Source organism: Pinus tabuliformis, chromosome 1_1, assembly GCF_031772625.1.
Source record: "Pinus tabuliformis cultivar Carrire ecotype Pingquan chromosome 1_1, CPIR1, whole genome shotgun sequence".
NCBI classification, from domain to species: domain Eukaryota; kingdom Viridiplantae; phylum Streptophyta; class Pinopsida; order Pinales; family Pinaceae; genus Pinus; species Pinus tabuliformis.
In genome coordinates, this window is record NC_142297.1 from 649,554,511 (window position 1) to 649,619,631 (window position 65,121).

Here is a 65,121-nt window from a genome sequence, read left to right on the forward strand (position 1 = left end):
AAAGCTGCTAATCCCACTAAGATTGGTAGCTATCTTAGAAACAAACAAACTAAAACTACTTTCGTTTTCCTTTGTTATAAGTAAATAAGAGGGGAACAAAGGACACCAACCTCAATCTTGCGCTTGGTTCCTCATTTGATTCCTCTCCCTTTTGATAGATGTTTACCACTCGCTTCCTCATCTACCCGGCTTCAAAGAGCACCTGTGGAATCAAAGCAGCATAACACTATCCAAGAACTGAAGATATACAATCATAAACAATATAGGACCAGATGTATATTGACCACAAAAAAGCATATGTCATCAAACATACAAGAATGTGGAGGAAAACTTGACTAGCTTTATTAATATCAAGAAAGAGAAAAGAGGATTACAACCAATTGTTCTGACCCAACATCATCCTCTCAGCAAGAAGCCCTTCTTCACCTCATGAAAATCTTAGATCACCCAACACTATGATGTTATAACAAGAAACCAACAACACTTCCTTACAAGATACAAAATTCCAGCCTCTGGATCTCTGGGATGAGGGATCCATATATAGATGTTTGTAGGGGGTGAGTCAGCTTCTGGGATCTAATTAGTATCCTCTCTCTGATAGTTCTTGATTCCACTTGGAGAATGATGATCTCTTACTCATCCCTGGGCGAATTCATAGAGGCAAGTGTCACACGAGAAGTTTCTGTAAGATTCCATGATCTTCCACCTCGCATACTGCCTCTGCCATTTGTCCACTCTCGCCCGTCGCACCCCATAGAAGGGCTTTTCAGTATGCATCTCACCTCCCGTGTGCATTTAGGTGGGATGCATCACACTTTAACCATGGAGCAGGTGAGATGGTCTAGTTTTGACTAGTTCTGAGTAGTTTTTGATGGAAAACTTATGGGAGATGATGTAATTAGCTGACCTTGTTCTTTTAGGGGATATAACAACACTTTTAGGGACTTAGGAGCCCTTGGTTTATGGACATATATGATTGGGGTTGCAGTGCCCAAAAATGTCTATAACAATTGCCCCCTAAAGCATGAGGTCGTTAATCTTTTGATGTTGGGTGAAATGCTTTATCATGAGGATCCGAAGTTTTTCGAGCTGGAAGACGACATGTAATAAGATACAATACAATACATTATTTTCATAATATTTTTCATGGCCTGGATGAGTCAGGCATTCTCATGCTCAACTTTATAAATTCATTTTCATGTACATAGTACAGAAAACCATCTGCCTGCAGACTGATGATTCTGGTAGAGCCCTAATCCTTTAGCTCAGATGATTATCTGTGCAGTAATGATGTACATTTGATGTCTTTATTTTCCTAAATATATATCGTATCCCGGATGGATGAAACTACATCTGGGGTCTTCAATCTTTTTTGATCTTCACTCATAGTACAAGTCGATCCACGTGAAAGATGTTCTGGAGTCGAACATGGAAAGACATTGCCTGATTACCAGCCAATGATGTAAGCTGTTAACAGGCATGAGAGGAATCACTGATAATGATGATGACCCTCAAGGTACTGCAGTACAATTCGCATGGTGTGAAAAGGGACTTGGCATCGAACACCATGCAAAATCTTTCAGTCGAAGGCCAATGATGTAAACCTATCACCGGAAGTGAGAAACTTGCCATTGAGGCATGCAAGCTTCAAAGTACTGAAAGCGTTGTTCCTAGATCGACTTATTGGATAATGGGCTAATGTCGACAAGAAGCGATTTGTGTAGGAGGGCCTTAATGAATCCCACATCTACGACACGGAAAGGAGCAAATAATTTTAATGGAGGTGAAAATGATCTGATGATATAAGGTTCAGGGTGGTGGTCATGAAAGAATGGAGCGTGAATGTATTGCAATAGATGAGACACAGGTGAATTCTTTGAGCTACTTCTCTTAAACATACCGGCGACACTGACATGATGGATTGGTAGCGTTAACCCCAAATGTGGATGGTGTGATGGACCAATGGTGATGTGACCGGTGAACGGAACAACCCAACCGGACTCGGATGCGGAGTGAAAGTGTCATGTTCAAGAGCGACTTGCTACCAATAAATTTTCTTCAAGTTTTCTTCCCAATTTTCCCTAGTCATCGCTGACTAGTACCTCTTTATTTTTGTCAAGCTTGAGGAGGATAACATATGCTTGTTCTATAATTTTCCCTTCGGGCAAACCCATCGCAATGTTTTAACAAGCCTAGCGATAGTGAAACTGGTTCTTGTCTGTATGGACAAGTTTGTCGCTATTAGGCTTTAACGAGTTTAACGACAAAGATAAATCAGTCATTTTCAATTCTAGAGAGTCTGAAAGGGACGTAAAGAAAAATCCAACAATCCTTTTTCATCTTATAATCCCTTAGGTCTGAAAAAGTATAAAATGATACGAAAGGGATGAATTTTCGGTAATTTTAACAAGTCGAACAAAACAAGCGCCTGATCTTTTTGTGTAATAATCCCTTAGGTCCAAAAAGATTAAAATCTAGAGGAGGGATAACACTTTCGGTCATTTTAACGAGCTAGAGAAGCCAATTTCTCGGCAATCTTTTCATATTTTACGAGTCAGATGAAAATATCTTAAAGGAGACTCGTTTTTTAGGAACAAGGGATAAATTCGGGTAGCAGCCGATTCTAGGTAAGTTTTGGAATTTTCCAATCATGGCAGTGTCACAAGGATGGCTAATAGGATCACTCTTCACAGCTGTTCCTCAAAAAGGGTAAACAATCAAATGGAGGTGAAAGATCGGCCAAAACAGAGTGGAGGTGATGATGTGAACACGACCAAGGCTTCAGAGGTCGATGATAATGCATTCACGATGGTTATTTACTAGAAATTGGTTCATTTTTTAATGAGCTTAAACTCTGGGGGAAACATTTGCTCACTGCTTATGTTTAATTTCTAACGATCTTGAACTCCACGTAAAATCTGCTCGATGATAATGGTCATTGTTTCAATTTCAACGTTAACCACTTTTGTTCCTTCAAAGGTTGTACTGACTGTTCGGTTGCTTCATCAAACCAATTAGAAATGAACAATATATGTTTCAAAAATGAGTTAACACACTAATATTTTACTTGAACAACATGAAAAGTAATTTAAAAGTGGTTTTTTACCTCTCATTTTACCATTTCATTTGAATTTTGGTTTGTTGGAGCTCTTGCAGGTGCTTTCCCCCTTGATTTTCACTAGCTGATTCTAGGAGATTCTGTGGACGATCCTTGGCACCATCTAGACCCCCTCGCCCCATCGCACCATTTCTATATCGAAAGGTGCGATGCATCCCAGCTTGGCCATTGGCCAGTAGGGATGCATCCCACCGAGTACATTACTGGGGGTGCGATGGGCGCTAGGAGGGAAACTTGAGCACAGTTTTTCATGGAATTTTTTGCTTGTTTTTCACCAAATCAGGATCCTAACCTTTCTCTTGGTTGTTTTCAGAGATTCGTCGGAGCAAAAGTCTTGTTACATGGCGAGAACGTGAGCATGAAGAAGAGGACATGCTTGCTTTACATGTTCCGGTTACAGTAAATGCACTGCGGAACTGTGGTTTGTTCAACTTTTTCCGCATCTCTAGCATGAGGCAACAAATCAACTTGTTGCAGTATTTTATCGATGCATGGGATCCTACCAACCAAGTGTTCCAAATTAGGGGCAAATACATCCCCTTGACTGTCGTGGACATCTATTTTTTGACTGGCTTATCGAGGCGTGGTGTCCCTATCTCATTATGAGGTTCCGCCCGTGGGGGCGAATCCATGAGAGATTATATTCACTGGTACTACAGAGAGGGATCTCAGCCGAGTAAGGATGACAAGATCAATATCTGAGATGTCACTGGCAGGTCCTTGAGGACCATTTTTTTACTTTTGCTATACTGGTTGGTAGTGCGGCTCTTCATGTGGCCAACATGTCTTATATGCAGTATGCCTTGGAATGCCTTGAACCAAAGGTGTTCAACTAGTGTGATGCAGTCCTCTCTGTGATGAAAGAACAACTGACCAAGGTAAATAATGGAAGATTGAAGAACTTCGGCTATGGTTCTATTTTGACTGCCTTTTCCTTGGAAAAGATCCCACTAATGTAGCCACAGTATGTTTCACTTGGTTTACCTCCACTGACTGAGCCACAGATGTAGAGATGGGTCGACCTTATGGCCCGACATGCTGGTCAATCCCAAGTTTCCTTCTCTGGTACCTTCTTCGAGTGGTTCAACTGTCAGGAGATGGCTTTTTCCGAGTATCCATATGCTGGTATGGATTTCCGAGGTGACCCAGATTTGTGCTGCTGGCTGGTGAGCAGTGGGGTGCTATTGGTAAATTCTCTGACCATATCTCTGTTCATCGTCTCTTTTTATAATGTTCTTGTGCTTTCTTCTATTAGGACTAATCAAAACTCATGTGCTCATGTAGATGTTGGACCAGTTTAGCCAGTAGTACGTCTGAGAGTGCCATCTGCCGCTCGAGCAGGAGAGGTTGTGGGAAGGGCTATCCTTCGTGACCTTGATGTGGTTGAGACTCTTTGGGTGTTGCAGGATCAGGTTGAGGGCCTCACTCTTGGTATCCCAAACGTGAGGACTGATGAGCTACCTCTAAGGTTGCAGCGACATACTATCGGCGTGCCGAGTCGATGGACTAGGCTTTTACGCATGATTGCATAGGCGGTGACTTGTTATCACCAGCATCATTAGACTAGGGTGCCCCCTAGCATTTTGAGTTTTGGGTCATTTGACCAATTTTTTCTTGGTTATAGAACACTATGTGTAAACCATAATATATATATATATATATATATATATATATATATATATATATATTACTTTTGGAGTTTTATTTTGGTTAAGTTACATGATCCTGATGCAAATTTTGATGAAATGCTTCTTTTTATAAATGTTGTGAATGCCTATTTGACACATAATTTGCCAATGAGTCTGTTAATGTGTTTAAATTTATGGAAATATACTAATATTGAATATAATCAAACTATCTTTCCAAAATATTGACCCTTAGGAACATGTGATAGATAGCTGGATTTAAGACAGAGTAGATACCAGTGAGTTGTAGGATGACGAGTTGTGAGTCTAGCCTGACGACAAGTCGGCATATTCCATGTTTGATGGCATCAGAGAGGAGTTCTATCAATGCGCTATATTCAGCGATGTTATTTGTTGATCGACCAATACATACCCTCTGGAACTTACTAACTCGCCGCTTGGATCAAAAATGGCCCAGGCCGCAGAAGATAGGTTCTGCGAACTACGACTCGCTCCATCAGCATATCCAACAAATGCTTGCAATAGGTTCAACATCTGTAGCAAATGTAAGAAGTGGATTACTTGACCAAAACAATTACCCTTAGCGAAAACAAAAATGTAACAAAAGCATAGGGGTTACTACAATGAATCATGCGTAGTAACGCTTAAGGTACAACCCGTTACGGGGTTGCGCCAGCGTAATCCCATCATAATCCATTAACTCGTATGCCCTTTTGCTAATACACGTTTAACAATATAGGGGCCCGTCCATAAAGACTTGAATTTACCTGCCCCCAATTTATTGGATTCCTGGTCATAAAGTAAGACCAAGTCACCTTCTGAGAAGACACGGGGTTTGACATTCTTGTCAAACTGTGCCTTGACTCGTTTCTTATGGGTTTCATTAGCCAAAGAGACATCATGACGGGTTTCATCCAATTATATTAGTTCCAAGAAACGAGCATCCTCTTCTGAAGTTCCGGGGAGAAGGTCGACTACGAGTTTGAGGGACGAGATTTCACACTGAACTGGTAAGATTGCTTCTAGGCCATACACTAGTTGAAAGGGTGTAAACCCGATCGCATTCCTTACCGATGTTCGGTATGCCCACAAGGCTGAGTACAGGATCAGGTGCCAACTCCTTTTATGGACTCCAATCATCCTTTGCAGCATCCGCTTCAGGACCTTGTTGATTACCTCAACTTGTTCGTTGGCCTGCGGGTAATATGGAGTAGAGCTGTCATGGGACAACTCCAATTTGGCAGCTAATTCTACCATCATGTGATTGGGAAAATGTGATCCATGATCTGTGACTATGGCCTGTGGAACGCCGAATCTGGCGACTACATGATTGAAAAAGAAAATGGCAGCCATTTCACCGGTGTTGTTTAATGTAGGCATCACCTCGGCCCATTTGGAAAAATAGTCTACTGCGACTATGATATACCCATGCCCCTCGGTTGAGGTGGGGTTACATGTCATGAAATCTATGCCCTATTTGGCAAATGGCCCAATAGCGACTACTGGTTGCAGGAGTGTGGGTGGTGTTCTGGTTTTGCTATAGGGTGGGAGATCAGTATGTGAGATGCGTTTTCCACTTGGTTGGAGGAGATCATCCTAGAGGAACATTGCAAGTATGTTATCGGGAAATCTAGTGTCTATGGAGAGCTGCTAGTCCCACTAAGACTGGTAGCTATCTTAGAAACAAACAAACTAAAACTACTTTCGTTTTCCTTTATGATAAGTAAATAAGAGGGGAACAAAGGACACTAACCTCAATCTTGCGCTTGGTTCCTCATTTGATTCCTCTCCCTTCCGATAGATCTTTGCCACCCCCTTCCTCGTCTACCCGGCTTCAAAGAGCACCTATGGAATCAAAGTAGCATAACACTATCCAAGAAGAGAGATCTACAATCATAAAAAATATAGGACCAGATGTATGTTGACCACAAAAAAGAATATATCATCAAACATACAAGAATGTGGAGGAAAACTTCAATAGCTTTATTAATATCAATAAAAATCAAAGAGGATTACAACCAATTGTTGTGACCCGACATCATCCTCTCAACAAGAAGCCCTTTTTCACCTCATGAAAAGCTTAGATCACCCAACACTAGGGAAAATTTTAAGAACCCCCCCTAAATTTATATATATAATAAATGGGCGAATCTCCATGGTATATAGGAAAAATGGAAGGCGATTTTATCAATAATATAATATGTATATATAATTTTTTGGTGAATCTCTCACCAAGCATGGCGAATATTTTACTCAATTATAAAATCTTGTAAGATCTTGGTATTACCATGGGTCAATACCATGGGTTATTATAAACCTAGAGCTTAAAAGTTACTATTAGTAATTTATAAAAATTAATAAAATTAATAGTTGATTTTTATTTTATTTTTTATTTTAACCAAGCTAAAATGTTTAACATACATTAAATTACAACATCCATTTTTACTCTTGATCCACCCCCGAGAGGGATCAAATATTATATTTTTTCACTCTATGCTAGTTTGCATATCACGATATTTGATACCTCTCAGGGGTTAGTAGATCCAGAGTAAAGATGGATCTATGCTGGTTTAATTCCCCCATTTAAATAGGCTACATTCCAGGTGAATACCATGGGTCAATACCATGTGCCATTTTGGTGAATACCATGGTTCAATACCAGGTGCCATTTTGGTGAATACCATGTGCCATTTTTATTTTTATTAATACTAATATTAGGGTTAATAATGTTTTTTTGCATGGTATTAATAACAATCTAGTCCATGGTATTTGTCCCATAGTATTTTGCCCATAGGTTTCACCTAAATATAACGCATTTTTTGAGTGTTCGTAAATATAAGGTGACTTATGGAGTAAATATAAAAAAATGTTTTATTTGTTTACCATACCTCTCGTTTATTTATATTTTTATTAATTTACCATACCTCTTTTACAAATATGGTATTTGGCCCGTAGGATTCACTTAAATAAAACCTCTTTCTTGAGCCTTCATAAATAGAATGAGGGTTATGGACTAAATATAAAAAGAGGTTTTATTTATTTACCATACGTCTAGTTTATTTATATTTTTATTTATTTACCATACCTTTTGAGTAAGTATAAAAAGACGTTTTATTTATTTACCATACCTCCACTTTACTTATATTTTTATTTGTTTACACCCTTGCATGTATATAAGGTGACTTATGGAGTAAATATAAAAAATGTTTTATTTATTTACCATACCTCTTTTATAAATATGGTATTTGGCCCATAGGATTCACTTAAATAAAACCTATTCTTGAAAATGGGCGAATGGATTCACTTAAATAAAATCTATTCTTGAAAATGGGCGAATGGAAGGTTGAAACTCCTAATTTCAAGGGCTAAATTTACCTTTTTTACCCTCTCCCTTAAAATAAGGTGGGCTATTTGAGGTGATTTGTAAAAATGTACTATGATACAAAATATTCGCCCACTAAAATTTTAAAACCCCTAAATTTCGCCAAAGGGCGAACATTCGCCCCTAAAATTTTCTATGCCCAACACTATGATGTTACAACAAGAAACCAACAACACTTCCTTACAAGATACAAAATTCCAGCCTCTGGATCTATGGGATGAGGGATCCATATATAAATGTTTGCAAGGGGGGTGAGTCAGATTCTGGGATCTGATTAGTGTCCTTTCTCTGATAGTTCTTGATTCCACTTGGAGAATGATGATCTCTTACTCATCCCTGGGCGAATTCATAGAGGCAAGTGTCACACGAGAAGTTTCTGGAAGATTCCATGATCTTCCACCTCGCATACTGCCTCTACCATTTGTCCAGTCTCACCCATCGCACCCCATAGAAGGGAATTTTAGTATGCATCACACCTCCTATGTGCATTTAGGTGGGGTGCATCGCACTTTGACCATGGAGTAGGTGAGATGGTCTAGTTTTGACTAGTTCTAAGCAGTTTTTCATGGAGAACTTCTGGTAGATGATGTAATCAATTGACCTTGCTCTTTTAGGGGATAGAACAACACTTTTAGGGACTTAGGAGCCCTTGGTTTATGGACATATATGATTGGGGTTGCAGTGCCCAAAAATGTCTATAACAAAGTAGGAGCATGGAGGGAAGAGAGGAAGGCTTGTGAGAAGCAAGGATTGCTTGTGAGAATATATGAGGATTGTATTAAGAGCTGGCTAGCTATGAGCGCTAAGGCTTTATGTAATTCCTATTATTTTCACCTTGTATGATAATACAGATAGTGGGATTTTTAGCTCAGGCTTTCCCCTAAGTATTTTCATGTGTATTGTGTGATTGATTCTTCTTCTTCTGGTTATATTATTCAACTTGATCTTTAAGCTTCTGCAAATTGATATAGAATTAGGTTATAGTATTTTTCTTTGGTTTATATTGCATTATCGAGTTAACCTACAAAGAAGATTTTCTACATGGTATCAAAGCTTGATTTTTAGAGAATTTTATACATGGTATTAGAGCTGTATTTGTAGAGAATTTCTCTAAAGCATGGGTGAAGATGGGGGTGAAGACGGTGAAACTGGTGGTCGTGTGGGTGGGGGTGGTATGCGCAAAATCCTCTACCTTATCAAATTGATCACACTTCTTGGTGAGACCTTCATGAGCTCTTCCCCGTCCCCTTACAGAGGTGAAATCAAGGGGATAGTTTCTAGTTCTACACTACCTTCGTTTTTGTGGATTCTCCCACTTCACATAGCCCCAAACATCAATTTATTCGCATAACCCACTTTTCACACAGTAGCATTTTAATATAGGTGTTCAAAGACTTAACGTACTTATCTCGTTGTCCTTTGAGGAAGTGTCGCTCTACCTCACTAAAGCTGATTGAAGTATCTACCGCAAACTCAATGATGAATCCTTCTATAATTTGATTGATCTAGTGATCAACAATGCATACGATCTTATCCTTCGATGCTTCCAATCTATGCACCAATTCTGGGGTCCACACAATAGGTCTGTCAAGCTTGCACCTTCCTTGGCTATCTTCTAGCTTCACGATCCACTCGTATAGCTCAGTAGGGAAGGATGCGAAGAAATTTCATGGATCTCTCTTTATAAGTAGCAGCCTAACCAATCTTCTTTTTATAGTCACAGATTCCTATTCTCCTGTGTCGAGAACTCGTGAATCTTCTTATCCAACCAATCCTTCTATTCCTTTCTTAGTTTGATTCCAGTGATACAACATCATACATCTCTATTAAAATCCCGGACCTGGCAACAGAACCATTTGTTGGCTTGTGTGGGCCTGACCCATGTTCAAAGTTATCTAGCCAAACAAATCCCTGTACTACTGGCCCTTTCGGCAATAGTTCATAGAGCGTGGACTGGGGTCTCACCCGAAGTAGTATGGGGGGTGCCGGAATCAGGTTTCTGCACCCTTAAGATGTCTGAGGGTTTGATTGGGTCCAACTGTTAGTCCCTTCATGCAGTCTACTTCGCACACTTCCCTGTTCCTCGTGCCCTGATATAATCGCCTACGCGCAGCCATAACCAGGGGTTGTGGGGCTTCTACACCACTGGAGCAGCACCCTGCAATATTTCCCTAAGTCACACTCAAGATCTTACTTATCTTCTTATACCGATTAATTACCTTCACATAAATGGGTGCCTTATGTTATATTTACTTATACGTCACATTCATATGAGTTCACATAGAAAATAAACAATAAACTTGCAGTTCATACCAAATAAGACCTAAAACAGGAAAAGATACACAGAAATATGATAAAACTTCTCTTTATTGATGCTTCCAATGGTTACATACTTGACCTACCCTGCGCACTTAGATGTAGGGGTCTGCACACTCAGCTGCGGACTACTAGGCCTCTGTGCACTCAGCTGCAAAGCCTTCTCCTACTCTACGACCCAAAGGCACAATTTACAGTTCGACTCAGTGCTTCTATCCTTCTATTTTCTTTCTTCGATTACCCTCTTTCTACACTTAGAGCCTTGCTCTATCTATACAATCCCATGGTCTGCAGACCATGGGTAGATCTTTCAGGCCGACATTACATTTCAATAAAAAGGGCGGACAACCTTGTGATTCTATTATGACTTCGCACTCTGTGCCCCGAAATCGTGGAGTCTTTACAATGGACTTGGTCAAACCTTGGGCTTTAAGCCCCAAAACATGCCTTGGGGGGATTCCATGCCCAACAATCTTTCATCCATTATTTCTGTCTTTAACTTTGATAAGTGTAGAATTCTTGAATTTTCAAGCTCTATATGATGAGTTATTCTATCTTCTTTTCTTCTTTCATTGATCTGCACAAGCTGATTAAATTGTAGGTTGTCGAACTAGTCGGCCTCCACTAGTTCATACATATATTTATGTGAATTGTATATGTGAAAGAGTACCAGAAATAGATTGCTTATATCCTTGGATGAATGAACCAACCCATGCTATTGTTGTATATGATGTCCCTTTTTTCTTGAAAATAATTTGAGACACATAAAATATAGATGTTACCAAGCACTGGTCTTGTAAGAAATCCAAGGCTGTGTCTAGAAGTGACAACAATACAAACTTTCAACTGCCCAAATTCTCTATCCAGATGAATGGTGAGGTTATCGATTCTTGGCTCCACACTCTCTCCAATTATTTCAAAACATTTCCAATGGTGGAAGAGGAAATGAAACTTCAAATCGTCTGTCTACAGTAGGAATTATTGGCACAAACATGGTGAGATACTCATCTTGAGAGTATGTCCTTAGTTGTAGAACTTGGAGAGCCAGTAGAGTCCAGATCGACACTTATCACATCTTGGGATAAATTTTTCCAGGCCTTAAGAGAATGCTTCTATCCTCCAGGATATATCCAAAATCTCCTTCCCAAATGGTTACAACTTTGACAACTACCAAATCAATTAGTGCAAGCTTACATTGGTGTCTTCTGTAAGTTGCGAAGTCATCTTCATATCTCTGATCTAGAAGAGGTACTAATTGTCAAATTCAATTCTGGTTTGCTAATGCTTTTTCTATGCAAAGTTGAGTTTTTTGATAGTACTTCATTAGGAAAGGAATTTATTGTGGCCTTGGCTTTGGAACACAAAGTGGGTCCTCAAATCCAATCTCCTCAAGCCATAAATTTTACGTCTCCCTCTATTTCTTATAATTCCTCCTCTACCTCATTCCATCCACCTCACAATACCCCCCGATGTTCATTTCATAAGAACAACTCACATGCTTCTGCAGATTTTCGAGTACTGAAAAATATATGCCCTAACAACACTATTTTTGTAGAGTTCGAGCAACCAAATACCACTGCCCCACTTGTATTTGTTTCTCTTGACAACCCTACTAAAGTTGACCCCTCCCTCATCCCCATGAATGCTAATGCAACAAACATCACTATTGAGCTTCTATTTACCCATAATTGTCAAATCAAACATGAGTTGGCCACTCTTATTCTTGATAATGGGAGTTAAAATAATATTGTGACATAGGACTTGGTTCAACACCTTTTCCTTCCCACCAATCCACACCCACACCCATCTAAAGCTCGGTCAGGTAAAAAATAATGGTCCTTGTCTTACCATCTCCCAATGATGGTAATATTGTGGTATGTGATGTTTATCCTCTCGATTTTTCCAATTTATTACTTGGAATTACATACCAATAGGCTCGACATGTTTTTTATCATTCTAGATATCACCAATACTACTTGCAACACGATGAGCACACCTATGTTCTCACTTCCTTAGTTAGCAAATCAACCCAACTTTCTACAAACATAAATCCCATTACGAGAGTCAATTTAAACCAATGTGTTTCTTTTTGCTTGGTTTTCTCTATCAAGATAGACAACCTCACCAATTTAGTCCCTCTAGCAATGGCTCCTCTACTCCACTAATTTGCAGATGTCTTCACCAAACACATAGGTATTCCTCCAGCATGTTCTGTTGAACACAAAATCGATCTTATTACTAGTGCTTCCTTACCTAATACTCCATCTTATATCCTTGCTCCTTGAGAGGAAGATGAGATAGAATGCTAAATTGAACAATTGTATAGATTGAATCATATTCATCATTCATACTAACCATGTGCATGTACAAATTTTATTATTCCCAAAAAGAATACTTCTTAATGGTGCCTCGTGATAGACTATAGGCGATTAATAAAGCCATTGTTAAAAAACTCTACCCCTTCCCTACATTGAGGATTTGTTGGACCACTTACACAAGGATTGTTTCTTCACCAATATGGATTTGACTATAAGCTACCATCAAGTTAGCATGCATGTTACCGAAACATAGAAAACTTCTTTCAAAACCAAGTTTTGGCTCTTTGAATGGTTGGTCATGCCATTTGGCCTCACCAATGCACCGACTACCTTTATGAGATTCATTAATGATGTTTTTAGGGAACACATGGGAAAGTTTGTGGTTATTCACCTTGGTGATATTTTGGTATTCAACAAACCTTGGGAAGACCATATTTATCATGTCCGCAACATACTTGAGTTATTGCGAGCACATCAACTTTAGGTCAAAGAGCTTCATGGTAAATTATCACAAAGTGATTAATAAATTAATTTTATTTGTTTAATTACTTCAGCCACATTATAAATAAATATATTTGACCATTTTGAATATCTTTTCCCTCTATAATAATATAATAAAGTGTTCGTAATGGCTAGATTTTGGTTCAGCCAATAATATTTTAATATTTTCTAATTCCTAATTTGGCTCAATAATTTGTTATAAATAGTGTTTCCTATTCATTCTTTACCATGACCATTTTCATCATCACCACTATTGTATCTTTAGATTTGAGCTCCCACTTGAGTTCAAGCCATCTTTTTGTTTTCCGCCCATAGCAAGTTGAAAGAGAAGCAAGTTGCTAAAGCACAAGGACAAGAAAAGGACCCATCCCATGGAGGGGAAATGCAGACCCATGTTGTATTTCCTCTTCACTAGATGTTTTAATAAAATTATTATTTTATTAAGTCCTTCATTGGGTTACTACACTTTAATTCCTTGTTGTTATATGTTTATCTTTGCAAGACCTATTGTGTTGTAGGTGTTTTCTTCGTTTTTTATTGCAGTTCTGAAGCATAGAAAACAATATTCTGTTGTTACGGTCACTAGTCACCAGTGACTTAAGTGAAGCATTTGGTACACATACTAAGGATTTTAATACTAACAAGTGACGAATTCACTGGTGTATTAATTCAAAATCTTGGTGAAAATTGGATCAACGATTTTCAGTGTTTCTTCAGAATTTTTATTCCTCCCAATTTCTATTTTTAGATCTATTCTATTGTCTAGAAAATTTTTCTTTTTTTGGGGGGTTTCACGTATTTCCATAGTTCACAGGTACCAGTTGAGCAACAGACAACACAATTTGGGTCAGATCTGCTGAGTGAGAGAAGAGAGAACATAACAATATTTTTGTCCTAGAAACTGTAGCCAATGCACTTTTCATCCCATAAATTGCACCCAACACACTTTTCAGGTCGTTTTTGCACTGCAATTTTTAGATTTTTTTCAAATTTTACCGCTTTTTCTAAAATTGTTGAATGTGTGTTGGGAAGGGTTTTTGTTACTTCTTGAGTCACCTCTAGGCCTAGATCCACTTATGAGTTTCTCATTGAGGAAGGAAAAATCCCCAGAGGGTTTAGAGTACACCTCCATCATTTAGGAGGAGAATTATTAAGTTGAGGAGTCGAGTGTACAACATTTTTAGCCACTATTTTTCAGTGTTTTTTCCACTATTTTGTAGTCCTTTTAGATAGGTTTTTAAGACACTTTACTCCCTTTAGAGTCTTGTTTTTCCTTCCCCCCTTAGGACCCCCTTATGTATATTTTCTTTTAGAATTTTTTTCCTGTCTTTTTCCAACATTTTCACCTCTGTTTCTAGCTAGTTTTCTGCTCCATTTTAAATATACGTTTTCCTTTAGATCCGAGTCCCTTAGACGTTAAATCTTTTGGCCATTTGGTGCATCCTTGAGTTTCTTGTTTTCCCTCTTTTCTTTTGCTGCTTGATTGCCTTCTTTTGGTGGGGGTTGTGTGTTTCACTATGCTATTTATTTACTGTCCATTATTTTCTTATTAAAGTTCAAAACCATAATGAGAATAATTGAATAAACCATTATTTATTTAATTTTCTCTATTGTAATTATCTTTGACTTAATCACCTTAGAATAATTAAATAAATTACTATTTATTTACTATTCCTGATTTATTCCATGTTTTCCTTATGTGACAATTATTAAACAACTATTTAATAGTTATGCCCTTCTTAATTCTCACAAAGTGATTAATAACTCAATTTTATTCGTTAATTACTTCAACCACTTTATAAATAAATATATTTGACCATTTTGAATATATTTTTCCTCTCAAAAAATATAATAAAATATTCTAAACAACTAGATTTTGATTTAGTCAATAATATTTTATTATTTTCTAATACTTAATTTGGCTCAATAATTTGTTATAAATAAAGTATTTCCTATTCATTCTTCACCGTGACCATTTTTATCATCACCACTATTGTATCTTTACATTTGAGCTCCCACTTGAGTTCAATCCACCTTTTTGTTTTCTGCCCATTGCAAGTTGAGAGAGAAACACGTTGTTGAAGCACAAGGACAAGAAAAGGACCCATCCCATGAAAAGGGAAATATAGACCCATGTTGTAATTCATCTTCACCAAGTGTTTTAATAAATTTATTATTTGATTAATTCCTTAAATGATGATTTCACTTTATTTCCTTGTTTTTATATGTTTATGTTTGCAATATATGTTGTGTTGCAGGGTTTTTATTCGTTTTTTCTTATAGATCTGAAGGATAGACAACCATATTCTATTGTTAGGGTCACTAGTCACAAGTGGCTTAAGTGAAGCATTTTTGGTACACATACTAATAATTTTCATAATAACAAATGATGACTCCAAAGTGTAGTAATTCAGAACATTGATGATTGTTGGTTCAACTATTTTCATTGTTTCTTCTAAAAATTTAGTACTCTCAATTTCTATTTTTAGATCTCTTCTATTTTCTGGAAAAAATTTCATTTTGTTGGGGTTTCACATATGTCCATAAGTCATAGGTACCAACCAAGCAAGAGACAATAAAATCTAGGTCAAATATGTCGAGTAAGAGAAGTGGTAACATAGCACAATTTTTGGCCTAGAAACTACACCCAATGCACTTTTCAGGTCGTTTCTGCACTCGAAATTTTTTCACAAAACAATTCATTTTTTTTTATTTTTTCCAAGATTGTTGATGCATGCCAAGAAGGGTTTCTATTATTTCTTGAGTTAGCTGTAGGCTTGGATCCACTTAGTAGTTTCTCATTGAGTAAGGAAAACCCCCCTAAGTTTTAGAGTACACCTCCATCATTTAGGAAGATAATTACTAAGTTGAGGAATCTAGTGTATAGCATTTTTAGCCACTATTTTTGAGTTTTTTGTCCTTTGTTTATCAATCTTTTTAGATAGATTTTAAAACAATTTACTCCATTTAGATTCTTATGTTTCCTTTCCCCTTAGGATCCCCTTGTGTATCCTTACTTTTAAAGCTTCTTGCCTGTGTTTTTCTAACATTTTCACCTCATTTTTTTGCTGGTTTTCTACTCCATTTTCAACAAACTTTGTCCTTTAGATGAGTCCCTAAGTCATTAGATCTTTTTACCATTTTGTGCATCCTTGAGTTTATTTTTCCCTCTTTTATTTTGTTGCTTGATTTTATTCTTGTGTGGGGGGCTGTGTGCTTCACTATGATGTCTATTTACTCTCCATTTTTAGTATTATTTATAGGTCATGCACTTTATTTTTAACATCATTAACATAATCAAAACATGCTTAATTAAATAATCCACTGGACACATTTTTCACGCATGCACACCCTAAGCGGATGTGAGTTTGGTTAACACTGCCAAGCCAATACTTGAAGCAATCGACCTTAATAACTTAACTCACATAGATTAAGCCCACATAGGCACCAGGGCCAAAATAATCTTTGTAGTTAGGTGTAAAATAAGTTGGATAGGCTTCCAATAACATCCATTGATTTCTTACATTAAGATATGCAAATTTGACATATTAGGGAGCTTAAAATCCTTCACCATACCACGGTCCAAAGTCGGAGCACGTGAGAAACGCGATTTAAAGGGGGTTAGGCTAGATCATAGCGTGAGTAGTTCTCCTCAAGGATGTCGAACTCGTGGTAGGGAATTTTGTGTCATGGTTTATCACCAAGAAGCTAAAGACTCAATTTACCCTATGGGACAAAGGTAACCTTAGTGTCCAATCTTAGGAAAACACCTTCTAGGACTAGTTGTGGGCACGTAGTTGGGAATTACTCATATCATGGAAAAAGCCTACTATTTGACATGGATGTTGTGGGGAATTAATCCAGGTGGATATTGGTGGGCACCCTCCTATTCCATGTAGACCCTAGCCTGTTTCATCAATTTCCTTCATTATAGCAGCATTTACAATTTTTCGTAGTTTTTCAGGTCGTGAACATCCAAAGCTATTTTAACCCTCTAAATGGGATTTTTTTTGAGGTCCACCGCAAGCCTACAAAAGAAAATCTTGTAGTACTCAGAGATATATTTCTAACAAGGTATCATACACACAAAACAAAGATCATATGGCTAAGTTAAGACCCCAACAAGTTGGTTGCCCAACCAACTCCAATGGCACCCATAAACTCTTGGCTTTCCATCTCCTAGGGTTAGGTTTTTGTTTGTTTGTTTAGGGTTTCCCTTTTTTGTTCAAAATAAAAAGGCCCTTGAGACTCATTGTAACATAGTTTAGAGGCATGTAGCGACCACATATCTTCTTAGAGATAAGCTACCATCGCTTGAGCTAGTTTATTTCCATTTTGTATGCAAGCATACTTTAGCTCTCTCATGTTAATGAAATGAAGTTTTATTTCTAACACATCCCTGTGTTTATGTTTATATCTATGTTCTGTTGTGTTCTTGGATAAGTCTGAGTCAAGAATGCTTGTTAATTTTTGTCATTAATATAATGCTTTCATTTCATAAATTCCAATAAGTTTTTTTTTTTTTTTTTGTTCTAGAAACAAATAGAGAAATTCCATAATTATAATTCCCATAAAATATAGAACCACTTGAAATATCCTTAACTGGATACGAATACATGCTATCATGAAAAATATAATATAATATTTTTACAGGATGTGGGAACATTTATAAAAAAGCTTTAGAGGGGAACATGAACTACTTGCTATTGCCTCCTTTGACCAAGTGTTCCTAACTAATCTCTTTACCACAATCATCATGTGTAACTTTATTTGGGAGCTTCACTTCACTATGAAACATGGGATTTGCATGACTATTATTATTACATTTCTAATTCATATTGGGACAATGTCATTGTTGTGCCATCTCTATTCCATAGGATGAACCATGTTATTAGATTTCTAGTTTATGCTCTATACTATAATTTTGTCACCACTATTGAAATTTTGGTCATAACAGGATTCCTTTTACTCAAATTTGTCATTGTGGCTTGTCCCAGATTTAAGTCATAATTTCTGGTGTTTTTTTCGGCATGTTGATTTGTTATTTGGAACAACCTAACAATAGATCTTTCCATGGATTACTTGATATTTTTTAATTCCATGAACTTTTAAAATTTTTCCCATGCCATATCTTACTCTTATTTGGAAATTATTTCATCTTGATTCCCCTGGAGAATAGTCTCATGTTCATGATAAGTGGAAATCCAACTTGAGTAATGATCTTTAAGTGACGCATTCATAACAGGAGATAGTTTGGTGACGAACTGAGCATATCAACTGATGTATTTTCATTATAATTAATCGGTGCTTCTAATGTATTCTCTAGATGTGTCTTTCTCTCCGTCAAAATTATTCGCAACATTGTCATTACCGTTAAGATTGAATAGAAGTAAAACTGCTACTTTAGTCATGGAATTGTGAACCTGTTGCTTATCGATAACACCTGTTGCAAGACCATGATCATAACCAAGAAATATCCAAGAAATAAGCATAACCATGAATCTTCTATCCAAATATTCACACAAGAAAAAGAGCATGAAGATCATGTGTTGGATTCCAGGAACCATCAGTAATTATGACCTGATTAGTTGTTGAAAGATTTATACCCAATGATCCATCTCTAGTTGATATTAAAACACAACTAACCTTTTTTATTTGAAGGATTACTAATTTTCTCTACTATATTTTTCCTTTTGGTGACACTAGTGTGTCCACCAATATTGCACCATGTTAAAAAATGAAAAATGTGGAGGAAAGTGATCTTCTCAATATTATAAGAAATTAAATAGATTACATTGGAGACAACAATAATTAATTATTGAATTGGACCTCAAGTGTAACTCAACCGAACTCGACTAAATTAAAATTGACTATGACATCCAGATTGAGCTTTATGATGCCTAGTAGGTGGTTGGAATTAGTTTCTCCAACACTCCCCCTAATTACAACCACAAAAAAATATAAATTAAGATACCTGATGGTTTAAGTCTCAACCAGGCTTACAATTGACATCAGATGGATTTCCCTTTTTCTTTTTCCAAATACTATATCCTCTAAATTGTTTTAACCTTTTTTTGTTGTAGGCTTCAAAATTCAAATTCTTCATTTTCTCGTGCAAATATTCCATTGTTCTAGGCTATTTAAGCATGTCCTCAATTTCATCCAAAATTGACTTGTATGGGGACTGCTACCACATGTCATTTTCTGTACTGTGCTTTCGATATTAAATATTCTTCTCATCAATTTTCTGCAACATAAGAAGAGAATAGAATTGTGTCTCTTCAAAACTCCAAAATATGGAAATTTCATTATTGTTTTCATTATCCATGCTATCTTCAACATTCATTTCTACAACATTTATGCATACTTTACCAAAACATGGTATTACAAGCCATGCTTCAAGGAATGTTAATTCTTATTCCAATTTTGTTGCTCCATCCTGATTGGTGACTTATGGACATTCAAAATCAAGGTTAAGTTTACAAATATTTGTAGAACCAGATTGATTTTGTTCTTTCTGCTTTGTAATGATAGCTTTCTATTGTTGTACTTCCTTCTTTTCCTTTTCTAATTCCGCTTCTTTACTAAACTATGTTGCTGCAAACAACTTGTCTTCCACTTGGTTTTCAGACTCAAGTGGGCTTCTCTCACCAAATAACATCATGTCAATATGATTTTTTTGTTGCATCATCTTCAACCACACCTCCAGCTAATTGTTCTTCATCAAAACTAGCATTAGTGATTTTAATTATTGAATTTATCATACCAATGGATACTCCAATGACATTTTCATTGTCATGAGAAAGATCTGTCACTGGAATCACTTTATTTTCATCCACCTGTGTCTATGCATAGTGAGATTTAGGAACATCTATGTGCTCTTTTTCAACTTCTTTAGCAAATTCTTCACAATAATCACCAACTTGTGTCTGATCATAGTGCCATTCACAAGAATTTATGTGATATTTCTCTGCTTCTAGTAACAAACCATCATCAATGTCATCCACTTTCAAGTGGAATTTACCAAACTCTTCATACTCAACTTATACACCAAAACTCATCTCAAGGATATCCTAGGCTTTCTTGGTTGTCTTTACATCTGCAATGAGGGGAGGAATGTTGTTATCTACACATTCTTTTATGCATTTCAATATGAAGGAATTCTTTTACCTTTTGTCTTCCAACCTTTCAAATAGACTTAAAACAAATCTTGTTGTTGCTTCAACTTTCTCATCCTCTTCGTTTTTTCCATAGCTACCTAGCCTATGCTTCACATATAGGTTGAACACACTTGATAATGATTTCCACTTTAAAAAAAAAAAAATATTGTTTCTCTTATGAATCATTGCAACTTACCCCTCTAGATTTGAATTAAAAGTCATAACTAACTCTCAAATTTATTTTCAAATTTCAATTGAACCCAAATTTTTGTTCAGGGTTCAAATTATGACAAAGGAGGGTGAATAAGATGATTGGAAATTTTTTCTTAAATAAAGAATATGCTCATGGATATCCACATGCTTATGGATATGAACATAATCGAGCCATTCAAGTATGACACTTCAAATTACTTTCCCCCCTTTTCAAAAACACATGCCATTAAAATGGAATTTCACACCAGTGACATGAAGTTGACTTTTATCATAAGCTCATTTCATAAGAACCAATGCACATTACATAACTACATTTCATAAAATTTTTACCTCACAATATCTCATAAGGAAAGAGGGCTACAATTTACCTTCGCGGCCTTCCAAACATTTGAACGATCTCTGGCTCGCTCTCTTCGCTTGAGATTTGGAGGGGAAAAATGTTCACACACGGTTCAAATTTCATGCTGGATTTTAACTTTGAAAAATTCTCACTTTTTGTTCTTTAACTAGGAGAAATTATGGCTAACCCACTTGTGGACATTGTTATGTTTCTCCATGGGAATTAAAGAAGAAACAAAAACTTACATAAACTTTATTTGGACGTTATAACGTTGTTGCTTAGTAGAAGTCAATGAAAACTTCTAACTACTTCTTTCCATTTAATGAATTTTTAGCAGTGGTCTTTCTTGCAACAGGAATGATGACTTTTTAAAATAGAAGAGGCTTCTCATGCTCTTTTCTCTTCTAGCATGAATGGGATGCGATCTGGTTACAAATCTCAAGGTTACTTTTCTTTAAATTTTGTTAGGAATTGCCAGTTTTCTCATGCATTCTCCACTATTTTTTCAAAGAATCTTATAAAGGCTCACCCCCTTCTCTCGACTATTCTTAAAGTGTCTTATGGAGACCCAAGTCTGATACCATGTTATCAATAGTTAAATAGATTACTTAGAAAACAATAATAATTAATGACTAAACTAGAACTCAAGTGTAACTCAGTCCAACTAGTCTAAATTAGTCTAAATTCAAATTGACTATAACAACTTGACACCTTGATTGACTTTTATGACCCCTAGAAAGTGGTTGGAATTAATTTCTCCAACATACCATTCTTTACCTTGCCTGTAGTATTGATCTTTCTTTCCAACCCAAGGTAATTTTGTGAGGAATGACTCAATAAGATCTAATGTACTTAGCCTTTGGCTGAAAACCAATGCCTTATCATCTTGCTTAAAGTTTAGGGCCCAAAGATCTAGCAACAATACCAGCTTACCACTATAATCATTTTTTTCAAAAGATTTATCTCGAACAATGTTCTCCCATCACTTATGAGATTGCAGGGGCACCTCTTCCAAATCATTATCTTTGTATTTTATTTTTCAATCCACTCTACCTTTGATCTTATCTCCATTTAAGAAGTCATGATTAACAGAGAACATAGTTGAAACTCAAAACTTGTTCCTTTCATCACTAAACATTGCAATTTATAGACATATTTAGCTAGAGGTGAGAAATAACTGCACCAAATGATATTTATTATCTACTGATTACGCTGATTGCTGAACAATGATCGGTGTTTTCTGAACATTGAGCGGTGTCATTCGTGATTAATACCTAACACCTCCCCTTAATCAAGACCTACATGTTAACTTGTGTGTTGGTCTAAGTCTCAACTAAGCTTACAACATAATTTGGATTTTCTACAACGCATAACTTACTTCTACACATTTCAAATTTAGCCTTTCCAAGAGGCTTGGTGAATATGTCAGCCACATTTTCCTTTGTATTACAACATGATAAGTCAATTTCTTTTGATTTCACTTTTTCTCCTACAAAATTATGTTGTGTGTCAATGTGTTTTGTCCTTGCATGATATATAGGATTGTTTGCCAATTTGAGTGCTTCGATTGTCACATACGATTATTGTAGGTGCTTGTTGTGTTTCTTCAACATCTTCAAGTATCGTTCTAAGCCATATTGCTTCATAGGTAGCATTGCATAATACTTTATACTCAGCTTCAGTGAATGACAAGGAAACAATTGGATATTTCTTATTGCTCCATGATATTGGTCCTGAACTGATATTGAAGTAGTAAGATTCCTATAATCAAGATTTCTAGCCTAGTCAGAATCAGAATAACCTAACAACTCAACATCAAATTGATCAGTATACATAATACCAAAATTAAGTGTTCCTTTTAGATATCGAAGGACTTTCTTTGCTGCTTTCTAGTGGCTTTCACAAGGCTTAGCCATGAACCGACAAAGTATGCTGACATAATATGATATCTTTGGCCTAGTAGTGATGAGATTGTTCATACTTCCCATTAGTTGAAGAGACAAGGTTCCATTCACCTCTTTGGTTCCATCATTACTACACAATTTGACATTTTTTTCTAAAGGAGTAGATATTTCCTTACATTCAATCAAATTGAACCTTTCAAGGATTTCCCTTGTATATTTTCTTTGTGTGATTAATGTCTTACCACATTCCCTCCAAACTTCAAGACCTAAACAATAATGCAATTCACCAAGATCCTTCATCTCAAATACATGTGACAACTAAATTTTAATGTCTTCAATAAACTTGCATGCATTTACTATTATGATAAGATCATCAACATATATAGGTATCAAAGCAACATTCCCACCTTCATCTTCCTTGATGTACAAGTTAGGATCATTTTTGCTTCTCATAAAACCTTTCTTATAAAAGAAAGAATCAATTTTCACATACCAAGATCTTGGTGCTTGTCTCAAAACATATAAAGCTTTCTTTAACTTGCAAGCCAGATGCTCTTGTCCATGTTTTACAAACCCTTCAGGCTAAACCAAATAAACTTCTTCTTTTAACTCACCATTCAAAAATGCAAATTTGACATCTAACTAATGCATTTTCCAATTATATTTTGTCGCTAACGCAATCATGATTCTAATTGTGTTCAATTTAGCTACAAGTGCAAAAGTATCTTCATAATCAATTCCCTCCTTTTTTGAATATCCTTTTGCAACCAATCTAGCTTTATGCTTATCAATACTTCCATCAACATCAAACTTGGATTTATACAGCCATTTGCATCTTATGGGAGCTTTTTTTTTATGAAATTATGTTAATTCTCATGTGTGATTCTTCATTATAGAGTCATATTCTTCATTCATTGCATCTCTCCATCCTTCATATTCTTTAGCTTCCTCATAGCTTGCAGGTTATACAAAATTCATAACAAGAGACATTAATGCATAATATTTATGCCTTATAGGTACCTAACTTTGACATGATGACCTTCTTGGATTTTTACTTCTTTCATGTTTCTTTCTACTTTGTGGAGTCTCCTCTCCTCTTCTTGGAGTGTCATGACTGCTTGATACACCTTTCTCTTGAACTTGTACCCATTCTTGTGCTTGTTCTTGTTCTTGTTCAACACTTGTATCTAATTTGGCATAATCATGAGTATCATGCCATACACGAGTATCATTCTTTTTATCACCTTCATTTTCATTCTTATGAAACACCACATCCCTACTTGCAATCAATCTATGAGTACTGGGGTCAAACAACTTGTATGCTTTATGATAATCACAATAACCAATAAATATGCACTTAATTGACTTTGCATCAAGTTTTCTTCTTTCATCTTTTGGAATATGAGAAAATGCCTTGCAACCAAAAACTCTTAAATGACTCACTTGTAGTTTGTACCCATAAAATGCTTCAAAAGGTGTTTTAAGCTCTAAACTTTTGGTTGGACTCGTATTTTAAATAAACAACAGTATTAATAGATTCAACCCAGAAACCATTAGAAATTTTTTTACCTTGAAGCATACTACGTGCAGATTCAATTAGTGTTATGTTTTTTGTGTCAACAACTCCATTTTGCTGAGGTGTATGTGGTATTGTAAATTATTGTAGAATCCCATTGCTTTTACAATATTGATTAAATTCTCTTCATTTATATTCTCCCCCATGATCAGATCAGAAAATTTCATTGCAATTGCCAGTTTGTTTTTCCACCATACTCTTAAATTCTTTAAAGTACTAAAAAACATTACTCTTCATTCTTATGAAATAAACCCATGTAGATCTAGATCGATCATCCAAAAAAATAAGAAAATACCATGCTCCAACAATAGATCTAGTTTTCATAGATATACATACATCATTATGAATTAATTCAAGTATTTCCCTTTGCCTTTTTTCTTTATGTATGGGAAATTCCTCCCTATGTTGCTTGCCAATTACACATGCTTCACGTTCAACATGATCATTCTTCAAGCGAGGAAGACCTTCAACCATTATGTTCCTTTGAAGTAGCATTAAATCATTGTGATTTACATGTTCATACCTTTGATGCCATAACTCTACTGTTGATATTGTTGTATATGCCAACATTGAATGACTTTTCCTGGTCACATCCAACTTATACAAGCCTCCAACTCTCGTACTTGTGGCAATAACCTTGTAGTGATCTTGAATGTCTTTCACTACACACTATGACTTAACAAATTCCACCTTCAAATCTTGGTCAGCAGTAATAGAAGCAGAAATTAAACTCTTTTTTATACCAAGAACATACATCACATTATGGATCTCTCTCTTGTCCATTAGGCAAATTCACACCTATTACTCCATAACCTTGAACTTTAAGTGATCTATTATCTCCTAGATAAACATATGTTCCATCAATGTTTTCATAATATTCATCAAACCACTCCTTATTACAAGACATATGGAGTGATGCACCAGAATCAATGAACCAATCATTCATATCATCATTTTCCACAGAGAATGCAACACCAGAAATAAACAATTGAAGGTATTTAAATCCATCACTGAATGAGGTGTCTTTGTCCACAAAATTTCCATTATGCCTTCTGTTACTTTGCATAGAATCATTATATTTCCTTTTATAGCAATCTTTAGAATGATGCTGGGGTTTGCCACAATAATAAAAATCGTCATTTCTCTTATCATTCATTGGAAACTTAGACCGTGTCATACCTTTCTGTTTTTCTTGAAACTTTCCTCCTTTGTTCCTGTCCCATGGCTTTCCTCTGTATGGATGTTTGCCCTTGGCTACCAACACCAAATCTGAGCTACTAGAGCTCAAGTTAAAGCTCTTCATCCTCTAGTCCTCTTGTAGAAAAATTCCTGTCAATTCATCAAATGTAGGGGGGCTTCTATCTAGCTCAAAGACTTGAAACAAAAATTTGATAATCTTGCACTAAGCCATTTAATGTAATGGTGACTAAGTTAGTACTAGACACCTTTTCACCAATATCAACTAACTTATCACTTAAGTCTTTGACATGAGATATGAAATTGCTTATATTTTTATTTGCTTCCATTTTTAGAGATAAAAGCTTAGCCTTCAAAAACAAGATCCTGTTTGTATTTGTTGTTTCATACAAACCCTTCAACATATCCCATGTTTCCTTTGATATCTTGCAATCTATGATATGAGGGATAATGTTGTCCTTTAAGGACATAAGCAATAACATCTTTGCTTTCCTATCTCATTTTTCCCAATCTAGAATAGAAGTTACAATAGTGAGTTTTGGCCCATCTCCACTCACAATGGACCACAAATTATAACCTTCTAAAATAGTGAACAACTTGAATTTCTAATTAACATAATTTTCTCCATTAAGTTTGGTGGATTCATTCAAATAAGTATGAAACAAAAATTTTTGTATGATTGAAAAAAACTTTCCCAAATCAACAAAATGCCACAAAATCTAAATCCAAATGCACCCAAATTCACCACATGGAAAGTGATCTCAAAAAATCTTCATAAAATTTCATAAATTTTTCACATAAAAAAAATAAAATCTCCTTATATTAAACTTCACTTAAAAAAAACTCCTTTTTATTTTTAATAATCATTGTTGATATTATAATGAGCTATAAAGAATATGTGACTCTTAGCTATAAATAACATTTTTCAATATTAATGTCAAATAACTTAATTTCATGAACTTTATATTAAATAATTAAATGGAAAAAGATTATTATTTTTTCATTTTTGAATGTATGGAATATGTAAAAAATAAATAAGCAAAGTTAGCTATAATAAAATATTTCAATGTTAAAAAAAAAAAGAATAATAGAAAGTTAATAAAAATGTGTGAGAGGTTTTTTGGCGTAATCACATGATATTTCATCTAGCTGTAAGTCAATACAGTCGTTACCTCGTCTAGAATTTAGTGATTGGATGCTCTGCTCTGGCTATTTAACATGCATATCTAGATCTGATTCTTCAACTTGTCTTGATGATGAACCACATTACTTGGTTCGAAACACATCGACAAATGAAATATCATGTGATTTAGGTCGAAAAATCTCTCATAAACTTTATATGGATCACAAAAGCCTCAATTCAACAAAAATATGTCTATTTTACTTAACTTTTAATATAAACTTAATATGTTTTATTTAAAATATATTAATAATAATAATAAAATTTTATGTACTTAATAAATAAAATATTTCAATGCAATGCAAAATTAAATAATAGTGATGTGTTTAAAAATATATATTAATATATTTTAATATGAACACTATAATTCATAAATAAAATATTTCAATAACAATTATGTATTATTTAAATATATATATATATATATATATATATATATATATATATATATATATATATATATATATATAAGTAAGAGATATTTAAAATACTTTTACTATTTTACTATGTATGTAATAATATATATATATATATATATATATATATCGAAAAATCTTTAGTAAACTTGATATGGATCACAAAAGCCTCAATTCAACCAAATTCAAGTCTGTTTCACATGAAATACCAACTTTATTATGAAATTTATCATCAGTCGCCCTATTAGTTAGTGTGGCCTTCACTGAACACTAGTTTTGTGGTCCAACAATTTTGAGTGTTTCAGTAGTAGCAGATTTGTCTCCTTATTTGTTAGATTTATGTCTTTCGGATCTATGATTTTCCTTTGCCAAATTCACATCTGTTTCACATGAAATCCCAACTTTAGCGTGTCAGACCTGATGAGTAACGAATTTTCCATCTCCTCTTTGCTTAACCCGTCACTTCGATGATATGTCAATTTTCATCGTTCCTTGCCTTTGTAGGAATGTCTTCGTTGTGGTAACAATGAATCCATTTTTCGTTTGATGGGTAAATTCGTGCACATCGTTAACATTGCATGGTATTTCCTGTTTGCGAAGGTAAGGGTTATCTGTTTTTCGTTTGATGGGTAAACTAGTGTGCATCGTTATCATTGTGCATTAATTCCTGTCTGCCAAGGGAATGGTTAACCCTAGGGGAGTTTTTCCATGTGTCTCTTATTTTGTGATCTTTCTTTCACTTTTGTTAGGCATTGCCAGTTTTCTCATGCACTCTCCGCTATTTTTTCAAAGAATCTTATGCAGTCTCACCCCCTTCTCTCGACTATTCTTAAAGTGTCTTATGGAGACCGAAGTCTAATACCATGTTATCAATAGTTAAATAGATTACTTAGAAAACAATAATAATTAATGACTAAACTAGAACTCAAGTGTAACTCAATCCAACTAGTCTAAATTAGTCTAAATTCAAAAAAAATTGACTATAACACCTTGACACCTTGATTTACTTTTATGACCCATAGAAAGTGGTTGGAATTAATTTCTCCAACATACCATTCTTTACCTTGCCTGTAGTATTGATCTTTCTTTCCAACCCAAGGTAATTTTGTGAGGAATGACTCAATAAGATCTAATGTACTTAGCCTTTGGCTGAAAACCAATGCCCTATCATCTTGCTTAAAGTTTAGGGCCGAGAGATCTAGCAACAATACCATATTACCACTATAATCATTTTTTTCAAAAGATTTATCTCGAATAATGTTCTCCCATCACTTATGAGCTTGCAGGGGCACCTCTTCCAAATCATTATCTTTGTATTTTATTTTTCAATCCACTCTACCTTTCATCTTATCTCCATTAAAGAAGTCACGCTTAACAGAGAACATAGTTGAAACTCAAAACTTGTTCCTTTCATCACTAAACATTGCAATTTATAGACATATTTAGCTAGAGATGAGCAATAACTTCACCGAATGATATTTATTATCTACTGATTACACTAATTACTGAACAATGATCGGTGTCGTCTTAACAGTGAGCGGTGTCATTCGTGATTAATACCTGACACCTCCCCTTAATCAAGACCTACATGTTAACTTGTGTGTTGGTCTAAGTCTCAGCTATGCTTACAACATAATTTGGATTTTCTACAACACATAACTTACTTCTACACATTTCAAATTTAGCCTTTCCAAGAGGCTTGGTGAATATGTCAGCCACATTTTCATTTGTATTACAACATGATAAGTCAATTTCTTTTGATTGCACTTTTTCTCCTACCAAATGATGTTGTGTGTCAATGTGTTTTGTCCTTGCATGATATATAGGATTGTTTGCCAATTTGATAGTGCTTTGATTTTCACATACGATCACTGTAGGTGCTTGTTGTGTTTCTCCAACATCTTCAAGTATCCTTCTAAGCCATATTGCTTCATAGGTAGCATTGCATAATACTTTATACTCAGCTTCAGTGAATGACAAGCAAACAGTTGGATATTTCTTATTGCTCGATGATATTGGTCCTGAACTGATATTGAACAAGTACCGAGTAGTAGGATTCCTATCATCAAGATTTCTAGCCTAGTCAGAATCAGAATAACCTAACAACTCAACATCAAGTTCATCAATATACATAATACCAAAATTAAGTGTTCCTTTTAGATATCGAAGGACTTTCTTTGCTGCTTTCTAGTGGCTTTCACAAGGCTTAGCCATGAACTGACTAAGTATGCTGACATAATATGATATATTTGGCCTAGTAGTGGTGAGATAGTTCAGACTTCCCACCAATTGATGATACAAGGTTCCATTCACCTCTTTGGTTCCATCATTACTGCACAATTTGAGATTCTATTCTAAAGGAGTAGATATTTCCTTACATTCAATCAAATTGAACCTTTCAAGGATTTCCCTTGTATATTTTCTTTGTGTGATTAATGTCTTACTAGATTCCCTCCAAACTTCAAGACCTAAACAATAATGCAATTGACCAAGATCATTCATCTCAAATACATGTGACAACTAAATTTTAATGTCTTCAATAAACTTGCATGCATTTCCTGTTATGATAAGATCATCAACATATACAGATATTAAAGCAACATTCCCACCTTCATCTTCCTTGATGTACAAGTTAGGATCATTTTTGCTTCTCATAAAACCTTTCTTATAAAAGAAAGAATCAATTTTCACATACCAAGATCTTGGTGCTTGTTTCAAAACATATAAAGCTTTCTTTAACTTGCAAGCCAGATGCTCCTGCCCATGTTTTACAAACCCTTCAGGCTGAACCAAATAAACTTCTTCTTTTAACTCACCATTCAAAAATGCAGATTTGACATCTAAATAATGCATTTTCCAATTATATTTTGTCTCTAATGCAATCATGATTCTAATTGTGTTCAAATTAGCTGCAAGTGCAAAAGTATCTTCATAATCAATTCCCTCCTTTTGTGAAGAGCCTTTTGCAACCAATCTAGCTGTATGTTTATCAATACTTCCATCAACATTAAACTTGGATTTATACAGCCATTTGCATCGTATGGGAGCTTTGTTTTTACGGAATTATGTTAATTGCCATGTGTGATTCTTCATTATAGAGTCATATTCTTCATTCATTGCATCTCTCCATTCTTCATATTCTTTAGCTTCCTCATAGCTTGCAGGTTATACAAAATTCATAACAAGAGACATTAATGCATAATATTTATACCTTATAGGTACCCGACTTTGACATGATGACCTTCTTGGATTTTTACTTCTTTCATGCTTCTTTCTACTTTACGGAGTCTCCTCTCCTCTTCTTGGAGTGTCATGATTGCTTGATACACCTTTCTCTTGAACTTGTACCTATTCTTGTGCTTGTTCTTGTTCTTGTTCAACACTTATATCTAATTTGACATAATCATGAGTATCATGCCATACACGAGTATCATTCTTTTTATCACCTTCATTTTCATTCTTATGAAACACCACATCCCTACTTGCAAGCAATCTATGAGTACTCGGGTCAAACAACTTGTATGCTTTCTGATAATCACAATAACCAATAAATATGCACTTAATTGACTTTGCATCAAGTTTTCTTCTTTTATCTTTTGGAATATGAGCAAATTCCTTGCAACCAAAAACTCTTAAATGACTCACTTGTGGTTTGTACCCATAAAATGCTTCAAAAGGTGTTTTAAGCTCTAAACTTTTGGTTGGACTCCTATTTTAAATAAACAACAGTATCAATAGATTCAGCCCAAAAACCATTAGAAATATTTTTACCTTGAAGCATACTACGTGCAAATTCAACTAGTGTTCTATTTTTTGTCTCAACAACTCCATTTTGCTGAAGTGTATGTGGTATTGTAAATTATTGTAGAATCCCATTGCTTTTACAATATTGATTAAATTCTCTTGATTTATGTTCTCCCCCCTGATCAGATCACACAATTTCATTGCAATTGCCATTTTGTTTTTCCACCATACTCTTAAACTCTTTAAAGTACTAAAAAACATTACTCTTCATTCCTATGAAATAAACCCATGTAGATCTAGATCTATCATCCAAAAAAATAAGAAAATACCATGCTCCAACAATAGATCTAGTTTTCATAGATCTACATACATCAGTATAAATTAATTCAAGTATCTTCCTTTGCCTTTTTTCTTTATGTATAGGAAATTCCTCCCTATGTTGCTTGCCAATTACACATGATTCACGTTCAACATGATCATTCTTCAAGCGAGGAAGACCTTCAACCATTATGTTCCTTTGAAGTAGCATTAAATCATTGTGATTTAGATGTCCATACCTTTGATGCCATAACTCTACTGTTGATATTGTTGTAGATGCCAATATTGAATGAAATTTCCTGGTCACATCCAACTTATACAAGCCTCCAACTCCGGTACTTGTGGCAATAACCTTGTAGTGATCTTGAATGTCTTTCACTACACACTATGACTTAACAAATTCCACCTTAAATCTTGGTGAGCAGTAATAGAAACAGAAATTAAATTCTTTTTGATACCAAGAACATACATCACATTATGGATCTCTCCCTCTTGTCCATTAGGCAAATTCACACCTATTACTCCATAACCTTGAATTTTAAGTGATCTATTATCTCCTATATAAACATATGTTCCATCAATTTTTTCATAAAATTCATCAAACCACTCCTTATTACAAGACATATGGAGTGATGCACCAGAATCAATGAACCAATCATTCATATCATCATTTTCCACAGACAATGCAACACCAGAAATAAACAATTTAAGGTTTTTAAATCCATCACTCATTGAGGTGTCTCTGTCCACAAAATTTCCATTATGCCTTGGGGTTTGCCACAATAATAACAATCATCATTTCTCATATCATTCATTGGAAACTTAGACTATGTCATACCTTTATGTTTTTCTTGAAACTTGCCTCCTTTGTTCCTGTCCCATGGCTTTCCTCTGTATGGATGTTTGCCTTCGGTTACCAACACCAAATCTGAACTACTAGAGCCCAAGTTAAAGTTCTTCATCCTCTCGTCCTCTTGTAGAAAAATTCCTGTCAATTTATCAAATGTAGGGGGCTTCTATCTAGCTCAAAGACTTGAAACAAAAATTTGATAATCTTGCACTAAGCCATTTAATGTAATGGTGACTAAGTGAGTACTAGACACCTTTTCACCAATATCTCCTAACTTATCACTTCAATCTTTGACATGAGATATGAAATTGCTTATATTTTCATTTCCTTCCATTTTTAGAGATAAAAGCTTAGCCTTCAAAAACAAGATCCTGTTTGTATTTGTTGTTTCATACAAACCCTTCAACATATCAGAGGTTTCCTTTGATGTCTTGCAATCTATGATATGAGGGATAATGTTGTCCTTTAAGGACATAAGCAATAACACCTTTGCTTTCCTATCTCGTTTTTCACAATCTAGAATAGAAGTTACAATAGTGGGTTTTGGCCCATCTCCACTCACAATCGACCACAAATTATAACCTTCTAAAATAGTGAACAACTTGAATTTCCAATTAATATAATTTTTTCCATTAAGTTTGGTGGATTCATTCAAATAAATATCAACCAACAAATTTGATATGATGGGAAAAATAACTTTTTCCAATCAACAAAATGCCACAAAATCTAAATCCAAATGCACCCAAATTCACCACATGGAAAGTGATGTCAAAAAATCCTCATAAAATTTCATAAATTTTTCACATAAAAAGAATAAAATCTCTTTATATTAAACTTCACTTCAAGAAAAACACCTTTTTATTTTTAATAATCCTCAAACCACTTATCTTTTTTTTCCTTATGAAAACCTTCTCTCATTAAATCACACAATAGTTTCTCTCCTCTTCGCAATGTCATTTCAAAGCAAGTTATAAAAGCACGTATAACCCTTCTCTCATTACACTTCATAACATCAATCTCAAAAAATGATGTGCTCCATTTTAATCATAAAAGGCATATAAAACAAAGGGCTTTAATTTAAAAGGATGTTACCACAGCAAAGGGCTTTGAAATGCAGGGGCTGAGCCCCAACCAAATAAGATGAAAACCACTGCTCAATTTTACAGCGACTACAACGGACAGCAGCACTATTTCACACTCACCAACTTTTACAGCGACTACAACCGACAGCAACACTATTTCACACTCACCAACTTACAACGGCAGCCTTACTCATCAGCATCTTTCACACAGCAACTCAACTGGCAGCTTATTTCACACAGCAACACGATTTCAAGTTTGAGGAAATTGATTTTCTCTGCACTGATTCACTAATCTTCCCAGGCATCTTTCACAAATTTGCCACAGCCAAGAATCTTCAATCAAAGGAGAACACATGCTTCAACGCTCACAAAACTTGTTCCTTTCACTACTAAACATTACAATTTATAGACACCTTTAGCTACAGATGAGCAATCACTGCACCTAATGATATTTATTATCTACTGACTACAATAACTGCAACGAATGATATTTATTATCTACTGACTAAGCTGAATGCTGAACAGTGATTAATAACTGACAATCTTCATACAAAATGAAATTTTCGTGTTGAGAGTCTCTGCCCTTTTTGGCTATTTGCAGTAACCCTAAATGATTCCAAATCTGGGCTAAATAATGAAGAAGCATTTCCTATGTGCCCCTTTTACACAATCTTTTCGTTCTTCATAAACCCATGTATCTCTAGGAATCCGATGTATAACTGCCACTGTAATGGAGAAAGATGTGTACATATCACATATACACATTTTGGAGGAAGTTCATTTTTCATCAGATTCAAGCACATAGGTTGTACAAAGCCTTTTAGCTTTTCATATATGACATGTGATCTTTGATTCATTATTTTCACATCATCTGCAACTGAATTAGCATTCTGCCCATTTTCTATGGGATTTTGGGAACGGTTTCTGAACTCTGGTTGTTTTCGAAAGAATCCTTATCTTACAAAGTCTACCATACAATAATATTCCATCAAATTATTTTGTAAAGGAGAACCTGTCAATGCAATTCGGCTTTGAGTTTTCACTTGTTTTAATGCTTGTGTTATATCAGCCTTTCTGTTTTTTTATCATGTGTGCCTCAGCACAAATGAATAAATCAGGGCGACTTTGCAAAGCCTTACAAATATCATCTGCCATATCCTTTTCTTTCACATATTTCCTAAAGATAAGTTTCAAAATGCTGCATAGCCTATCAGTAGAATTCCACCTTTTTCCCTCCATTTTGTTAATAACCCTTCTCTCTTTGTGTTCTCCCTGGAAGCATCCTCAAACATAAAAACTGGTAAAGGGTCTAAATCAAAAGGTAGCCATTTGGAAAACTGTCTCGAGTAATGTAGTACATTCACCGGTGTTACGATAACGGCAGTGTTCAAACCTAGATCCAAGGACTGCGTAGTAGTGTATAGAAAAGTAATAACCTGCAACGAATCTGGTGAGGTTTCAAGATACATAAGATAGATGGAGATATTCTGACTTCTGCTTCATCTTTTACCAACATCCAAAGCAGGAATTTTGTCATCTGGAGATGGAGAATAGCTATCAGAAGCCGACTGAGAGTGGCTTGCTATCTCTACAACCTTATTATAGTAGTCATATTCCAGTGAAGCTTAGCAGATTATGGTCACAGCAAAAGCAGCTCCATTGTGAGTTAGTTATAATTTTCTTTTTTCTTCCTCTCACAAAACACTTTTTCACATAAGAGTCACAGTGGATTAGTGAACCTCCTTTCCCACACCAATAGAAAAAATAGTCTGAAACATCAAGATCTTTGTCAAACGACGCGCTCCTAGAACAATATTTGCACTCTTCACATATTATAAATCCAAACGAACCTCCTTTCCCACACCAATAGAGAAAATATTCTGAAACATCAAGATCTTTGTCAAACGAGGCGTTCCTAGAACAATATTTGCACTCTTCACATATTATAAATCCAAGCAATGGAAGGTGAATCACTTAACGTTATTCAACCCTGTGCCACTTGCCCAGACATGACACTGAATCCTCAGCCACTGAATCCCCAGGGGCGTAAAACACTCAGGATGACTAACAGACACTAAGAACACTGAATCCTCAGACACTGAATCCCCAGGGGCGTAAAACACTCAGTATGACTACCAAACCCCTCAGGGTGATTGTCACAGGTTGCAGCAAACACCAAACCCAGCACCATGCCCAGCAAGGGAATGAAACCAGAAAACTTATATCACTATTCAAGAAAATCATCAAAAGAATGACGATAAGAATGTACTTGCTAGGTAGAGAAATTAGATCCCACAAAAGCCAAACTGTGGTCGTTCCGCACTGCAGAAACCTCTTCACACTCGCACTGCATTGAATTACCGTTTACCACAACCACATAGAGCATCCAAGGTCCCAAATAACTACGCTATGAACCACCACCTGAACTTGAGGAAGCACCATATTTTTTTTTCTAAATTAAGACTACTGCTATATTAAGGAAAAGAAAATATGTACAGAGGTTTAATTTCTGCGAGGAGGCCCAAGCCAATCCTCAAGCATAAGCAACTTTAACCGTATCATGAGACAGAGTCCATTATAGTTCTTGGACTTCATACAATCTAGACCCAAAATGACAAAGACTTCATATCCACTGGCCAAACCGAGCCAGTTTACATCATGAACCATTAAACAGAAATAGCAAATCGCTGAAGCCTGCGACTTGCAGCAAAGACCTGACCCAAAAACATAAAAAGGACCCCAAAAACACAACATGGAATGCATTATCATGATGGTAAGAAAAACTAAAACAGAGCACCCGTGACTTAGACTGGCAGGTTGGATGTGGCCTCCTGCCTTCCAGTATCTGGGCTTGGCGGGCCGAGCCAAATCACCGACTCGTCCTCGTTCTGGAGCGGGTGTCCCTGGGCTGGCGAAGCACGACCATTGAAGACCTCCACCTCCATATTTGAATTGGGCGGTGGCAGGACCTCGTATACAGAGGCGACGTGAATGGTAATGCCCTGTCTCGGAGCACAGGAGCTGTAAACATTCATCTCCACATTGGAATTGGGCAGCCGCTCGACCTCTTGCACAGAGGCTTCATGGCCCGAAGTTTCCTGAATTGCTTTCTGGGCTGTGTGACGATGAGTGCGATACACCAAACCTTCCATATCGGCCAGGAGGATATCGCTGTCTTGGACAATTTCCACTGTAGGGGAGCTGGAATTAGACCGGCCAGACTCTTCTTCAGAGATGAAGACTGTAAAGGTGACCACCACTTCAGGGCGAACAAGGCGGCTAGGAAAGCGAAATCTGAAGGTTTGGTAGGTGCCCTCTGGAAGGAAACACTCCTGCTCCGAACTAGAGGACGAAGGTGGCTCTACAGCAATTGGCGCAATTCGGTGTAGATCGCCCATAATCACGCGGGTGCCAGACCTTCCTCCACGCCTAGGAACCCCTCTACTGCGCGGCATGGCATGTAGGAGAAGCACTCCCAAACACGCAGCGAGCCCTTGAGAATTTGCAGACAGGATGCCTTCACTCAGAGCACTGGAAGTAACAATAGGATTGTTCTGCACTGTAGTTAGAATTTCAACAGCCATATAATACTTAACCTGTAGTTTCAACACGGGGGAAAGGCTTTGGGCCTTTCTCCCCTTTCGCATCAGAGCCTGAATCGCCATACTCGGCGTTAATGCTGCGTCCTCCCTCTTTTGCCGCAAACCAAGAACAATTAACCATTGCATTAACTCCCTGAGTCTTGTACAGGCGTCGGCGTTCTCTTCCGCCTACAGGTGTCATGGCGCGTGCCATGGTGAGGGGCTAGTAAAGACACCCGCATCCAGGTGAGGAAGCACCATATTGCTAGCACATACAGTAACATTTAACAGCCTTCCAGCATGTTGCACTCAATGCTTTTGGTCCATGCTTTCGATGTGCAGATACCTTTGCGGATGCCTTTGTTCCATGCCTACTACGATTTCATCAAACACCACTTGGATGATCCATTATCGCGGACTAGTGAGCTCTCCCTGTGTGCAGATGTTACGGGTTTTCTTCTTTCGCGAAATTACTACGATCCCACAAGTACTTCATACCCTTTGTCTCATGTGTTTCGTACAATTGTATCTCGGATTTATGAGGCATGTCGATATGAGGGATTTGAGAATGAAGAATTTGTCCAAGAGTGCGCGGTCCTGGAGAAAGTTATGAAACTTCTGTGTCGGTTCTGCGTGAGATATGGATTCCCGGCAGTTTTGGAACTTTGTAGCAACGAATGTGGGGTGATGGCGCAAATCACAAAGATTTTAAAGCATGCCCTCTTGCATGGGCGACCGGGTGCCCGATCGTTCAATGCCAAGCACCTGCTGTATGCGTTGGTGATGGCTAAATACATTTACGAGTGTCCAGGCAGGGACACTGTTGCAGGTCCCGAAGACGTGAAAGTTGTGTTGGATTTCTGCATGAGCGATTTGCCCAATCGTTACCTCTTCAATGGTCGTAGGAGGTTGAAGGATTTAGTCGATCAAATGGTGCCCAGTGTCCTAAACAGTTTCCATGCTGAGTATGTACTCAATAATTGGAATACGATGGCGGGTGTCCATTCAAACCAATAAGATAAAGCGATTAATTGACATATTTTAATATTTATTTTTATGTTTTAGAAAAATTACAGAAGCATTTCGGGATTATCATAGTTATGTGGGCTTAATCAGTCAAGGTATAAGTATTGCTGGATTCTCATAATAGAGATTAGTACCGTTACAAATATTTTCAAATTTATAATGATTAAATATATTAAAATTTATAATGGTGGTGATTTAATAATTGAATAATTTAAGAGTAAATGTTTTTTTATGGGATATATATATATATTTTATAGAATTTTGAGAATTATCAATTTTATTTTAAAACTTATGAAAATTAAAGATTATTTTAGAAATATTTATTTTTTTATTCACATTAGTTATTAGTCAAAACACATAAATAATTCTAATTTCCAATATTTAAAAATGAGTGATATATCACTTTCTAAACAGTTTCAAACCCTAATATAATTTCTTTGACTTCCCAACATGGTATCAAAGGTAAGGTCAAGAAGAGTCAAATATCACCTTGTTGGCATGGATTCTCCCTCTATGATGAATTACATAAGAATGGGTTTCAACACTGCTCGAAGTTGGATCAAGAAGGTCATCTACTACTTGTTCAAGATGGTCAAGACTCAAGGATTATTGGCTTCTCTTAAGAGGCATGGGATCAACATCATTGAAACTGGATAATGGATCAAAGTTGCATTCTATATGTTAGAGATTTAAAAAATAATTTGCTTTTTATTATTTAGAAGATAAAAGGGATATATATATATATATATATTATGGATAAGTATTGGTTTGGGAAAAATACTTTAGTTTAGATAATGCTAGGGTTATTGGAGTTCATGAAACTGGGTAAAGAGACATTAGACCTCATCCATTCTGATGTGTGTGGGCCTATGTCTAACAAATCACTTGGAGTTCATCTCTACTACATGACATTCAATGATGACCGTTCTAGTATGACATGGCTTTACCTCCTCAATACAAAAGATGAAGTATTTGATAAGTTCAAGGAGTTTAGGGTTGAATTCAAAACGAAAACTCTAGCAAAAAACCAAAAAAAAACATGAACAATCAACTCAAAAATGAAAAGTGTCGATGTTGGAATAACCCATTTTTTTTCTAACGTAAATTTTCAACATGTTTTAAAAATAGCAGTGAAAAGCAATTTTCTTTTGTGTAAAAAACACCATGAAAATGAAAAGTGTTGATGTTGAAAAAACATTTTTTGTTTTTTTTCTTGGAGTATAAATTTCCAACATTTCGAAATAATGACGTAAAACATTTTAATATGACTCCGAAAAACATTAAAATTTCAAAAGAATAATGAAAACATAAATTTAAAAATAAAAACAAAATAATAAAAAGTAATAAAAATATATATTAAAAAAACATAAATTTAAAAAAATGACAAAAAGAAATCAAACATATTAAAAAGACAAAAAAACTAAATTAAAAATAAGTGATTTTATTTATATATATATATATATATATATATAATGTTCACTTTGGGTAGCTCAAGTGGTGATGGTTTAGGTTGGAAACTTGTGCTACCCTCCCATATATATATATATATAATGTCCGCTTAGGGTAGCTGGTGATGGCCGTGGAATGAAGTCTCACCAAACCGGAGAACTTGGATTCGAATCTTGTGTTACCCTCCCCCCGTAGTGAGGTGAACAATAGGCATGTAAAAACTCAAAAATCGGAGGGTCCTACCAAGCTTACAAGATATATATATATATATATATATATATATATATATATATATATATATATATATATATATCTATATATATATATATATATATATAACAAAAACATATTTTTGAAAAACATGATGAAAGAAACAAAATAAAAAATACATCATTGGACAATTAGAGAAAAAAACAAACTTAATAAAAAAATTAAAATAAAAATTCAAAAAACAAATAAACAACTTAAAAAAAAAATCATTAAAAGAAAATATGAAAAAACATTACAAAAATAAAATAAAATTTTAATATACAAACAAAATTAAAATAACAAAAAAACTCAATTAAAATGTTAAATAAAACCAATAAAACAAAAAAAATGATAACTATTATAGAAACAAATTAAAAAAATAAATAAAAGAAATTGTGCTCTCCGAGGCCTTTAGCGGGCTCAATTTGATTCTTAGAATCAGATTGATCCCGCCGAGGGGGCGAGGGGTTGTGACTCTAGGTGGGAGGAGCTATGTGAAGCTCCGCCCATCTAGGTTCACGCATCGCTGCCCACCTAGGGCCACGACCCCTTGGGCCCTTGGTCCTAGGCGGGTGAAGCTACACGTAACTCCACCAACCTATAGCCGAGGGCCCTTAGGCCCCTAGGTAGGCTCACCGATTGCGTGTCTGCCCATAGGAACTACCTATGGGCGAGTGCTCCCAACTGTGGGCCTGCCTGCCTTAGGAAAAATGCAAAAACGTCCCCTGGAGTATCTGGGGACTGATTTCCCAAGTCAACCTCTCGCAGACCATGGGCCCGATTCCCAGAATCATCCCCAACAAGACAAGGGGACAATTCTTAGAATTGCCCCCTGGGCCAATTCTTAGAATCACCCCCGGTCTACTAGGGGGCCGATTCAGAGGATCACCACAGGGAGGCCATGGGGGCCATTCTGGGAATCTCCCCTCGGATGATTCTCACAATTGATACCTTGGCCTCATAGGGGATGATTCTCAGAATCATCCTTGATAGGCCATGGGGGTGATTCCAGGAATAAGCTGAGGGGGGCAACTATGAGAATCACCTCTGGCAGGCATTCCTAGCCATGGGTCTGCCCATCCATAGGCACATTCTTATAGGCGGGCATGCTTAAACGTGGGCCTACCTGTCCTGGGAAAAACGTATCCCTAGCCTGCCTCAGGGTTGATGCATAGAATTGATCCCTAGTAGGCTAGGGGGTCGATTCTCAAAATCAACATCTTAGCATGTGAGGGGGCCGATTCCTAGAATCGCCCTTGTCACAAGCCACCTGACCGATTATGAGAATCGTCCCCCTCGCAAGCCAGGGGGCCAATTTTGCGAATCGGCACCCAGGTAGGCTAGGGGTACGTTTTTCGTTTTGTCTAGGGTGGGCAGGCCCATCATTGGGCGCACCTGCCCATAGGCATATGCCTGTGGTCGGACAGACTTGGCCGTTGGTGTGCCTCCTCGTGGCTATGCGCCTGCCTACCCTAGGAAAAACGCAAAATGACCCGCTAGCTTACCTTGGGGACATTTTCCCATAATCATTCCCAACAGGCCATGGGGGTGATTCTGGGAATTTCTCCCCTAACCAACTCTCAGAATATACCCCCTAACCTACTAGGGGGCTGATTCCTGGAATCGCACCAGGTAGGATAGGCGGCTAACTCTGAGAATCCCCCGAGAGCGATTTTTAGAATCGCCCCCTTGGCTTGCCGGGGGTGGTTCTCAGAATCAGACTCCCTACCTGCCAAGGAGATGATTCCTTGAATCACCCACGATAGGCAAAGGGGTGATTCTGGGAATCGCCCCCTTGGCATACCGAGGGCGATTTTGGGAATCGCCCCTCGTGGCTTGTCAGGGACGATTCTTGGAATCGATCCCATGCCAGGAGAGGGGGCCAATTTTGAGAATCGACCGATGGGGGCAATTTTAGGAATTGGCCCCCTCGTAAGCCAAGGGACTGATTGTGAGAATTTTCCTAGGGGGTGATTCCCAGAATTAGCCCATGGGGGCGATTCCCTGGCATGCCGGGGGCGATTTTGAGAATCAGCCTAGGGGGTTGATTATGAGATTCAACATAGGGGGTGACTTTGAGAATCGCCCTTGGCAGGCAAGGGAGGTGATTCTGAATCGAACCCCTCGTAGGCCAGTGGATTGATTCTAAGAATCAACCCCCTGGTCAGTCGAGGGACGATTTTAGGAATCAACCCCTATGCAAGTGAGTAGGTCGTTTTGCATTTTACTCATAGCGACAAAGCTCTCAGTCAGGCATGCTCGGCCAAACACCTGTGCTTATGGGAGAGCGCGTTCAGCTATGGGTGTGCATTCCTGCATCATGACGCCATGATGCACGCTGCCATGCTGCGAGCGGGTATGCCCACAAAATGGTGACATGCTACAGTCCACCATGCTTCAGGCGGGCATGCCCACCAAGGGGCATGCCTTCCCATAGGACTACAAGTGGGTGGGTGTTCCCACCCATGACACGACGGTGTGTAGCACTATGTCATACCATGGGCGGGCACCTCCATGGCTCGGCATGACTATGGGCATGCCTCCCTACGACACAACAACGTGAGTCACATTGCCATGACATGTGTGGGCAAGCCCCTAGTAGGGTGAGCCCGCCTACAGAAACTACACGTAGGTAGGCATGCGTGACTGTGAGCCTACCTGTCTAGGGCAAAACATACTAGGGGGTGATTCTCAAAATAGACACCCTCGCTTGCCAAGGGGCTGATTCTGGGAATTGACTACCTTGCCTGCCAAGGGGGCGATTCCTAGAATTGAGCACTACAGGCTAGGAGGGAGATTCTGAGAATAACCCCCCTTGCCTACTAGGGGCGATTCTCAGACTAACCCCATTGGGATGATTCCTAGAATCGCCCCCTTGGCTTGCCGGTGGTGTTTCTCAGAATCGGCCCCTTGGGCTGATTCCCTGAATCAAACCCTTGGCCTTCTAGTGGGACGATTCCTAGAATTACCCCCAGCAGGTCAGGGGGCAATTCCCTGAATTGCCTCCCTAGCCTGCGGGGGGTGATTTTTGGAATTGCTCCCCTTGTGTGTTGGGGGCGATTATGGGAATCAACCTAGGGGGTGAATTCTTGGAATGGGCCCAGGGGGCGATTCTAGGAATCGACCCTGGGAGCGATTCAGGAATCGATTATGGGGGTGATTTTGGGAATTGGCCCTCGGGGATGATTCAAGAAATTAGCCCTCGGGGTTGATTCTGGATATTGGCCCTCGGGGACGATTCAGGAAATTGGCCCTGGGGTTGATTCTGGGAATCGACCCTATGGGGTGATTCTAGGAATCATCCCTAGGGGGCGATTGTGAGAATTGGTCCTCGGGGGTGATTATGAGAATTGTCCCCTTAGCCTGCCAGGGGAGATTCTTGGAATCAACCCCCTAACCTACCAAGGGTGGATTCTAGGAGTTGGCCCTCAAGTAGGCCACGGGGCCATTTTATGTTTTTTCTAGGGCGGGCAAGCCCATGACCAGGTGCGACACGACACTAAGGCACAACGAGCCCCTACTAGGGGACTTACAAAGTGATCGAGGATAAATGAAAAATATTTTTTTTTTGTAAGGAATGGATTTTTTTTGTTTCGTGTATGAATCTATCAACCAGGTTGTGATGGGGATCGGTGTGCATATTTTTGGTATTTTTTGTTTTCGAATCGACCCACTAGGCCAAATCCTAGAATCGCCCTTGGAAGGCCATGGGGCTGAATCCCAGAATCACCCTTGGCAGGTCAGTGGGGCGGTTTGTAGAATTGCCCCTGCAGGCTAAGGGGGTGATTTTAGGAATCGGCCCAAGGGGCGACTTTGAGAATGACCCTTAGCAAGCCAGGGGGCAATTCCTAGAATTGCCCCTTGGTCTGTGGGGGGTGATTTTGGGAATCATCCTAGGGGGGAATTCTAAGAATCGCCCCCCTGACTTACCATGGGCGATTCTTTGAATCGCTCCTCCAGCCTACCCCGCGGCCGATTCTGGGAATGAGCCCTCGAGCAAGCCATGGGGCCATTTACATTTTTCCCAAGGTGTATAGGCCCAGGGCCAGGCACGGCACAACACAATGGCACAACGACCCCCTAGTAGGGGGCCTACTAAAGGACTAGGTACAAATGAAAAAATAAATAATACTTTTCTTAGGAACAAATGTTTTTTTATGTTCCATGTATGAATCTAACATCCAACTTATCATGGGGGTCGATGTGCATTTTTCTGGTCCTTTTTCATCTTTAGAGCTTGTTTTGTTTTGTTTGTTTACTTAAGTTATTGGTTTTCTTGTAATTTACTGATTTATATATATATGTGTATATTTTTTCAGGAAAATGGCATCAAGGAAGATTTATGTGAATCGTTTTGGACCAAATACTACTAAAACTAGAGGTGGACAATCAAAAGATACTGCTAAATGAACCAAACCTCAGTCAATAACTACAAATATATCAAGTCCGTCAAAGGATAAGAAGTCTATTTCTTATTGGAATAAATCACAAGAAGTGAAGCATACATAACATATATGGTTTGTGAAAAACAGAGAAGGTGAAAAACATCTACAGATATATTTATATGTAGATATCCCTAATGAGAGTGGAAGTTATGAGGTGCTGAGAAAAATTCTAGACATGTGTTTGATACTGGATACTAAAGTTGTTTATGTACTTACAAAACCACCCAAGTCACATGAAAATATTAGATATCAGTTTGCATTGTCAATGTATGACACAAGAGATGAATCTACAAATATGTGTAAACAAATCATAAATGAGATTGCACAAGATATCATAAGTATTGTTATTTATATTTATATGTTTTGCATTATTGTACTATATCGTTATATCTTTTACAAAGTTTTTATTGACATATGATATTTTGTTTGAAATTTTTTTATTGAAAATATTTCAATTATGTTGGGAGGAATTTATTTTATAGAGCAATATATTATGAATGTTGTAAAAAGTTTCTACTTATGGTCAGAAAAAGATATGGAAAATAAGAAAAAAAAGGTGTTTCATGATGCCACAAAACTACATCCAAGGGATCAACAAAGAATGCCTATAGTGGATAAATCTAGCAAATCTAGAAATGTTTCTTTTGAAGAGGAGGAAGTTGAAATTGAAGCTGAAGAATATGTTTCCATTATTGAAGATGAGATTAGAACTGATGTTAGAAAGGAGAAGAGCCATAAAATAACAAAAGTAAAAATGCCCAAGAATGTATATTTTCTAGTTGATGATGAGGATGTTACTTATCTACAAAAAAAAGAGAAGGAAGAAAATAAAATTTGATAATTCTCAAAAAGTCAAGGCTAGCATTGAAGATCCTAGTGAAAATTCAAAAGAAAGCAGGGAATTCATTACACAAGGAGATGGTTTAGAAGATGGCATTATTAAAACAAAAAATGTTATTCAACATAACTTGACAAAGACAAACTTAATTGAGGGTTGTCATACATTTCAACTTAATGTTAGATAAATCTATAAGCCAAGTGAAGGACAATTTAAATATCAAATTAGAAAGCCACACCACCTGCAAGTTCACAACTTGAAGACATTGATGATGTACAATCCATATGCTCATATGGTTGATTATGTGCTTCTTATTGATCATGTTTAAGTTCCCAACAAAGAAGAATTTGATAAGTCAATATGTTTAGCCTAAAATTTAGGAAGGAATGTTGCATCCAAATAGGCTATCAAATTGAAGAAAAAATCAATTCAAAAGGCGACAAAGCAAATTATGATACATTTAAAGGCATTGATAACATTTTCTAGTTGGAATTTAGAACTGAAGAGATATGGGAATTTATTAATGATATTTTTAGCATGTGGGAGAACATTGGCATTAAAAAACAGAAGGTAAAAAGGTCTAAACCATTGATATGTAGCATGAGTAAATCAAGTCCTGAAATGAAACTGCTTCCAGAAGATATGACTATCACACCTTGGAGAGCATTGCAAGGAGTGAATGATGAAAAACTTTTCAAAACAATATTATCTCATGTGAAGTGAGGGGAATTATCATTACACGAAATGTGTGAGGAATTTTAAAAGTAAGTTTGTTTAATTATTTTTTCTTATTTGTAGATTATAATTTTATTTTAAATATAACATATTGTTGTTGGTAGTATTTGTTATAGATATCATTAAATTAACTTTTTTTACTTTATCTATTCAGCCATAAGATTTACATGAAAATACAAGAACAAATGTTAAATTTTTGAATGAAGATAGTATGGATGATGTTGTACGTAACTACCTAGATTCAAGTTCTACATCAACACCAAAATACTTTTATCTTGCATTTAAAAAGGTATGTTTATTTATACATTCATTTTTATTCATCTATATACTATTGTTATTTTATAACTTATGCATATATTTGTTTTTTTATTAAAGACAAAGAAGGATGCAAATGGAGCACCAGATAGTTTTAAAATCTTTATTAAAAAAATTAAGATTGAAATATTGGGAAAACAGTGCCTTAGTAATGTTGAACCTGATCCAAATATTACTCATTTCATTTGGAACGGGCTTGAAACTATCCAATATCAAATAATACAAGGTGATTATGAAGACATTGCTAAACTCATACCTAAAAGGGATTATTCCCTAGTTATTGCAGATATTCCCCATGGTTTCAGTATCCCAAACATTGACTATGATAGTGACCCTTAGTAAAGTGGTTGTGGGATTTGTAGAAATCACATCATCACCATTATGGAGATTTGTTACAATTCATTCAGACATAGAATTGACAATGTTATTGACAAGCTTCAAGGGGAAAGAAAACTCAAGGATGCAGCTTACATTGTAAGACGTTGAAATTTCATGTTTGATTAATGTTAAAAAATTCATTTATGTACAAGTTAATTGAAATTTACTATTTCATGTTACAGGAAAAAGTCAAATCTTATTAACCATGAATATCAACCAATTATAAGTGTTTTTGAGTTCATCCATGTTGAAAGTTGGACAAAAGATAATAGGTATAAGTCTATGCTTCTTAATTGGGTAGATGGAAAGAATCATTGCCAAGTACTGGATTATGATGTTGATATAAAAAAACTAATATATGAAGATAAAGAATAAAAAGGAGAGATAGTTAACACTTATAAAAAACTACAGTCATTGATTAACTATTTTATAGACTTATGTTCAAATGAAGGAAATTGGGTTTTGGATTTATTCTAAGGCTCAGGTAAGTTTTATTATATAAAATTGAATTTCAATATCTTTTTTCTTAATTTATATGTGATTATACTAATTTACTTCATTATTTCTTTTGTGCTTGATAACTAAGTACAACACAAGCATGTTCCCTACAAAAGGGAAGAAATTGCATTGCCATTGAAAAAGACTGTGTACAGTGCAAATTTATTCATAAAAGAATTAGTGCTCTTCAATTTATTCTAGATGTAATGCAAGAAATTAGGTTGAGGAAAGGGGATTTTAATGAATCACATGTGGAAAAAAAGGAAAAGGAACCTCAACCACCATTAGATGAAATTATTGGAAAGGCATACATTGGGAGATTCACAGACATCAAAGATTCATCAGAAGAGGAAAAGGAGGAAACTGAAGTAGAAAATATTGTGGAAAAAGGCAATGATAAAACTCTAGAAGATGAAGAGTTTGGATTATGTGATATTATTGATTAAATTTAAGTTATTCTTGGAAATCAAGCTCATTTTTTGTAACTATTAATTAGTTATACTTGTAATGCTTTGATGTTGACATTTTGTGAGAAGAATAAGTATTCAGTTAATGTTGTTATATGTTCAATACTTGTATTATGTGATTTTCACTTTAATTCTTATGTGAATCATTATTTGTTGAAAAAACCTATGATTATTATTATTATTTGACATTAAATTCATTAAAAAACTATTATTTAACCATTTTTTGTTATATTTTCCCTATAAAAATTATGATTTTGACGTGTCATTTCCAGCAAAAGGTGATCAAAATGTGTAATTTTTTTGTTATATTTATGTGTAGGAATTTACAGGGTAAGTTCCTCAGACAGAACACCAAAAGACACCGCTCACAACCAGATCACAGATCAATACACCAGTATTTTTGACGTGGTTAAAACCCTCAAAGAGGGAAACAGTCCATGGCCTGAGCCAACATGGCCACTTCAGGCAATTTATTAATAAAAGAATGAAAAATTTACATATGCTTGTCTCATGCATGGATTACCCTACAAATGACCCTCCATGCGCTTTAAATAGAAATCATGGACCAATCAGGTGTCAAGCCACAGATCAAGTGTCGGTAATACTGATGAGAGAATGAACCGTCGGATCACTACATATCGTGACCGTCGGATTGTAAGTTACAAAATGTACAACGGTAAAGAAACACACTTTACCTAACTCTATACTAGACCAAGTTGTACTTAACTATTTCCTATGTGTCGGAATATCCTAACATCCCCCCTTAAGAACAACTTGGGATAGGATTGAAGGATTTACAAATATGACACAATAGGAGAAGGAATGAGGCACTAGAGCATATCCCCCCTTAGTGACAACTTCCTGAACTCCAACCATAAATCGAAGTTTAGTGAATTTCGCCTCTGTGAGAGTTTTTGTGAAGATGTCTGCAACTTGATCATCTGTTGAACAATATTGCACTTCAAGAACATGGTCGTGAATGAGCTTTCTGATGAAGTGCATGTGCAGTTCAATGTGTTTGCTGCGTTGATGTTGGACTGGATCTTTGTATAGTTGAATGACACTTTGATTATCACACCAAAGTGTAGTCGGATGCTGCTGCTTAAAGCCAAACTCTGATAGGATCTGACGAAGCCACAAGGCTTCCTTACTAGCTTCTACGACACCACGATACTCTGCTTTTGTTGATGAAAGAGAAATGGCACCGTGTTTCTTGCAAGCCCATGTAATAGGTCCTGAACCAAGAGTGAACACATAACCGGCAGTAGACTTCCGATCATCAGGGTCACCAGCCCAATCAGAATCAGTGAAACCAACCAATAGAGGAGCTGCTTTGGCACTGTAATGAATCCCAAACTGAACTGTACCTCAAACATAACGAAGTATTCTTTTAGCTGCTTTCCAATGACTTTCACGTGGGTTTTGCATAAACCGAGCAACAAGGCCAACAACAAAGGAAAGGTCAGGACGAGTATGAGTTAGATACAAAAGTTTTCCTACAAGTTGACGGTATAAGGTAGCATCAACTTCAGGAGAAGTACAAGTGACTGAAAGTTTGACTCCAGACTGAAAGGGAGAAGGGGCTGGCTTACAGTCTTCCATGTGGAAATGACGTAGAATATCACAAGCATACTTGGACTGGGAAAGGGAAATACCCTCCTTGGATTGCAAGACTTGAAGACCAAGAAAATAATGTAAGTGTCCTAAGTCTGTCATTTCAAATTTCTTTTTAAGGCTGGACTTCACATGGTTTATAAGGTTGGGATCACTACCGGTAAGGATACGATCATCAACATAAAGAACAAGAATGATAAGAGACTTGCCCACTTTCTTGGTGTAGACAACATTGTCAGAATGGCACCTAGAAAAGCCAAATTCTAAAAGAAAGCTATCCATTTTGGCATACCAAGCTCGAGGAGCTTGCTTGAGACCATAAAGGGATTTCTTAAGCCGACTTACAAGGCTGGAGTCTGTTTTTATGAAGCCAATGGGTTGTTCCATGTAGATTTCTTCATGCAAGTCCCCATGCAAGAAGGAAGATTTAACATCTATCTGATGGACTTCCCATTTGAACGAGGTAGCAAGGGAAAGAACAAGGCGGATAGAGTTCATTTTGGCAACAGGGGAGAAGGTTTCAGTGTAGTCAATGCCTTCAGCCTGTGAAAAACCTTTAGCAACAAGACGAGCTTTATGTTTATCAACTTTCCCATCTGGTCCATACTTGGTTCTGTAAACCCATTTGCATCTAACAAGTTTTCGTCCCTTTGGTAGAGGAACAAGATCCCATGTATCATTTGCCAATAATGAATGATATTCTTCATTCATAGCTACTTCCCAATCTAGATGGCCTGAAGCTTCCGCAAAGGTGTCAGGATCACAATTTACTGGAGCTTGAGCCAGTAAAGAAGAGGCTCTCTCAAACTGAGAACGTGTGCGTCGCTGATCTGTAGGATCACCGGAAAGATCACCTGCTGCATCTCGAGTAGCACGAACCCATTTTGGAAGCTGAGGAGCTGAAGGAGGATCCTGAGATGGTGGGGGACGATTGTCATCCTCACTTTCATCATCTGAAGAACAAATGTTTTCAAAAGTAGAAGAGATAGGGAGAGGTGTCACATCTGCTGGACTAGGCTCGCAGGCCAATATATTTTCATCAAATTTTACATCTCTTCTAATGATAACATTTTTGGACTTAAATGGAATAAGTCTATAGCCTTTGACATCTTCAGAATATCCAACAAAAGTACATTTTTCACTCTTAGGTTCTAAAGCTTTATGCTTTTCATCTAGAATATGGGCCCATGCTTCACTTCCAAAAACACGAAAGTGACTAAAATCTAGTTTGATTGAGCTCCATGCTTCTTCTGGAGTGATATTCTTTAAAACCTTAGTAGGAGTGCGATTTATTATGTAATTTGCACAGTTAATTGCTTCTGCCCAAAAACTAAGACCAAGTCCTTTAGATTGTAGCATACAATTAGCCATTTCCTTTAAGGTGTGATTCTTCCTTTCAGCTACACCATTTTGTTGTGGAGTATATGGAACAATATGTTGCATTTGAATTCCATTCTCAGTGCAAAATTTGATGAATGTATTTTTAACATATTCTCCGCCATTATCAGATCTTAGCTTAAGAATTTGATGTCCAGATTGTTTTTCAACAGAGGCTTTGAAGGCCAAAAATGTGTTAAATACTTCACTCTTGAGTTTTAAGAAGTATACCCAAGTGCGTCTGGAGAAATTATCAATGAAAGTTAAGAAATAATTGCAGCCAGAGAATGAAACAACAGAAAGTGGACCACATAAATCACTATGCACAAGATGTAAAGGGGCTAAGGCGTGTTAAGAGGCACGTTTTTCAAAACTGTCCCGATGATGTTTTCAGAGTACACATCCGGAACAAACACCATCTCTGCAAGATACCATAGGAAGATCTGTCACCATATTTTCTTTACATAGATGCTGAAGGGAGCGATAGTTTAAGTGACCAAATCGCTCATGCCAAAGTTTGCTCACTTCATCCTTATGAGCAACAAATACTGAGGGAAGATTTGATGACCCAAAGTTGTGAAACTTATACAACCTTGTAGAATCATCAGCAATGCTAGTAGCTAAAATCTTCTTAGGATCTCTTAAGTCCTTGATTAAAACATCATGAGGTGAAAATTCAACGATTTTACCTTCACCTGAATGAGTTATCTGATATACAGATAGAAGGTTGCAGGATAAGGTTGGAACACATAATACATCATTAAACTGACCATTGTCTAGATGAACAGTTCCAGTCCCTACAACACTAAGAGATCTATCAGCACCAACATATATATTTTTGGTGTTACAATCATTTAAAGAAGAAAACATGGCTTTGTTTTTGGCCATGTGATAAGAACTACAGAATCAACGAGCCACTCATGAGAATGAGAAGAAGAAGATACATTTAATGCATAGCCAGACCGAGATGCTTGACAACCACATGCAGAAAGTGCCATTCCTGAAGATGAAGTTGAAGTTGAAGATTGACCCAAATGGATGTTATGCTTCTTCATTGCTGCTTCCAAGGCTTCCATCTTCTTAAAGCATTTTGATTCTAAGTGGCCATCTCGATTACAAAAATTGCAATGTCTATCAGTCTTCTTCCCTTTGTTTTTATTTGTCTTATCATTTTGTTGAAATGATTTTTCATTTTGGGGCTGAAATTGCTTAGGACCCTTGTTTGGTTTGGGACCATTCTTTTTAGGATATGACTTCTTAGGATTCTTTGAATTTGGTTGCTGCTGGGCGGCTAACGCTTTCTTGGAGGAGTTTCCAAGATTAAGAAGACCAAGGTGTAAGAGTTTTTCTTGTTCTCTTATTAAAGAATCACAAAAACAGTCAAAGGAAGGGGACTTGTAGTCTGTTCCTTGATGTTGGGTTGTGTTATATTCTTTCCACGTAGTTAATAGGGGGTTGGAAGGGCACCCGTAATCCCACTTTATGGGGTCCGAGGCAGCGCCCCAAAAAATTTTGGTTTTGGACCATATGTTAGGTTGGGCAGACCCACCTATGGTTTTGTGCATGATTTTCGCACATGTTTTTTGGACGCGATGGTTTTCGGTCCATGGTATTGGACGCGATGGTTTTCGGTCCATGGTACTTGGATGCTTCAGCATGTATAAATATGTATTGTAACATTGAAAGGAACATAATGAAAAATCAAGCTGGTAGTCCCGGTTTTGGGATCCAGGGAAAAATCTCTGTGCATATGTGTTTTATGGGTTATGCGCTCGCATTGTTTATTTTCTTTGTTTAAGAATTCGTATGCAGGTAATTTATGTACAGGGTTAAAACCTACATTTGGTATCAGAGCTGTTTTGGCTTCAAGAGGACGCCTTTGTTGCTGAGGGGTTTCGCTCGGGCCTGTGGTAGACCCTGTTCAGTGGGAGATCTGCGAGATCGATTCTGGTGGTGAAAGGAGATGGCGAGCAGTGGAAAGATAGAGATTGAGAAGTTCAATGGTCAGAATTTTGAGTTGTGGAGACTCAAGATGGAGGATCTGTTGGTGGATAAAGATCAGTGGATTGCGGTAGATCCGGGTACTAAACCGTCGGAAGTGACCGATGAAGAATGGAAGAAGTTGGATCGGAAGGCAAAGAGCACAATACGATTGTGTGTCTCAGATTCAGTATTGCTGAATGTATCAGGGGAAGCTACGACAAAGGCTTTGTGGGTCAAGTTAGGGACTTTGTACCAATCTAAGTCTCTGGTGAATAAACTGTTCCTGCGGAAAAAGCTGTATAACCTGAGGATGAAAGATGGATACTCGGTGACAGAGCATCTGAATGCGTTTAATACTGTGGTAAGTCAGTTATTATCTGTTGATATTAAAATTTCAGATGAAGATAAGTGCATCAGTTTGTTGTGTTCTCTACCAGATTCGTGGGATAGTCTGGTTATTGCAATAGGTAGCAATGCAACAGCTTTGCAGTTTGATGAAATAGTCTCAGCCTTGCTGACAGAGGAGATGAGACAGAAAAATATGGACAACCAGAATGGTGATGCCTTGTCTGTACGAGGACGGTCCCAGAACAGAAACAAAAATAAGTCATCGAGTGGGAGATCTAAATCTAGAGGGAGATCTAAATCTCTAGGAAAACCTACAAAGGTGGTGTGCTGGAAATGCGGAAAGGAAGGGAACTTCAAAAGGAATTGTAAATCTAAAGCTCCTGATAAAGGAAAGGGATCTCATGATGCTCCTTCTACAGAGGTGAAAACCACCTCAGATGAAGGTGGGGATGTGTACTTGGCTTCTTCAAGTACACATGTAGATCATGAGGCATGGTTGATTGACTCAGGTGCATCCTTTCACTTCACTCCCCATAGAGAGCGGTTCTGAGAGTATGAGAAATACTATGGTGGTGATGTCTTCTTAGGAGATGATAGGAAGGCTAGAATCATTGGTCGGGGAAAGTAAAGTTGAAGTTGCAAGGTGGAAGGGTTAGAACACTTCCAAGTGTTCTACATATTCCTGCATTGGCCAGAAATCTGATTTCTGTAGGTAAGTTGGATGATGCAGGTGTAAAAAAGGTGTTCGAGAAAGATACCTACAAGATGGTTCGAGGAGCACTGATATTAATGCGGGGAGTTCGGATTGGAACTCTGTACAAGCTGCGAGGCAGCACTGTTGTTGATGGGTGCAATAGTTCTATGGTTCCTGAAAATGGAGTAGAGAATCTAGTGGTCTCTGGAGAGAAGACCATGTTGTGGCATCGAAGGCTTGGACATATTGGAGAGAAGAGCCTTCGAATACTTCATGGTAAAGGTATGGTAGAAGGTATGAATAATAGCTCTTTGGATTTTGATTTCTGTGAAAATTGTGTATATGGGAAGCAGAATCAGGTGAGTTTCCCCTCTGGTGGTAAGAGGACGAAACAGATATTAGAGCTTGTGCACAATGATGTGTTTGGACCTGTGAAGGTTCCATCACTGGGTAAGTATGTGTACTATGTATCATTCATAGATGACTTCTCAAGGAATACATGGATATATTTTCTTAAGAAGAAATATGAAGTCTTTGACAGGTTTAAAGAATTTAAGGCTCTGGTGGAAAATCAGACAGAGAAGAAGATAAAGGTGTTGAGGACAGATAATGGTGGAGAATTTTGCAGCAAGGAATTTGAAGAATTTTGTAAGAAGTGTGGTATAGCACGGCATAAGACTAATCCATATACACCTCAGCAAAATGGAGTCGCAGAAAGAATGAACAAGACGTTGATGGAAAGGGCAAGAAGCATGCTCAGTGGTGCCGGGTTAGGACAAGAATTCTGGGCAGAGGCGGTGGATACTGCATGTTGCCTGATCAACAGATCACCTTCATCAACGTTGGAGGATAAGACTCCACAAGAAGTATGGACTAGTAAGAAACCCTCTCTTTCACATCTAAGGGTATTTGGATGTGATGCATATGTACATGTTCCAAAGGAGAAACGAACCAAGTTGGATAGTAAATCTGAAAAGTGCATCTTTATTGGGTATAAGGATGGTTTAAAGGGTTATAAGCTTTGGAACCCAGTCACACGAAAGGTTGTGTACAGCCGAGATGTGTTGTTCAGAGACGTAAAAGATGTTATTCAACATGAAGTCCAACCAAAGGAACCTGAGAAGATAGAGTTTGAGCCAAAGGAGAAAGAATCAGACTCTGCAGTAGAGGAGGAATCAGAAGATGAAGAGCCATAAACTCCGACTATGAGAAGATCAGTTCGAGAAAGAAGGCAGCCAGAAAGGTATAGTCCATCTGCTTTCAGTTCAAATTTTGCTTTGTCTATTACTGATAATGATCCGAGACCTGTGAAGGAAGCAGTGGATTCAGAGGATGGAAAACTCTGGAAAGAGGCCATGGTCGATGAAATGACATCTTTGCACAAAAATGAGGCTTGGGATCTGGTGGAGTTTCCGGCTGGAAGGAAACCCATTGGCAGCAAATGGGTGTTCAAGAAGAAGACAAATGCAGAAGGAAAGGTGGAGAAATACAAAGCTCGGTTGGTAGCAAAAGGTTATTCCCAGGTGCCGGGAATTGATTTTGGTGATATTTTTTCTCCTGTTGCCAAGGTAACTTCTATTAGATTACTTTTATCTGTTGTTGTTGCTTTTGATTTTGAGGTAGAACAGATGGATGTGAAGACAACATTTCTTCACGGGGATTTGGAAGAGAAAATCTACATGAAGCAACCTGAAGGCTTTGTGGTGAAGGGTAAGAAAGAATTGGTATGCAAGTTAAAGAAGTCTCTGTATGGGTTAAAACAATCATGAAGGATGTGGTATCAGAAATTTGATACATTTATACGGGGACTTGGCTTCACCAGAAGCAAAGAAGATCATTGTGTGTATTTTAAATTAATTGGTGACCGTATTATTTATCTGGTCTTGTATGTGGATGATATGTTGCTGGTTGGAAATGACAAAGAAATTATCCAGGATTTGAAGACCCAATTGTCCTCCAAATTCGACATGAAAGATCTTGGTGCTGTAAACTATATTTTGGGCATGGAAATTAAAAGAGATCGGTCAAAGAGGAAGCTCTGGTTAAACCAGAGGAACTATGCCGAGACAATACTCCAGAGGTTTAATATGAAGGATAGTAAATCGGTGAAGGTTCATATTCTTGTCTGTGTGAGGTTATCTGCTGAACAGTGTCCCAAGACACAAGAAGAGGAAGAGGACATGTCCCGTGTTCCATATGCAAGTGCAGTGGGTAGCCTGATGTATGCAATGGCCTGTACTAGACCAGACATTGCACATGCAGTGGGAGTATTGAGAAAGTTTATGTCAAAACCTGGGAAGGAGCACTGGACAACAGTGAAGCGGGTTTTCAGGTATTTCCGTGGCACTAGTGATTATGGTTTGTGCTACCAAGGAAGACCAGGATTGGACGGAGTGTTGGATATTCATGGCTTTGTTGATGCAGATTGGGCTGGAGATCTGGATCAGAGAAGATCTACAAGTGGGTATGTGTTTAACCTATTTGGAGGTGCAGACAGTTGGATGAGTAAGAAAAAATTTGTAGTGGCACTATCAACTACAGAGGCAGAATACATGGCAGCCACTCATGCAAGCAAGGAAGCAGTTTGTTTGCAGAGATTGTGTTCAAGTATGGGGTTAGTAGAGGGATCTATAAGAATAGACTGTGATAGCCAAAGTGCAATTTTCTTGGCAAAGAACCCTGCTTATCATTCAAAGACAAAGCACATTGATGTTTAGTATCACTTTGTGAGGGATACGATAGAAGACAGAAAGGTGTTGCTGGTAAAGGTGGACACTTTGAAGAATACTGCAGATGCATTGACAAAATCTGTGAGCTCTGAGAAGTTCTCTTGGTGTAGAGAAGCAATGGGAATCTCAGGGCTGAAAAAATGACTAAGCTCTCCTGTGGCCCCCTGTGGAAAGAAAACAACAAGTGGGAGATTGTTGGGTTGTGTTATATTCTTTCCACGTAGTTAATAGGGGGTTTGAAGGGCACCCGTAACCCCACTTTATGGGGTCTGGGGCAGCGCCCCGGAAAATTTTGGTTTTGGACCATATGTTAGGTTGGGCGGACCCACCTATGGTTTTGTGCATGATTTTCGCACATGTTTTTTGGACGCGATGGTTTTCGGTCCATGGTATTGGACGCGATGCTTTTCGGTCCATGGTAATTGGATGCTTCAGCATGTATAAATATGTATTGTAACATTGAAAGGAACATAATGAAAAATCAAGCCGGTAGTCTCGATTTTGGGATCCAAGGAAAAATCTCTGTGCATATGTGTTTTATGGGTTATGCTCTCGCATTGTTTATTTTATTTGTTTAAGAATTCGTATGCAGGTAATTTCTGTACAGGGTTAAAACCTACACTTGAGAAATGAAGGCTTCTCTTGTAGAATGGAAGGTGGAAACAAACACAGAGTAGGCTGGTCCCAACTTAGTAAGAATGTAATAGATAAGGTTACTATCTTCTTTCTTAACTTTAACACCTTCCAAGAGATATCTAAGGGTCTTGAACTTGGACAAGAAATCTTCAATGCAAGAAAAATTATTAGGGTCCAATGTAAGCAACTCATTTTCAAGTTGATGGGCTCTAAGTTCATTTTTAATCCCAAAAACTTTATTGATTTGTTTCATTGCTCCATCAAGAGTATCAAGTTCTGCAATATGGAATCTAAGATCTGTAGAAATAGACATCCCTATCAATGCACGTGCTTGATCTTGCCTATTTTCCCATTTAGCAGCCTTATCTTCATCCTTCGGTTTCTTTTCTTGGCCTGAGGTTATTCTGTAGAGACCTTCTAAGTAAATCTTCAATGTAGGCCAACCATTGGAAGTAGTTGGTGCTGTCAAGGGTAACTTGGTATTGACTTTCCATTTCAATGGAAACTGAAACTAAAGATGCTGAAACTAAGTGTTCCAATGGATAGATCTCGAAAAATTAGGCTGGTTTAAAAAAAACGGCTCTGAAAACGGCTTCTGGATGAAGAAGTTATGGCTTTTACCATTATGATCAAAATGTTTATTTTTATGTCAATTGTTGAAAAATATTGTTTTTTTAAAGACAATTATTGGTTGTGCATTGAAAAATTAATTAACGATATACAAATATGTAGAATATCGAAAATTTAAACTATCGACATTTTTCTTTAACTATGCAAAAAAATAAAGATCTCACTACAAAAGTAAATGAATTAAAAGACAAACAAAAAAATATGAAGAGGACTACTTCAAAAATTGTTAAATTTAGTCTGCATGGAGTAGCTCAAGTGGAAATGGCCGTGGAAATGAAGTCTCACTGAACCGGAGATCTTTGGTTCGATTCTTGTGCTACCCTCCCTGGTATTGTGTGAATAAGAGACATGTAAAAACTGGAAAATGACAGGATCCTACTAAAGCTTACAAAAAAAAGGAACTGTTAAATTTAAAAAATAACTATTCACAATTAATACATTAGACAATTTAAAGTAAAAAAATAAGTCTTCCAAAAAAAGGGCCTCATGCAGCATCAACACTTTTTAAAATCAATGCGCAAATCACTAACATTCTAAAAAATAATATACATAAAAAAGTTTGAAGTGTACAAATCTATGCTAATATATATATATATATATATATATGAATTTTGAATTAGTACTTTTCGAAATCAGATGATTTTTTTTTACATCAAAAAAATGGGTAATCTTATCAGTTCTCGTTTCAAAGTTTACATTGTTGTGAGGTTAAATTGTCTACTATGTATGATATACCAATTTGAAATCTATTTAATGATTGTTGAAATTGTGAAAATGGAATTCTATGGTTTTTGAGTTGAACCTTAGGCAAAGTAAAATCTCTAAAATATGATGATTTGAAATTTGTGTAAAATTGTTGAAATTGTGAAAATGGAATTCTAGAGTTGAACCTTAGTCAAAGTAGAAATAATTGTTCAATATGATAATTTGATATTTGTGAATTTTTTTTGAAATTTGAGTTTTGGATGGATTTGATGATTGAACAAAAATCTAGGGTTTTCAACTAGCCTAGTGGAAGCTGGTCATGCTAATGACTAAGCTGTGATTGACTTTGATTGATTCTTTTGTATAAAATCTAGGATTTGTATGAAACCCTAGTGAGAAGTGTAACATATGAATTTTGAAAATTTGTTGGATGCATTCTGTCTGTCTGAATTATTTGTAGGGTTTGTTATATGTTGAAGTAAGGTATGTCATACCTTGGGAATTTAACATTAAAACTTGTTGTGCTATTCAAAAACACCCCATTTGTTAATAGTAGTAGTCAATAGTACATTAATAAATGGGGACCCTTTAAAAAAAATTCCTTCCAAAAAAAAGTTTATCATTTAGGCATCTTCCTTATTAAATTTTGAAATAGAACAAGATATCAATCGAAGACCTTTTCAAAAAATTTGTAAATGTCTTCCTTTCTCGCATATCACACAATCAAGTGTAATTGAAAGCCTTGCTAATCCACCACAACGATCAAAAGAGGACTCTGCACTAGAGACTTCGAAACTATTATGTTTATTATATAAACTAAGTCGTAAGGCATTTCACATTAAAAGTAAGGCCCGCATCGCATATCGCTAATTTTAGAAGGCGCACCTTAATGAGTTATCTTAAAATGTGTGAGATGTGAAATTACAATGACAACATCTCACTTATCACATCGCATTTCCGATATTAAAAAGAACACTGCAAACTTACCATCCGACGTGATTGTAAAATGCGATTCAGACCCGGATCCACTCCTGAGACATGATACAAACGAGTATTTAGGTTCGCTACTTAATAAAAAGCGATTTACATAAGAAAACCTAACAAATAAGATATGATTTGGAAACAATAGTAAGAGGCTTGCATTTCGCATCTCGCAAGAACAAAAGAAATGATAAGGAAAGCATACAAACATAATATGATAATGTGATTTGCGATATTGCATTGCAATCACAAAATCAACATTTTCACAATTTAAAGGCTCAAAAACCTTGAAGCTTTCCTCCTAACTTATGATGAGGATATTAATGAGCAATGAAGCTAAAATATAATGAACCATTAGTGGGCATTTAATAAATGTTAATGGCATTTATGTGTGAAAAGCCATATGTGTGAAAAGCCATCTATATGGACAAGTTTGTCGCTATTAGGTTTTAACGAGTTTAGTGACAAATATAACTCAGTCCTTTTCAATTTTAGAGAGTCTGAAAGGGACGTAAAGAAAAATCCAACAATCCTTTTTCGTCTTATAATCCCTTAGGTCCGAAAAAGTATAAAATGATACGAAAGGGATGAATTTTCGGTAATTTTAACAAGTCGAAAAAAACAAGCGCTCGATATTTTTGTGTAATAATACCTCAGGTCCAAAAAGATTAAAATCTAGAGGAGGGATAGCACTTCCGGTCATTTTAACGAGCTAGAGAGGCCAATTTCTTTGCAATTTTTTCATATTTTACGAGTCAGATGAAAAGAGCTTAAAATAGACTCGTTTTTCGAGGAACGAGTGATAAATTTGGGTAGCAACTAATTCCAGGTAAGGTTTGGAATTTTCCAATCATGGCAATGTCACAAGGATGGCTAACAGGATCACTCTTCGTAGCTGTTCCTCAAAAAGGGTAAACAATCAAATGGAGGTGAATGATCAGCCAAAACAGAGTGGAGGTGATTATGAGAACATGACCAAGGCTTCAGAGGCTGATGATAATGCATTCACAATGGTTATTTACCGGAAATTGGTTCATTTTTTAATGAGCTTAAACTCTGGGGGAAACATTTGCTCACTGCTTATGTTTAATTTGTAACAAGCTTGAACTCCACGTAAAAACTGCTCGATGATAATGGTCATTGTTTCAATTTCATCGTTAACCACTTTTGTTCCTTCAAAGTTTGTACTGACTGTTCAATTGCTTCATCAAACCAATTAGAAATGAACAATATATGTTTCAAAAATGAGTTAACACACTAATATTTTACTTGAACAACATGAAAAGTAATTTAATAGTGGTTTTTTACCTCTCATTTTACCATTTCATTTGAACTTTGGTTTGTTGGAGCTCTTGGAGGTGCTTCCCCCCCGTTGATTTTCACTAGTTGATTCCAGGAGATTTTGTGGATGATCCTTGGCACCGTCTAGACCAGATAGGAGCTAAACCTGAGCTCTTCAGTTTTATTCTTTCCTTTTTGAATTCTAAGCATGTTCCCTGGTTTTTTTTTGAGCCTTTGGGGTTTGAAAAATTCACCCTGGCCCCATCGCACCATTTCTATATCAAAAGGTGCGATGCATCCCACCTTGGCCATTGGCCAGTAGGGATGCATCCCACCCAGTACACTACTGGGGGTGCGATGGGCGCAAGGAGGGAAACTTGAGCATAATTTTTCATGGAATGTTTTGCTTGTTTTTCACCAAATCAGGATCCTGACTCTTCTCTTATTTGTTTTGGGAGATTCGTCGGAGCAAAATGCCTATTAAATGGTGAGAACATGAGCATGAAGAAGAGGACATGCTTGGTTTACATGATCCGGTTACAGTAAATGCACTGTGGAACTGTGGCCTGTTCAAGTTTTTCCGCATCTCTAGCATGAGGCAACAAATCATCTTGTTGTAGTATTTGCTTGATGCATGAGATCCTACCAACCAGGTGTTCCAGATTAGGGGCAAATCCATCCTCTTGACTGTCATGGACATCTATTTTTTGACTGGCTTATCGAGGCGTGGTGTCCCTATCTCATTATCAGGTTCCGCCCGTGGGGGCGAATCCGTGAGAGATTATATTCGCCGATACTGTAGAGAGGGATCTTAGCCGAGTAAGGACGACAAGATCAATATCTGAGATGTCACTAACAGGTCCTTGAGGACCATTTTTTTACTTTTGCTAGACTGGTTGGTAGTGCGGCTCTTCATGTGGCCAACAGGTCTTATATGCAGTATGCCTTGGAATGCCTTGAACCAAAGGTGTTCAACTGATGTGATACAATCCTCTTTGTGATGAAAGAACAACTGACCATGGTAAAGAATGGAAGATTGAAGAACTTTGGCTATGGTTCTATTTTGACCGCGTTTGCCTTGGAAAAGATCCCACTAATGCAGCCGTAGTATGTTTCACTTGGTTTACCTCCACTGACTGAGCCACGGATGCAGATATGGGTCGACCTTATGGCCCGACATGCTGGTCAGTCCCAGGTTTCCTTTTCTGCTACCTTCTTCGAGTGGTTCAACTGTTAGGAGATGGTTTTTTCCGAGTATCCATATGCTGGTATGGATTTCCGGGGTGACCCAAATTTGGTGCTGCCGGCTGGCGAGCAGTGGGGTGCTATTGGTAAATTCTCTGACCATATCTCTGTTCATCATCCCTTTTTATAATTTTCTTGTGCTTTCTTCTATTAGGACTCAAAACTCATGTTCTCATGCAGATGTTGGACCAGTTTAGCCAGTAGTACGTCTGAGAGTGCCAGCTGCCGCTCGAGCAGGAGAGGCTGTGGGAAGGGCTATCCTTCGCGACCTTGATGTGGCCGAGACTCTTTCAGCGTTGCAGGATCAGGTCGAGGGCCTCACTCTTGGTATCCCAGATGTGAGGACTGATGAGATGCCTCTGAGGTTGCAGCGACATACTACCGGTGTGCCGAGTCGATGGACTAGGCTTTTACGCATGATTGCACAGGTAGTGACTTGTTATCACCAGCATCATTAGACTAGGGCGCCCCCTAGCATTTTGAGTTTTGGGTCATCTGACCAATTTTGTCTTGGTTACAGAACATTATGTGTAAACCATAAACAGTTATATATATATATATATATATATATATATATATTTGATTTTTGGATTTTTATTTTGGTTAAGTTACATGATCCTGATGCAAATTTTGATGAAATGCTTCTTTTTATAAATGTTGCGAATGTCTATCTAACACATAATTTGCCAATGAGTCCGTTAATGTGTTTAAATTTTTTGAAATATGCTGATATTGAATAGAATCAAACTATCTTTACAAAATCTTGACCCTTAGGAACATGCGATAGATAGCTGGATTTCAGACGGAGTAGATACCAGTGAGTTGTAGGATGACGAGTTGTGAGTCTAGCCTGATGACAAGTTGACATATGCAATGTGTGATGGCATCAGAGAGGAGTTCTATCAACACGCTGTATTCAACGATGTTAATTGTTGATCGACCAATACATACCCCTTTGAAACTTACTAACTCGCCGCTTGGATAAAAAATGGCCCAGGCCACAGAAGATAGGTTCTGCGAACTACAACTCGCTCCGTCGGCATATCCAACAAATGCTTCCAATAGGTTCGACATCTGCAAAAAATGTAAAAAGCGGATTACTTGACCAAAACAATTACCCTTAGCGAAAACAAAAATGTAACAAAAGCATAGGGGTTACTACACTGAATCATGAGTAGTAACGCTTAAGGTACAACCCGTTACGGGGTTGCGCCATCGGAATCCCTTCATAATCCATTAACTCGCAGGCCCTTTTGCTAATACACATTTAACAATATAGGGGCCCGTCCATAAAGACTTGAATTTACCTGCCCCCAATTTATTTGATTCCTGGTCATAAAGTAAGACCAAGTCACCTTCTGAGAAGACACAGGGTTTGACATTCTTGTCAATTGTGCCTTGACTCGTTTCTTATGGGATTCATTAGCCAAAGTGACATCATGATGGGTTTCATCCAATTAGATTAGTTCCAAGAAACGAGCCTCCTCTTCTGAAGTTCCGGGGAGAAGGTCGACTGCGAGTTTGAGGGACGAGATTTCACACTGAACTCGTAAGATTGCTTCTAGGCCATACACTAGTTGAAAGGGTGTAAACCCAGTCACATTCCTTACCGATGTTCGGTATGCCCACAAGGCTGAGTACAGGATCAGGTGCCAACTCCTTTTATGGACTCCAATGATCCTTTGCAGCATCTACTTCAGGACCTTGTTGATTGCCTCAACTTGTTTGTTGGCCTGCATGTAATATGGAGTAGAGCTGTCGTGGGACAACCCCAATTTGGCAGCTAATTCTACCATCATGTGATTGCGAAAATGCGATCCATGATCTGTGACTATGGCCTGTGGAACACCGAATCTGGCGACTGCATGATTGAAAAAGAAAAGGGCAGCCGTTTCGCCGGTGTTGTTTAATGTAGGCATCGCCTCGACCCATTTGGTAAAATAGTCTACTGCGACTATGATATACCCATGCCCCTCGGTTGAGGTGGGGTTACATGTCATGAAATCTATGCCCCATTTGGCAGATGGCCCAACAACGACTACTGGTTGCAGGAGTGTGGGTGGTGTTCTGGTTTTGTACAGGGTGTGAGATCAATATGTGAGATGAGTTTTCCACTTGGTTGGAGGAGATCATCCCAGAGGAACATCGCAAGTATGTTATCGGAAAATCTAGTGTCTATGCAGAGCTACTATTCCCACTAAGGCTGATAGCTATCTTAGAAACAAAAATACTAAAACTACTTTCATTTTCCTTTATGATAAGTAAATAAGAGGGGACCAAAGGACACCAACCTCAATCTTGCGCTTGGTTCCTCATTTGATTCCTCTCCCTTCTGATAGATCTTTGCCACTCACTTCCTCATCTACCCAGCTTCAAAGAGCACCTGTGGAATCAAAGCAGCATAACACTATCCAAGAATAGAGATCTACAATCATAAATAATATAGGACCAGATGTACATTGACCACAAAAAAGCGTATATCATCAAACATACAAGAATGTGGAGGAAAACTTGAATAGCTTTATTAATATCAAGAAAGAGCAAAGAGGATTACAACCAATTGCTCTGACCCAGCATAATCCTCTCAGCAAGAAGCCCTTCTTCACCTCATGAAAAGCTTAGATCACCCAACACTATGATGTTACAGCAAGAAACCAACAACACTTCCTTACAAGATACAAAATTCCAGCCTCTGGATCTCTGGGATGAGGGATCCATATATAGATGTTTGCAAGGGGGGTGAGTCAGCTTGTGGGATCTGATTAGTATCCTCTCTCTGATAGTTCTTGATTCCACTTGGAGAATGACGATCTCTTACTCATCCCTGGGCGAATTCATAGAGGCAAGTGTCACAGGAGAAGTTTCTGGAAGATTCCATGATCTTCCACCTCGCATATTGCCTCTGCCATTTGTCCAGTATCGCCCATCGCACCCCATAGAAGGGAGTTTTAGTATGCATCACACCTCCCATGTGCGTTTAGGTGGGGTGCATCGCACTTTGACCATGGAGTAGGTGAGATGGTCTAGTTTTGACCAGTTCTGAGTAGTTTTTCATGGAGAACTTCTGGGAGATGATGTAATCAACTGACCTTGTTCTTTTAGGGGATATAACAACACTTTTAGGGACTTAGGAGCCCTTGTTTTATGGACATATATGATTGGGGTTGCAGTGCCCAAAAATGTCTACAACAAAGTAGGAGCTTGGAGGGAAGAGAGGAAGGCTTGTGAGAAGTCAGGATTTCCTGTGAGCATATATGAGGATTGTACTAAGATCTGGCTAGCTATGAGCGCTAAGGCTTTGTATAATTCCTATGTATTTCCACCTTGTATGATAATACAGATAGTGGGGTTTTTAGCTCAGGCTTTCCCCCAAGTATTTTCATGTGCATTGTGTGATTGATTCTTCTTCTTCTGGTTATATTGTTCAATTTGATCTTTAAGCTTTTGCAAATTGATATAGAATTAGGTTATAGTGTTTTTCTTTGATTTATATTGCATTATCGAGTTAACCTACAGAGAAGATTTTCTACATGGTATCAAAGCTTGATTTTTAGAGAATTTTATACATGGTATTAGAGCTGTATTTGTAGAGAATTTCTCTACAGTATGGGTGAAGATGGGGGTGAAGACAGTGAAACTGGTGGTGGTGTGGGTGG

The 65,121-nt window shown here is 37.3% G+C and overlaps 1 pseudogene; it reads right to left on the reverse strand.

Moving 5' to 3' along the window:
• Positions 1-18,197: 18,197 nt before the first annotated feature.
• On the reverse strand, positions 18,198-34,730 carry LOC149215064 (protein CHROMATIN REMODELING 20 pseudogene; annotated as a pseudogene).
• Between the last annotated feature and the right edge of the window lie 30,391 nt (positions 34,731-65,121).